This window comes from Pseudophryne corroboree, chromosome 1, assembly GCF_028390025.1.
Source record: "Pseudophryne corroboree isolate aPseCor3 chromosome 1, aPseCor3.hap2, whole genome shotgun sequence".
NCBI lineage: Eukaryota > Metazoa > Chordata > Amphibia > Anura > Myobatrachidae > Pseudophryne > Pseudophryne corroboree.
Window position 1 is genome coordinate 925,632,913 of NC_086444.1, and position 72,089 is coordinate 925,705,001.

General features: G+C 42.4%; 1 long non-coding RNA gene across 1 annotated transcript; it reads left to right on the plus strand.

Moving 5' to 3' along the window:
- Positions 1–33,101: 33,101 nt before the first annotated feature.
- LOC134969304 (uncharacterized) lies at positions 33,102–35,769 on the plus strand. Its single transcript, XR_010189447.1, has 5 exons — positions 33,102–33,170; positions 33,990–34,013; positions 34,123–34,152; positions 35,443–35,529; positions 35,717–35,769. It is a non-coding gene; the product is annotated as an uncharacterized LOC134969304 (long non-coding RNA).
- The last annotated feature ends 36,320 nt before the right edge of the window (positions 35,770–72,089 follow it).

Here is a 72,089-nt window from a genome sequence, read left to right on the forward strand (position 1 = left end):
GCTTACAGTTCAATTTGTGTAAAACTCAAAGAGAATGTTTATAAATTGCTTAATCACTGATATTATATACCCTCCAGATGAAAGGCCATGTTCCTGACATTTTGGATAGGTTCTGGAGGGGGTGTGCTGACGAGGGCACTTTTTTACATATCTGGTGGTCCTGTCCAAAATGCACCAGTATTTGGCGGGAGATTACCACTCTACTCTCACACCTATTCAAAATCATTATTCCTTTTGATCCCCAATATTTTCTGCTCCCCTTGCCTCTTCCTAGCCTCACCCGACACCAAAATAAACTATTCTGACACATAGTTTCTGCTATGACCTGCCAAATAGCTGCTGACTGGTAAAGCCTGATGCCTTCCCCTATGCTGGTGATATTATCTCGAGTATGGTATGTTTTTAAAATGGAATACATGACCACCATTATTTGCAATTCTTCCGAATTTTTTATAAGGCTTGGTCTTCTTGGCTGGCATCTCAACACATTTCCTCGCCATTTGTTACCTGATATATTAAATATAATGCTTGAACCCTCTGAGCCCGGAAATCAACCCCTTCCTTTCTTGACTTCTTTTTCTTTCTCCTTTTTTCTAATTGTTCTTTTCTTCTCCAAATTTTCTTTCTTCTCTTTTACTCTATTATATCCTTTTATGAAGGTCGGCCACACCGTCGCTGCGAAAAGTCCCTTTCATACTTATACCTCTAAAAATTGGATTTTTTTTTTTTTTTTTGCTGTTGTCACTCTTTGTAATTCTATTTGTCATCTTTGATGGCAAAATTTCCTTGCAAGTTTTATGAGATGTTTTATATGTGATCCTCTCAATAAAACTGTGTTTACAAAAAAAAGAAAGATAAGTATAATAAATTCAAGAACAGTCATGCAATGGTGTACCCTACAACAGGTAGCGTAGGTAGTCAGAATAAGGGCTGCTAACCCTAACTTAAAAACTCACCTTGTTCCACATGCACCATATCCATTCTGACCTCAGGAACATGGAATAATCCTCGGCAATAGAAAAGAAACTTGGTTCCAAGTGTGCTGGGGGGCATTACATCTCTTCTGTCCAAAAGGAACCCAAGGTACAGGAATCCCACAAGGGCACAGTTTCAGAATTCCAGGTGCCAAAGTGATGTGGTATAACCAGGGATATGGGCTAAACAATTCAAAATAGTAAAAACGTACAACCTGCATGCTGAGAGGATGTCTCATGTGGCTGTCTTGAAAATGACCCGGTAGGGTCGAAATGTCGACACATATTTGCTGATACTGATGTCTCAATAAAAACGTTAAACTTTACTGGATGGTGAGTGCCCTCTGTCAAGTCTTTGGACTTTACTACCTATATTATTCGGTAAAGCCACCTGCGTTACCTTGTAGAGCATCCCTATTATGACTGATTGGATGTGAGTGTGGACACTTACATGGAAATAAGCCTTGTGGTCTATTGTGAAGTCAGATCCTGATTTACCAATGTTTAAAGATAAGCGCCCGATGGTGGCTTTTAAAAGGGGTAGCAACTTACATGATCAATTAATACTTGCATATATAACAGGCAGAGGTAGGCCAAAAACTCCAAATGTATATACCAAGACACGAGGTTGTTATAGATGCATTAATTGTGCTATCTGCAGCCACCTAATAGCATGTAAATCCTTTAAACATCCGCATAATAATAAAATATTCGACATCAGACATATCCTCACTTGCAGAACCTCGTTTGTGATATAAGCTATAGTTTGTCCTTGTGGTTTATACTACATAGGGCAAACTACTCGCAAATTCAGTGAACGAATGTCAGCACATCGTTTTGCCATTCAACTCATTTTAGAAGGTAGACAGGTAGATCAGCTGGTGGCCAAACACTTTAAAGAAAAAGGTCATTCTGTAGCTTCCCTGAAATATTTTATGTTAGACCATGTACTGGTTTCATTACGTGACAGTGACAGAATTAAACAATTATTAATTAAGGAATCCAAATGGATTATGAGACTGGGGACTATTTATCCCATGGGTCTCAATGAGAAAATTAATTGGAACACTTTAGAATTATGTCACCTCCAATGAACTCAGTGTGATTCAGTGATATGTAATCTGTATCTTATTTCATGCACTCGGTGTTGGTTTTGTATTGTACTACTGATACATCACCTCTGTTTCTCTCATATAGATGTTCCTGTGCTTGAACAGATGCGGTGATCCGCGCACCTAGAAGTCAGGGTCCTGGTTAGGTGGAACGCACACCAGTGGTCTCCATGACTACGGTTCCTGTTTCTGGCAGATGTGTGTCACCGCAAGCAGTCAGCGCTGGGTTTCCTAATGAGGCTACAGGTGCAGGTGAGTAATGGTGAGGGTATTTATTATCTGTGTTTTATTGCTTTTATTGTTTGTGGCCCTGAGGAAGGGGCTGTGTCTCCGAAAACATTCGACCTGTTCATGTTTAATACAGCACGTTTATGAAACCAAGAGACTCTGAGTGCCGTTCTTCATTGGAGGGATCATATATACACTGCTCAAAAAAATAAAGGGAACACGTAAACAACACAATGTGACTCCAAGTCAATCACACTTCTGTGAAATCAAACTGTCCACTTAGGAAGCAACACTGATTGACAATCAATTTCACATGCTGTTGTGCAAATGGAATAGACAACAGGTGGAAATTATAGGCAATTAGCAAGACACCCCCAATAAAGGAGTTGTTCTGCAGGTGGTGACCACAGACCACTTCTCATATCCTATGCTTTCTGACTGATGTTTTGGTCACTTTTGAAAGCTGGCGGTGCTTTCACTCTAGTTGTAGCATGAGATGGAGTCTACAACCCACACAAGTGGCTCAGGTAGTGCAGCTCATCCAGAATGGCACATCAATGCGAGCTGTGGCAAGAAGGTTTGCTGTGTCTGTCAGCGTAGTGTCCAGAGCATGGAGGCGCAACCAGGAGACAGGCCAGTACATCAGGAGACGTGCAGGAGGCCATAGGAGGGCAACAACCCAGCAGCAGGACCGCTACCTTCGCCTTTGTGCAAGGAGGAACAGGAGGAGCACTGCCAGAGCCCTGCAAAATGACCTCCAGCAAGCAACAAATGTGCATGTGTCTACTCAAACGATTAGAAACAGACTCCATGAGGATGGTATGAGGGCCCGACATCCACAGGTGGGGGTTGTGCTTACAGCCCAACACCGTGCAGGACGTTTGGCATTTGCCAGAGAACACCAAGATTGGCAAATTCGCCACTGGCACCCTGTGCTCTTCACAGATGAAAGCAGGTTCTCACTGAGCACATGTGACAGACGTGACAGAGTCTGGAGATGCCAAGGAGAACGTTCTGCTGCCTGCAACATCCCCCAGCATGACCAATTTGGCAGTGGGTCAGTAATGGTGTGGGGTGGCATTTCTTTGGGGGGGCCGCACAGCCCTCCTTGTGCTCACCAGAGGTAGCCTGACTGCCATTAGGTACCGAGATGAGATCCTCAGACCCCTTGTGAGACCATATGCTGGTGCGGTTGGCCCTGGGTTCCTCCTAATGCAAGACAATGCTAGACCTCATGTGGCTGGAGTGTGTCAGCAGTTCCTGCAAGACGAAGGCATTGATGCTATGGACTGACCCGCCCGTTCCCCAGACCTGAATCCAATTGAGCACATCTGGGACATCATGTCTCGCTCCATCCACCAACGCCACGTTGCACCACAGACTGTCCAGGAGTTGGCGGATGCTTTAGTCCAGGTCTGGGAGGAGATCCCTCAGGAGACCATCCGCCACCTCATCAGGAGAATGCCCAGGTATTGTAGGGAGGTCATACAGGCACGTGCAGGCCACACACACTACTGAGCCTCATTTTGACTTGTTTTAAGGACATTAATTTACATCAAAGTTGGATCAGCCTGTAGTGTGTTTTTCCACTTTAATTTTGAGTGTGACTTTAAATCCAGACCTCCATGGGTTAATAAATTTTATTTACATTGATAATTGTTATGTGATTTTGTTGTCAGGACATTCAACTATGTAAAGAACAAAGTCTTTAATAAGAATATTTCATTCATTCAGATCTAGGATGTGTTATTTTAGTGTTCCCTTTATTTATTTGAGCAGTGTATATATATATATATATATATATATATATATATATATATACTGTATATTATATATATATATATAATATTAATTATGGTCCGGCACTCACAAAACCAGTGGGCAACTTGATCCCGTGCCAGCATAGGCAATGCAGCTTTGTATATTCCAAAAGATGCGGCACTCGTGATGCAGATAACCAAACGAGGATAGCAGAAATCTTTCTCAACTTTTCAGTTTATTAACTGTTTTCAAGAGCTAAAACACAAACATTGAAAAGTTACCTAAATACCCTCCACCATCACCATGTGTGTAAGACAGCTGGTGCTGTTCGCCGGTCCGTCCATTAGAGGTGACGTCATGACGCCTCTGGTGCGTCTCCTGATGTCACACGCCATCAGCTACGTGACCGCCACCACATCTGTTGCCAAGCAACCAACATCAACAAAAACCTCATATTGACATTGGCAATAGTACTTGCTAATCTTTCATAATCTCATATGATCTATATGTTTATATATATGAGATTATGTAAGATTTGCCTGGTTCAAGGTATATTTTTCTCTGTCAGGGCACCTGACCCCCTCTCTTCAGTGATGACTGGTATTATATGACTATATACCTTCACCATTATTGGCTGTATTCTTAAGAAGCATTATTCAATATATGTTGCTATTGGACTATTTTTAAATTATTTTTTGCACTTTTTTTTTGCACTTTTCTTATAAGCTGTTTGCACTTTCTATGCTATATGCACTTTACTGCAAGATGTTGCACAGCCTCCATTGAGACATTCCTTTGATTGATAAGTAGTGGAGCATTTTTCAAGTTTATTATGGCTGAATTACCTGATGATGAGACCGATTTGTTATTTGATCCAGTGAATTATCCTGTGGGGGATGCATTCTCTTATTCTGAAACTGAGGCTGATGATATTGTCTATAAGGAGGCACTTGATGATGAAATTGAATCAGGGTCAACTGAGGTGATTTTCCGTGATTTATTATGTCTTAAGAAGAAAGAGATTGATTTTAAGTTACACAGTATCTCCCTCAGTGATTATTACTAGTCCAAAAAAATCCCTCGTGGATTTCGTGTCCGAAAAGTCCAACAATTGGACAACTTGACCCCATATTCTGCAAGAAATGGATTGCAATTCTTAACAAGTGTTCATACGATTTGATCTTGTTAGTAATTGAACAGACTACAATAGAGTTGTCTAATATATCAGAGAAAATAACTAAGTTTGAGAAAATCTCATTGCCGACCTTACAGGCAGACACTGAAATTAATTGGAGTGAAAAGCTGTCTGTACAGTTGAGTTCCTATAAAAAGGACTTAATTAAATTTAAAAAAGAGAAATTATGGAAAGTCGAGTTGGACTACGAGAGACACCAGGTATATAGATGGATTTCGGGGGGTCAGACTGAGTATGGGCGACGTAAGCCTTTGTTCAGACGCAATTATCCCAGAACACAAATGGACACTGACTCTTCATTTGAGAACTCAAGCGATGGTGAACGCAAGAGATATACAGACCAGCGACAACCGTCTGGCCCTTTAGCCATGGTAACCAGGAACAGAGGGCACACGTCACGCAATGGTGCACTAGAAGAGGGAGGCAGAACCAGAGGGGCAAGACGTGGAAGACCCCCCCTCCCACGGAGGAAATAGTGTACAATTTATCATCATATAATCTTTCCTCCAGTGAAATAAGTGTTTTGCGCAAAGGCTTATAATTTGTTCCGTCTAACACACATGACGAATTTAGATGGCAAATTGAAAAATATAAGCTTAATCGCTTAATAAAATTGAAGGAATATTTTCAAAAGAACCAGCCTTCTCCTTCCAATGAAATGACTATATCTATACCACCTCGACTCACTCAGTTTTGTGACAAATCTAATTTTGACCCGGTCTCATCAAACGCCTCGATTAAGTCGTTTATTCGGTCCTTAGACTATCAGGTTAAGGGTAATGTGGTAATGGAGAGAGAATCATGCAGTCACCCGAATTTCTTTTGGAATATACAAAGCTGCAAAGCCTATGCTGGCACTGGATCAAGTTGCCCACCGGTTTTGTGAGTGCCGGACCATAATTATTATTGTGTTCTGGGATTAAGTTTGCCTGGTTCGGGGCATGGCCTGGCTGCTGATGGAGGCAGTCACGTCCTGAAAGAGGTCCTGCAACCCGAGGCTCCTTTCTCTCTATAAACCCCATCTCTGGGCTCCCTTAGTACCCCCAGCAGCCCCCCTGTCCCTCCTGTTCCCCCTGCAGTGCCCCTGTTAGTGCCGTGGAATTGGGGAGTGGTTTTTACCACTCCTGCAGATTGCGGCCTACAGGGCTCCCACAAGCCGGGGCCTCGATTGCTTCCCCGGACCGGCGGCAGGTCCAGCGTCTTCCGGATCGGGCCGCGGACCTCTCCCAGACCTCCGTTCCTCATACTGGTGCCAGCCGCTGCTAAGAGATGCTCCCCGCTGCCCGCTGCCTACCTCCGCTGCCCGGGGACTCCGGGACTCGCTGCGTGAGACGGGGCCGAAAGACGCCCGGCGGCCATCTTTGCTGCACGCCTGCTCCTTGCTGACTCTCTCCCGCTGGGCCCCAGAAGTGAGTATGATCCTCAGATTTGCAGTCTGTGGGGCTCCAGCGGGGGGAGAGGGGGTGATCATAGGGCTGTGCTCTGTGTTAGAGGTGGTGACCTCACTGTCGCCCGTATACTGCTTGCAGCCCTGGTGCGTTCCCCGCTTGTTTCAGCTAGCTCCCTGCTCTTACTGGAGCTATAACAGAATTATTGCCCGCTGCTGCCATTCATAACCAGCTTAAACCCTCTGGCCGGGGAGGGCCACGGAACCTGGGGAGCGGTGTTACAGCCGCATACTTTCTGGTGCTTGGTGTCCCTTATCTACACCCAGACTGGACCGAGCCCTGATGCTATGTCGCTATGATCAGCCGTATAGTTCCCTAGCTATGTGTCTGCCTGCCTGATGTCGCTCTGTCGTGGGGGCTTTTGCACGGTGACGATCCACATGTTTTTATAATGCCAAGGTCATGTGAAAGTGTAACACTGCACTGCCTTATTTGAAGACCGATCTCATGGTGAGAGGCATAAAGAAAAAAAGGCCAAGACCAAGCCAGACGCGATCCTGTCCCCTGCGGCCTGACATTCGTCGGATCTATGTCAGTTCTTAACTACACTGACCTCAAACCCTGCTGCTTCCTCTACTGTCCCGACCTCCCCGATCCTACACGGTTTGGTAGACGACATGTCGTCCCCCGGGAACCCGTAGCCTCCACAGGCCTCCTCTTTGTCTGCAGAGATTAGCGAGATCCTATCTCATGTTTAAATCACTTCCCACGAAACAAGATTTTTCAGCCTTGGAGACTCGCTTGCTTTCCACCATCACTCAGGAAGTGGCAGCGATTCGACAAGACATGTCTCAAATTGCGGCCCGTGTAGATATATTGGAACGACATGAGTCGTCTAGCGTTGATAGCCTAACTAAATTTTGGGAATGTGCTTTCTTATCAGAGGGGTGATATCTCCTCTCTCAAATCACGTATTGAAGATATGGATAATCGCGGCCGGCGAAATAATATCAGGGTCAGGGGTCTGCCCGAGAGCTTCCAACAGGCTTACCTGATGAATGCTTTAACTACAATATTTGGAGAACTTATTGACCTGGACCCAAACAAGGACATCATATTTGATAGAGCACACCGCGCCCTCCGTCCTCGCGACTTGTCGTCTGACAGGCCATGCAATGTGATTTGCAGGCTCCACTATTATGTCCAAAAAGAGGAAATAATAAGGTCGGCCCATCAGCTGGATAGTATTGACTTTCAAGGAGACAAGATTCAGTTATTTCCTGATCTCGCCTGGTTGACCTTGCAGCAGCGTCGAGCCTTGAAGCCCCTCACTGATTCACTTAGGATACTTGAACTGAAATACAGATGGGGCTTCCCTTTTTCCCTTCAGGTTTCTCATAGTGGCATAGTTGCGAGTCTCTCCAGACCTTCGGACTCACAGGCCTTCTTCACCTTGGGAATACCTCTGGTGCCGCTACCTGACTGGGAAGCTTTACCTGCCGGATTTGCCTGTTGTGATTCCTCCAGATGATGCGTGGCAACAAGTGCGCTCCCCATGGACGCGGGGGAATACTCCTGCTAGTTCACATTCCTCTGAGCCTCCATGAAGGGGAGGTTTCGTCCTGTGCTGACGTGAATTCTCCTGTTACTCTTGTCGTACACTTGGTTCTTTTCCTTAAATGTTGTTATGTGTTGCTCACACGTGAGATTGGTTTTTGTAATGTTTTTGTAATGGTTTCATAGATAAGTGGAGGGGTATCGTTGGTATGTTATTTTGATTTTGTTTAAGCTGCGTTTTATATTCCCGTGATGATACTCATTTACATAATTGCTCAGCTTTCATGAAAATTTGCTTAAAGGTTTAAAGATTATATTTTTCTATACGTTTCACACTGTGCCTATGCGCACTCCTTAGTAATATTTCATATTTGATTAGCTTCTATATCGTGGGTGGTCGCTGTCCTTGGTCCCCCGTAGGACCCCCATTATGCTGCATCCCTTGTTTCTTTGGGTAGGGAGTCGGCAGGATTCCGCTCCTGTCCTTTTTGCAGCTGTCCTTTTTCTAATATTGCTATCAACTTTGTTAAATATCGTGGTACTTTGCGGAGTGGCTTTCCACACTGCAACTTCTTTTCCTCCTTTCTCTGATTTCCTTCTCTTTCTATTTCCTACCCTTGCTGTTTTTCCTTTCCCCCCTCAAGTATCTGTTGTAGGGATGACCATTGTGAATCTCTTAGGTCTGCTGTAATAATGGGGTTGGATGATTTACATGTCACTACCCTTAATGTTAAAGGGTTGAATTTTCCTGAGAAAAGGTCTAAACTCTTCAAATGGCTTAGAGACAAGAGAGTTGACGTTGCTTTTATTCAGAAAACGCATTTTAAGATGGGACATGTGCCGTCTCTGAAATGTCACTACTATCCTCATGTTTTCCTGTCTAATAATCCTTCTGGTAAGACATTAGGTGTGGCTGTTTTATTGGCTCGCTACCTGCCTATCCATAATGTTACTTTCCATAGACTAGATGAAGGTAGGGGGTTGCTTGTAAAATGCGATATATACGGCCAACTCTTTTCTTTTTTTAACGTATATGCTCCCAATGCTAAACAGCCTTCCTTTTTATTCTCGGTTTTGGAAATTGCTGAGTCTCTCCTAGAGGGGCTGGTAGTGATGGGAGGCAACTTAAATTGAACTCTTGATCCCCTTCATGACAACTCTAAGAAGATTTCTTGTAGGCCGGAGAAGGAGTATAGGGGGGTGAGACGCACCTTGCTCGACCACCAGCTGATTGACACATGGAGACTGGCACATCCTGCCGAGGTAGATTATTCCTTTTTTTCACACCCACATCAAACATACTCCAGAATTGATTACTTGTTTTTGAGCCACCGACACCTGCATCTTCTTTCTGACACCTCTATAGGACAAATTGTGTGGTCAGACCATGCCCCTGTTAACCTCACACTATGCCTTCCACCCTGTACACGTCGCCAATGGTCCTGGCATTTTAACAACACTTTTTTACAGGACGCGGAGTGTCGGTCTCGAATTGACACCGCCTTAGACTCCTATATCTGTACTAATGACCTAGATGATATTTTTAAGGTTTCAGTCTGGGAAGCACATAAATGTGTCATTAGAGGGGTTTGTGTCCAGATAGGCTCTTTCCGTAAAAGGCAGAGGGAGAAACTCAGAGGTGACTTATTATCTAGGATAAAATCTCTCGAGCTTTTACATAAAAAATCCCAAACCCCACAACATTATGCTGATCTTGAGGCTGCAAGGGCCGATCTGAATAAACTACTCTCTGATAGAGTCAAATTTTCATATCGGAAGTTCTGCAGCAGATATTATCAATGGGGTAACAAACCTGGGAAATTGCTGGCCAAAGCCCTTAGAGAACAACGTGCACTCACTTTTATTCATACAATTAAAAATGGTCAAGGTCAGCCCCAACATGAGACACCTCATATTGCTAGGGCCTTTCAGGCATATTATTCCACCTTATACAACCTTTCTGGTCCGACTGGAAGAGCTGATAAGCTGTCCCACCAAGCTGACTACTTACAGGCCTTAGACTTCCCTACGCTGTCCACAAAAGAGGTAGAAGATCTGGACACCCCTTTCTCTACTGAAGAGGTTATGAAAGTCATTGACTCTTCTCCCAATGGCAAAAGTCCAGGCCCTGATGGGTATACCATTGCATATTATAAAGCTTTCAAGGAGAAATTGGTTGCTCTCCTCACGAGAGCCTTTAACACTATATCAGAAAACTCGCACTTTTCCCCGCAATCTCTCGAAGCCTATATTGCAGTTTTTCCTAAGGAGGGCAAAGATCCCAGTCTTTGCTCTAGCTATCGGCCGATTTCGCTATTGAACATAGACATAAAACTTTTTGCCAAATTGATTGCAAATCACCTTAAACTATTATTGCCCGATTTGATTCATGGAGATCAGGCTGGATTTGTTTTAGGCCGTGAAGCCAGAGATAACACCTCTAAAGTGCTCAATATGATTCACTATGCTGGCCAGATTACGTAGTCCTCAATCATGTTGTCGACCGATGCTGAAAAAGCGTTTGACAGGGTGGACTGGGACTTTTTGTCTGGCAACCTGAAACATCTAGGGCTCGACAATACCTGTCTCCATAGAATCCTATCTCTTTATACTTCCCCGTCCGCCAAAATTAGGATTAATGGCTCCCTTTCTGATTCCTTTTCTATTACCAACGGCACACGACAAGGTTGCCCACTATCCCCGTTGCTTTTTGTCCTTTGCATGGAAGCATTAGCTCGAAGCATCAGGGCCAATCCAAATATTTCTGGTTTGCTGATAAGGGGGTCTGAATACAAATTAGCTTTATATGCCGACGAGTTACTCACTATAATTTCAAAACTAATCACCTCATTACCGAACCTGATGGTAGAATTTGAGAAGTTCTGAGCCCTTTAAGATAAATTATTCCAAATCTATTGCTATGAACTTAACTACTTTTCCTGATGTAGTAGAGGGTTTGAAACGCTCCTTCCCTTTTTTCTTGGCACGACCACAAATTAAAATATTTGGGGGTACTACTATCCAACGACTTATCCAAATTATTCTCCCTGAATTTTAGCCCCCTGTTGGCGAAGCTTCGCCTAGACTTCCAGAAGTGGAGGAAATTGCGATTATCGTGGTTTGGCAGAATCAATGTTGTCAAAATGAATGCCCTCCCTAGGATATTATTCTTTCTCCAAACCCTCCTTATACACATCTCCCTTCTTTGGTTCCGAGATGTCCAGACTCTTATTTGTGCATTTGTTTGGGGATGCAACACACCTAGATTTAAGCACAACATTTTATTTAGTAGAAAACATCAAGATGGGCAACAACTCCCACATATTTCTAGCTACTATCATGAAGAACATTTGAATAGGATTCTGGAATGGTCACGGGCTAAAGATCGCAAACAATGGGTTCTCTTAGAGGAAGGTTGTCTCCCACATTATATCGAAATTGTACCTTGGCTTCCTATCCTTCCGAAGATTACCCACCCCACGGTCTCCCCCACGCTTAAATTATGGGCCACACTGAGGTCTAAGAGCCATATATCTTCCAAATGGTCCCCTTTAACTTCTTTTCTCCATAATCCCGAATTTGTTCCAGGTCTCCATGGGACAGCCTTTGCTCCATGGGCGGAAGCCGGGATTTTCAGGGTCGGTCAGCTGGTGAGCTCGGGTAGGGTGCGCTCATTTACAGATATTCAGTCTCATTGGAATATACATAGTTCTGATTTTTGGAAGTTCCTGCAGGTTCATCATTTCATAACCTCTTCTAAGAACCTTTCTGATATAATTAGGGCTCTCACCGTATTGGAAAAAATGTGCATCTCTCCTAGTTCTCGTACACATACTATCTCCCAAATTTATGCGCTTATCATGGAAGACTTGTTTCCGCAACTTCCTACCTTTATGGCTTCCTGGGAGAGGGATCTGCCAGGGCTACCTACACAGATCAATTGGGATTCCGAATTTAGTAACGCCCAGGCGAGCTCTTTATGTTTATCAACATTAGAGACTCTCTATAAACTCATACATAGGTGATATAGGACTCCTCTTGTTCTTAATAAAATGTTTCCCTCTCTCTCGAATCTTTGCTGGAGATTAAGAAACACCCCAGGGAGCTTTGTGCACATATGGTGGGACTGCCCTCTTAGAACTCCATTTTGGACAGAGGTATTTAAATGTTCCGAACTGATAGTGGGGGATGTAGTCCCAAAAGACCCGGGATTTTGTGTCCTCAAATCACACCTCCGCGGGCGCGCATTCCTACAAATGCTCCCTATTGAGACATCTTAGCAATGCTGCAAAAGCGGTTATCCCAACTCTTTGGAGATCCACCTCACCGCCCTCGATTAAATTATGGTTTAAAAAGATTGATTACTTTTTATATATGGAAGACCTTATCTCCTTCTCATCAGGGAAAACCATTATCTTCACAGCCATCTGGTTTCCCTGGTATGACTTCAAGGAGTCACCTGTGTATCAGTCTTATATAACTACTTAGTTATTCTCCCATTACGTATACTGTGTCTTTCTAGCATGTTTCAGATCTCTAATTGAATAGGTCCTCCCCCTTATCTCCCAAAGGACTCATCCTTTTTATGCAGATACTCTTACCTGCCTCTACATTTCACAACTTTCCCTTTTTCTTTCTTCCTCTTCTTCCCTCTCTTTCTATCCTTTCCTATATTTTCCTGAGCTGTTTTATTAGAATGTTCCCCTTTTACATGTTTTGATGTTGGAAAATAAGCAGACAACTTTTTTCCATGCTTTGGGTGCTGCAAATGTTTTATATTGACATATATGATATGCGATGATCTTGTCCCCCTCTTTTGGAAATGTACTGTTGTGATGATTTGTCTGCTACCTTAATAAAAACAGTTTAAATAAATAAAAAGTTTGCCTGGTTCAAGGTATCTTTTTCTCTGTCAGGGCACCTGACCCCCTCTCTTCAGTGACGAGTAGTATTATATGACTATATACCTTCACCATTATTGGCTGTATTCTTAAGAAGCATTATTCAGTATATGTTGCTATTGGACTATTTTGAAATTATTTTTTGCACTTTTTTTGCACTTTTCTTATAAGCTGTTTGCAATTTCTATGATATATGCACTTTACTGCAAGATGTTGCACAGCCTCCATTGAGACATTCCTTTGATTGATATGTGGTGGTGCATTTTTCAAGTTTATTATGGCTGAATTACCTGATGATGAGACCGATTTGTTATTTGATCCAGTGAATTATCCTGATGATATTGTCTATAAGGAGGCCCTTGATGATGAAATTGAACCAGGGTCAACTGAGGTGATTTTCCTTGATTTATTATGTCTTAAGAAGAAAGAGATTGATTTGAAGTTACACGATATCTCCCTCAGTGATTATTACATGTCCAAAAAAATCCCTTGTGGATTTCGTGTCCGAAACTGTCCAACAATTGGATGAATTGACCCCATATTCTGCAAGAAATCGATTGCAATTCTTAACAAGTGTTCATACGATTTGATCTTGTTAGTAATTGAACATACTAAAAAAGAGTTGTCTAATATATCAGAGAAAATCACTAAGTTTGAGAAAATCTCAAGTGAAAAGCTGTCTGTACAGTTGAGTTCCTATAAAAAGGACTTAATTAAAATTAAAAAAGAGAAATTATGGAAAGTCGAGTTGGACTGCGAGAGACACCAGGTATATAGATGGATCTCGGGGGGGTCAGACTGAGTGTGGGCGACATAAGCCTTTTTTCAGATGCAATTATCTCAGAACACAAATGGACACTGACTCGTCATTTGAGAACTCAAGCGATGGTGAACGCAAGAGATATACAGACTGGCGACAACCGTCTGGCCCTTTAGCCGTGGTAACCAGGAACAGAGGGCACGCGTCACGCGACGGTGCACTAGAAGAGGGAGGCAGAACCAGAGGGGCAAGACGTGGAAAACCCTCCCTCCCACGGAGGAAATAGTGTACAATTTATCATCATATAATCTTTCCTCCAGTGAATTAAGTGTTTTGCGCAAAAGCTTATCATTTGTTCCGTCTAACACCCATGATGAATTTAGATGGCAAATTGAAAAATATAAGCTTAATTGTTTATTAAAATTGAAGGAATATTTTCATAAGAACCAGCCTTCTCCTTCCAATGAAATGACTATATCTATACCACCTCGACTCACTCAGTTTTGTGACAAATCTAATTTTGACCCGGTCTCATCAAACACCTCGATTAAGTCGTTTATTCGGTCCTTAGATCATCAGGTTAAGGGTGATGTGATAATGGAGAGAGAATCATGCAGACACCTGAATGTATCATCCTTAGAGAGACAAGCACTAAGCACCTTAGCTAACAATGCCTCCTTGATTATCCGTCCCGCTGATAAAGTCAGGGCAATTGTGTTGCAGGACTCTGTTGATTATGCAATTGAAATTTATCAACATCTTTCTGATACTAGTGTATATAAAGTATTGAAGGTTGATCCCACCATTTCTTTTAGGAAGGAGTTGATGGAGATCCGGACCCATGCTATGGATGCTTCCTTGATTGATGAAAAATTGATGTCAATATTGGTACCGTCACATCCTGTCACTACCATTCTATATACGATCTCTAAAATACATAAAGGGATTACTCCGCCCCCAGGGAGGCCAATAATTTCAGCACAGGGTTCCCTATTTCAGCCAACATCGGTGTGGCTTGATTCCATCTTACAGCCACTAGTCCAGAGGCATAAACATTTTTTGCTGGATAGTACTATGCTGTTAAATAAACTTATGGCACTGCCTGATTTACCTGAGGATCTATGGCTTATTACAGCCGATACATCAAGTTTATATACGATCATTCCTCATAGTGAGGGCATTTTTGCAGTGGGTGAGCTTCTTAGGAGTAACGGTACCATGAGACAGGATCATATTGAGATCATACTGTTGGCATTAGAAATTATACTGAAAAACAACTATTTTATGTTTGATAACAAATATTATTTACAGCTTACTGGCTGCGCTATGGGGTCCTCTGTGGCCCCAGCATAAGCAAATACGTATATGTTCATGATTGAAGAAATGTTGTTTTTTAGGGACCCTGGAATTTTTTCTCATATATGTTTCTTCACACGCTTCATTGATGACCTACTGATTTTTTGGAGTGGGCCTCAGGAAATGTTTGTGAATTTGATTGAGAGTCATAACTTGTCTGATAGTCCAGTGATACTTACATGGACCATGAGCCAACACATGATTGATTATCTTGATGTTAGGATCTTAAATGGAAAATAATGGTTTAATAACCACCTTATTTACAAAACCAACTGATAGAAATTCATTACTTGAATATCAGAGTTGCCATCCACAGAGTTTGAAAATGGGGTTGCCATACTCACAAATGTTACGAGTCCACAGATTGAATAGTGATTCTGAGAGAACTATTGTTCAATTAGATGATATGGTTGAGAAATTTGTGGTGAGAGGGTACCATAGACAGTTTTTGCTAGATACTAAAAATCAGGTTCTAGCTATAGACAGGACTGATCTATTGAAGGGTACAACGAGTGAGAAGACAAAAAAGAACAAAATACCATGGGTATCCCAATTTACCACCTTATCCCCAAATATAGATAGGTGATCTAAAAAGCTATGGCCCTTAATTAGCACAGATCCTGAAATTGGGTTTACCAATTCCACATTGATGCCATGCTATTCAAGAGGGAGTAATCTGCGTGATATTTTAGTGAAAAACAATTTCACCTCCTCCCCTAGCATGATTAATAGTCAGTTCCTGACAACAAAGAAACCAGGGTGTTTTCGTTGTGGTTGTAACTTGTAGGTTTATGATGTCTGGGGACACATTTAACCACCCACAGACTGGCAAACTGATAAAAATTAAACATCATCTTACATGTAATAGTTGCTTCGTGATTTACCAGCTGATTTGCCCCTGCGGATTATTTTATGTCGGAAAGACACAGACCAAGTTTAAAGAAAGAATGGCAAATCATCGCCATGCTATTAGATCAGCATTGGCCAAGGGGTCGAGTGAACAGCCTGTAGCAAGACATTTTGCTGAAATGAAGCACCCTTTAATGACTCTAAGATATAGAATGATTGATTTGGTCCTTCCCAACAGTTGTGGTGGGGACCGTAATAAAAGATTGCTACAAAGGGAAACATATTGGATTTCCAAACTTGATGTGATAACCCCTAAAGGGTTAAATGAATCAATTTCATTTACCTGCTATCTCTAATAGTAGCTATTAACAGATAGCTAATAGCTCTAAGTCCCCTTACTGCATAGTTAAGGTCATGTTACTGCATATTGGTACATTGTATATAAGTATGGTCAACTGACGTAAATATGTTTATATGGTGTACATAATTGGTACTAGTGTTTATTGATAACGCAACTTACTTTTATTGATAATAATATTTGATTTATGATCTATAAGTTTATATATAATCATATGAGATTATGTAAGATTAGCAAGTACTAGTGCCGATGTCAATATGAGGTTTTTGTTGATGTTGGTTGCTTGACAAAAGATGTGGTGGCGGTCACGTGGCTGATGGCGTGTGACACCAGGAGACGCGCCGGAGGCGTCATGACGTCACCTCTAATGGATGGACCGGCGAACAGCACCAGCTGTTTTACACACATGGTGATGGTGGAGGGTATTTAGGTAAGTTTTCAATGTTTGTGTTATAGCTCTTGAAAACAGTTAATAAACTGAAATGTTGAGAAAGATTTCTGCTATCCTTGTTTGGTTATCTGCATCACGAGTGCCGCATCTTTTGGAATAAATATATATATATACGAGAATTCCACGTGGTGGATGGTGCACTCTCACTGTATACAAAGTCCAAACACTTCTTCAAGACAGTATTTTATTGTAGCCTCATAAGTTTCGACGTTTCGATCCATGGCGAGGATATTTTTCAAGAAAGGCCATACATAAATCATCAAATCCAGTCTTAATATAGCAATTCAAAATAGTTAAAAAGTATATCTAGAAAAAATAGAACAAAACATGACTGAGCCTCCCAGGTCCCAATAAATAACAATAAAGGTGACAATACTTATTTCAAAAATAATAATACTACTTGTACACAAGATTAGACAAAGGTAACCCATATATCAGAGCAGGTGGCTAGAGTGGGTGCTCGGGAAGATGTACAATAACACCCTGTGTATACCACTATTTCTTTGTATACATGCAAAGCCCACACATCCTCACCTCAATCAGCACATTCCAATAGTGCTGTGTGCTTAAACAGTTAAGCACCATGTGCGGGATAATATCTGCATAGTCTCAATTACAGAAAAAGACAGCTGCTGTAATCAAAAAACATATCTGTTTTAACAATGTATATTTTAACATTGGTGTATACATCATAACGCATAGTCAGTATCAAAATAAATACCTATGGATCCAAAGAGATGCACATGGAGCAGCACCTGGGCTAAGCGTTCTCCCACACATGTTCCATCACTACAAAAATAAATCCAAATCAATGAACTACTCAATCATCAGTATTCAACAGTGTAACAAACCCAGGATAGTAACTCACAAATTCAGATGGAGCACCGCATGTGCCAGGGCTGCATACATAAGCCCAATCTATACAGGAGGTTTATATACCCCATGACCCGGAAGTACCTCGGGTAAATGGGGTCAGCACCAACATCGCCGAAAATATCCTCAAAGTCTTTACTAACCACGCAACCCTGATCACCTCTAACTTGGGGGACTAGGTGAGACACCTTCAATGAGCGTGTCTACGCTCATAGTTACCACACAGCCTGCAGCAGGGACAAACAGCGCTCCACGCGCCGAGGACCGGAAACCGTAAGTCCCATGTGTTCCAATGGCCGAGGCCAGTGGAACGCATGCTGCAGGCACTGCTCATCGACTTTGTAGAGATAGATTACATGAGAGAAGAAGGTATTAGGTATGAAAAAATCTCATTCCACACTCGATACGTGTATCTATACTCATAGTCACCTCACCGCCAGCAGCGGGGGCAGACCGCGCTCCACGCGCCACAGGCCGGAAACCGGAAGTCCCACCGGCTCCGGCCGCTGGAACGCATGCTGCTAGCGTGGCTCAGGGATGGGAAAGGATTATTTATATATAATGAAAGGTGTTTTTTTTATATATAATCAGAGAATCAAATCATCCCTCTAAGGATAACATAAATAAACCATCCATTAACTCAAAGTGATAATATGTGGTTACTCAAAAATATAAACCATTAATAAAAATATAACGGTCAAAAATTGTTATAAGGGACCCAGGAGGTAGCAGCAGCAATAACAATACAAAAACTAAGACATACAATAAAGAAAATAACACTTAAAAAACAAACCATATAGTTAACAAACCATATAACAAACAATACACATCTACCCAATATATACAGGCATCAATCTTCATGTGATACATCTAAGGAATGAACTCCATTGATGCTGTGGGCAAATTGATCATGAATAATGGCTAGGATTATGGGAGACTCATAGGCAAACACCTAGAGGATTATATTCATTGAGCCCCTTCGGGGATACGGTGTCCAATTCATTGATCCAATAACATTCCCTCTGTTTAAGCTGCCTCACTCGATCCCCTCCTGTAGACAACGGTGGAACCCAGTCAATGAGCTTGCACTTTAAACTTGCCACTTGGTGCTTGGCTGCTAAGAAGTGGCATGCGACTGGTTTATCTGATGTTCCACTACTTAATGCAGTATGTATAGAGGACCGGTGGTTGGCCATCCGGTCTCTAAAATTCCGCATGGTCAACCCCACATAGAGAAGCCCACATGGACATTTCAATATGTAGCATGTAGCATGCGTTCCACCGGCCTTGGCCATTGGAACACATGGAACTTCCGGTTTCCGGTCCTCGGCGTGTGGAGCGCTGTTTGTCCCTGCTGCAGGCTGTGTGGTAACTATGAGCGTAGACATGCTCATTGAAGGTGTCTCACCTAGTCCCCCTAGTTAGTGGTGATCGGGGTTGCATGGTTAGTAAAGACTTTGAGGATATTTTTGGCGATGTTGGTGCTGACCCCATTTACCTGAGGTACTTCCGTGTCATGGGGTACATAAACCTCCTGTATAGATTGGGCTTATGTATGCAGCCCTGGCACATGCGGTGCTCCATCTGAATTTGTGAGTTACTATCCTGGGTTTGTTACACTGTTGAATACTGATGATTGAGTAGTTCATTGATTTGGATTTATTTTTGTAGTGATGGAACATGTGTGGGAGAACGCTTAGCCCAGGTGCTGCTCCATGTGCATCACTTTGGATCCATAGGTATTTATTTTGATACTGACTATGAGTTATGATGTATACACCAATGTTAAAATATACATTGTTAAAACAGAGATGTTTTTTGATTACAGCAGCTGTCTTTTTCTGTAATTGAGACTATGCAGATATTATCCCGCACATGGTGCTTAACTGTTTAAGCACACAGCACTATTGGAATGTGCTGATTGAGGTGAGGATGTGTGGGCTTTGCATGTATACAAAGAAATAGTGGTATACACAGGGTGTTATTGTGCATCTTCCCGAGCACCCACTCTCTAGCCACCTGCTCTGATATATGGGTTACCTTTGTCTAATCTTGTGTACAAGTAGTATTACAGGTTGAGTCTCCCTTATCCAAAATGCTTGGGACCAGAGGTACTTTGGATATGGGATTTTTCCGTATTTTGGAATAATTGCATACCATAGTGAGATATCATGGTGATGGGACCTAAATCTAAGCACAGGATGCATTTATGTTTCATATACACCTTATACACACAGCCTGAAGGTCATTTTAGCCAATATTTTTTATAACTTTGTGCATTAAACAAAGTGTGTGTACATTCACACAATTCATTTATGTTTCATATACACCTTATACACACAGCCTGAAGGTCACTTAATACAATATTTTTAATAACTTTGTGTATTAAACAAAGTTTGTGTACATTGAGACATCAAAAAACAAAGGTTTCACTATTTCACTCTCACTCAAAAAAGTCCGTATTTCGGAATATTCCGTATTTCGGAATATATGGATATGGGATACTCAACCTGTATTATTTTCGAAATAAGTATTGTCACCTTTATTGTTATTTATTGGGACCTGGGAGGCTCAGTCATGTTTTGTTCTATTTTTTCTAGATATACTTTTTAACTATTCTGAATTGCTATATTAAGACTGGATTTGATGATTTATGTATGGCCTTTCTTGAATAAGATCCTCGCCATGGATTGAAACGTTGAAACTTATGAGGCTACAATAAAATAGTGTATTGAAGAAGTGTTTGAACTTTGTATACAGTGAGAGTGCACACTCCACCACGTGGAATTCTCGTCTACATTTGCGGTCATTTCGTCTGTTGGGAGCACCCACCATTGGGAACATTGATGAGAGTGCAGAACTTTCTTGTTTGTATAGGTCTAAGACCCCTGCTACTGTGGTCTTTTTCTTTTCTGACACCCATCCATATATCTAGTTTAAAGTAGTACTTTGAATGTGACTTTTTTGCATGCAGCATCAGTGTTTTATGTTTTTTATTGTCTTGTACCTTTTTGTATGTTACATTTTTCTCAAAATGTCACGGGAAGGGGCTTACCTTCTCGACGATGGTCTATTATCACAAGCAGAACAAGGTACCTTATCCTTCACTGATGAGGAGGTGGAGAAGTTGTTATTCGATAAAATAGATTTTGATGCATTACCAGCGGATACCCCATTAGATGTGTTTCACCGGTTATTGAGACAAAGGCAACGAGAGATTGACCTGAAACTCCATGGGCAATTCCTCTCGGAATATCACCAACGTCGGCAGATTCCGAGAGGTTTTCGCATTATCAATACACCCACCATAGGGAGAAGTAATCCTAAATTCTGCAGTCATTGGTGTGGAATTTTAAATAAATGTTCTTTTGATTTGATGGCACTGGTTATAGAGGAGGTGGGTCTTGATCTTAAGAGTTTCAGGGTTGACATTGAGGCAGTCTGGTGGGACTTCCGGTTTCCGGCCTGTGGCACGTGGAGCGCGGTCTGCCCCCACTGCTGGCGGTGAGGTGACTATGAGTATAGATACACGTATCGAGTGTGGAATGAGATTTTTCATACCTAATACCTTCTTCTCTCATGTAATCTATCTCTACAAAATCGATGAGCAGTGCCTGCAGCATGCGATCCACCGGCATCGGCCATTGGAATGCATGGGACTTCCGGTTTCCGGTCCTCGGCGCGTGGAGCACTTTTTGTCCCTGCTGCAGGCTGTGTGGTAACTATGAGCGTAGACACGCTCATTTAAGGTGTCTCACCTAGTCCCCCAAGTTAGTGGTGATCAGGGCTGCATGGTTAGTAAAGACTTTGAGGATATTTTTGGCGATGTTGGTGCTGACCCCATTTACCCGAGGTACTTCCGGGTCATAGGGTATATAAACCTCCTGTATAGATTGGGCTTATGTATGCAGCCCTGGCACATGCGGTGCTCCATCTGAATTTGTGAGTTACTATCCTGGGTTTGTTACACTGTTGAATACTGATGATTGAGTAGTTCATTGATTTGGATTTATTTTTGTAGTGATGGAACATGTGTGGGAGAACGCTTAGCCCAGGTGCTGCTCCATGTGCATCTCTTTGGATCCATAGGTATTTATTTTGATACTGACTATGAGTTATGATGTACAGATGTAGCCACCTTTATCTTGACTGTTTCTCCGCCGAGACGGGCGTTTAGTCACGCTAAGGCGATAGCTGAGTTTAATCACAGGTAGGCGCGTTGAGGCGATCTAGATACTCATCATGCATTACACATCTCCACCACTGTGTGGCTAATGCTCCACCAATCCAGTACTTTCGATCGTACAGTATAGTGGCGGATTGATCTACAGCTCTGGCAATACTGTAGGCGTAACGGGAGGCGGTGGAAAAAGTATGGAGTACTGTACAGTATGTGTATGGAGACGCAACTACAGTAATTGTGTAAAAGGAAGAATGTACAGGACAATGTATAAACACAGTGCTTTTAAAATACATGAGCGTCTGGGAATGGAGGGCTACAGTAGCTAGCAGGAGGCGGTGGAAAATACCGTGCTTTACAAATGCGAGCGTCCGAGTCCTCTAAGGCATAAACCAACACCAATGGGGTGGGGGCCGGGCGCTGTTTGCAGTACTTTCACACATGAAATTGGGAGTCTCTCATGAGGCGTCGTGGGCTAGTGGTAAAGGCTCCCACCTCCTACGCTGGGGGTCCAGGGTTCGAGACGTGATATGCCTTCTTTTTTTTTTTATTGTAATAATACACTGTATTATTTTATCTACATTGTAAGACAGTCAATGGAAAGGTGCACACAAGTTACATATAAATCAGAGTACATCTGCAGGAGCGATTCTTTACGCTAAATGCAACTAAACAGCGGGAATGAAATGAGGGTATTCTGACACTACTAACTGAGCAAAACAGTACTGTACAGTAGATCTTCAGCGTTTGTGTATTGCACATGACCTGAATGAATTCCCTCCCTGTGCAGGCTCCCAGGGGGGAAGGGCGATGGGGGTAGGGGGAGATGATGGGAAATACTGTACTGTGCCTTTGAAATGCAATTACATGAGCGTCCGAGTCCACTACGGCATACTGTAAACCAACACCAATGGGAAGGAAATGCCAACCATTTTTTTTATGTGTTCCCGTGACATTCATTTAAAAAAAATTTTTTTCTCTCTAATACATCCAATGGAAGGATGCACACAGATTTCACATAAATCAAAGTACATCTGCAGGAGCGATTCTTTACGCTAAATGCAACTGCACAACGGCAATGAGTAGAAATGAGTGTATTCTGACGCTACTAAGTGAACAAAACAGTACTGTACAGTAGATATTCGGCGTTTGTGTATTGCACATGACCTGAATTCCCTCCCTGTCTACTGCATGATCTGTGCAGGCTCCCAGGGGGGAAGGGCAATAGGCTAGCAGGAGGCGGTGGAAAATACCGTGCTTCACAAATGCGAGCGTCCGAGTCCTCTAAGGCATAAACCAACACCAATGGGGTGGGGGCCGGGCGCTGTTTGCAGTACTTTCACACATGAAATTGGGAGTCTCTCATGAGGCGTCGTGGGCTAGGGGTGAAGGCTCCCACCTCCCACGCTGGGGGTCCAGGGTTCGAGACGTGATGTGCCTTTTTTTTTTTTTGTTATTGTAATAATACACTGTATTATTTTATCTACATTGTAAGACAGTCAATGGAAAGGTGCACACAAGTTACATATAAATCAGAGTACATCTGCAGGAGCGATTCTTTACGCTAAATGCAACTAAACAGCGGGAATGAAATGAGGGTATTCTGACACTACTAACTGAGCAAAACAGTACTGTACAGTAGATCTTCAGCGTTTGTGTATTGCACATGACCTGAATGAATTCCCTCCCTGTGCAGGCTCCCAGGGGGGAAGGGCGATGGGGGAAGGGGGAGACGATGGGAAATACCGTACTGTACTGTGCCTTTGAAATGCAATTACATGAGCGTCCGAGTCCACTACGGCATACTGTAAACCAACACCAATGGGAAGGAAATGCCAACCATTTTTTTTATGTGTTCCCGTGACATTCATTTAAAAAAAAATTTTTTCTCTCTAATACATCCAATGGAAGGATGCACACAGGTTTCACATAAATCAAAGTACATCTGCAGGAGCGATTCTTTACGCTAAATGCAACTGCACAACGGCAATGAGTAGAAATGAGTGTATTCTGACGCTACTAAGTGAGCAAAACAGTACTACAGTATACAGTAGATATTCGGCGTTTGTGTATTGCACATGACCTGAATTCCCTCCCTGTCTACTGCATGATCTGTGCAGGCTCCCAGGGGGGAAGGGCAATAGGCTAGCAGGAGGCTGTGGAAAATACCGTGCTTTACAAATGCGAGCGTCCGAGTCCTCTAAGGCATAAACCAACACCAATGGGGTGGGGGCCGGGCGCTGTTTGCAGTACTTTCACACATGAAATTGGGAGTCTCTCATGAGGCGTCGTGGGCTAGGGGTGAAGGCTCCCACCTCCCACGCTGGGGGTCCAGGGTTCGAGACGTGATGTGCCTTCTTTTTTTTTTTTTATTGTAATAATACACTGTATTATTTTATCTACATTGTAAGACAGTCAATGGAAAGGTGCACACAAGTTACATATAAATCAGAGTACATCTGCAGGAGCGATTCTTTACGCTAAATGCAACTAAACAGCGGGAATGAAATGAGGGTATTCTGACACTACTAACTGAGTAAAACAGTACTGTACAGTAGATCTTCAGCGTTTGTGTATTGCACACGACCTGAATGAATTCCCTCCCTGTGCAGGCTCCCAGGGGGGAAGGGCGATGGGGGTAGGGGGAGACGATGGGAAATACCGTACTGTACTGTGCCTTTGAAATGCAATTACATGAGCGTCCGAGTCCACTACGGCATACTGTAAACCAACACCAATGGGAAGGAAATGCCAACCATTTTTTTTATGTGTTCCCGTGACATTCATTTAAAAAAAAAAAATTTTTCTCTCTAATACATCCAATGGAAGGATGCACACAGGTTTCACATAAATCAAAGTACATCTGCAGGAGCGATTCTTTACGCTAAATGCAACTGCACAACGGCAATGAGTAGAAATGAGTGTATTCTGACGCTACTAAGTGAGCAAAACAGTACTACAGTATACAGTAGATATTCGGCGTTTGTGTATTGCACATGACCTGAATTCCCTCCCTGTCTACTGCATGATCTGTGCAGGCTCCCAGGGGGGAAGGGCAATAGGCTAGCAGGAGGCGGTGGAAAATACCGTGCTTTACAAATGCGAGCGTCCGAGTCCTCTAAGGCATAAACCAACACCAATAGGGTGGGGGCCGGGCGCTGTTTGCAGTACTTTCACACATGAAATTGGGAGTCTCTCATGAGGCGTCGTGGGCTAGGGGTGAAGGCTCCCACCTCCCACGCTGGGGGTCCAGGGTTCGAGACCTGATGTGCCTTCTTTTTTTTTTGTTATTGTAATAATACACTGTATTATTTTATCTACATTGTAAGACAGTCAATGGAAAGGTGCACACAAGTTACATATAAATCAGAGTACATCTGCAGGAGCGATTCTTTACGCTAAATGCAACTAAACAGCGGGAATGAAATGAGGGTATTCTGACACTACTAACTGAGCAAAACAGTACTGTACAGTAGATCTTCAGCGTTTGTGTATTGCACATGACCTGAATGAATTCCCTCCCTGTGCAGGCTCCCAGGGGGGAAGGGCGATGGGGGTAGGGGGAGACGATGGGAAATACTGTACTGTGCCTTTGAAATGCAATTACATGAGCGTCCGAGTCCACTACTACGGCATACTCAAAACTAAGGGAAGCACAAAGTACAGTACATGAACTACGTTGAATGCCTGGAACGCACGACGTCTGAGACGCACGACGTCTGAGACGCACGACGTCTGAGACGCTCATTGAGCATAAGGACGGTGTCATGGCTGCTGGAAGGGACCGTCCTTATGCTCTGGGTGAGCTGCGTCTCCTCGTTTGCTGGCGGGACAGAACTCTCGCCAGCAACGAGGAGAAAATTAGGGCGTACCGGAGGGCCAGCAGGGACATCCTCCGGAGATATAACCGGAGGAGAACGGTGAGGTCACTCCAGAGGAGATGGAGTGACCTCGTTAGGAGGACCCCAAGACGCCTGCAGGCCATAAGGGATTGTAAGTACAGTACTGTACATTACTGTAGATTACTGTACTTTAAGTTACTGTAGTTACAGGTACAGTACATTATAGCAGGGGCTGCTGTAGCAGCAGGTATCCGGTCTATACAGCACTGTATTTGTGGTAAACAAATGGTTAAACAAGGACCAAACATTAACCCGGGTCAAAAGGTCAATTTGTTTTTTGGTGTCGACCTAGATGGTGCGGCTTTTGAAATTGGTTGACACCAGTTACTGTAGGTTGACATGGTCGTTAAGTTGACATGGAAGTAGATCGACATGAGTTTTACATAAACAATTATTACTTTTTTAAACTTGTATATACAGTATACAGTAGTTCTTTACAATCCACGTGGTCTACGATTGTGCAGTGTGTACAGTATCATGCAGTGTACAGTATATGCAGTGTATCACAGTGTATCGTGCTGCGTAATTGCAGCGTGTCATGCAGTGTACATTGTGCAGTGAGTGTAATGCATAGTGAATCACATCGTGCAGTGTACTGTGTACACATGTGGTACTGTAATTGCAGTTTTTTGTGCAGTGTACATTGTATCATATTTTGCAGGGAAATGTTGTCGTATCACGCAGTGCATACAGTATGCAGTGTCGTGCAGTGCATTGTGTGGTTTAATTGCAGTGTGTCATGCAGTGTACCTGCAGCGTATTGTGCAGTGTATCGTACATTATCATTCAGTGTAACGTGCAGCTGTAATTGCAGTCTCCTGCCTCCCACGCTGAGAGTACCGATTTTTATACCCAAAGTTCAAGTACAGTAACTATTTTTTTAGAAGATTTGTGTTTCAGATAGTACAGTGTTCTAAGGGACGTTACTGTGGTAGAAATTATTCTAAGGGGTGTTACAGTGGCCTAATGTGTTCTGACGTGCATTACTCTTGCATAATGTGTTATAAGGTTCATGACTGTGGCAGATCTCTACTTTGTGACGTAATGTGGATATACTACTGCACTACTGTGACGTACAGTACAGTAACGTGAATAAGGTGCTCTACTGTGTGACACAACGTGAATCAAGGACAGTACTGTGACGTGAATACGGTGCTCTACTGTGTGACACAACGTGAATCAAGGACAGTACTGTGACGTGAATACGGTGCTCTACTGTGTGACACAACGTGAATCAAGGACAGTACTGTGACGTGAATAAACTGCACTACTGTGACATGACGTGAATAAGATGAATTCAGGTGAGTGCTGCATCATCTGTCATGGAATCAATTTATACTGTAATGAACAGTACTGAGATGGTTAAGGGTGGGAGGGCTGCATGCTGATGTGTGTCATAATGTTTATAAGGGCAATGCTAATGTGTGTAACAGTCGCACCAGACTATAAAGGTAGTGTTCTGTCTAATACCCTGGACCTACTGTACTGTAGCGATACTGTAAGTGTACTGTATGTCACATTTAGAAATGTCCCCCTTAAGTTTTGAAGACAGTACAGTACACTATGCCCTCCTGAGTGATTAGGTGCAGGGTACTAGAATGAACAATTCCATTGATTGTGATGTCATAAAGATGCTGTCAATGTTGAATTTCATTGACTGTACAGTATGCTGCCATTATACTGTATATATATTTTTACAGGGCTGGTAGCAAGATGGCACAGGAGGCGGAACAGGCACCGCCAAGCTGGTAAGTATTGTCAAATACAGTAGTGTACAGTACATAGTGATTTCTATAGTCCCACCCCCCTGTCCTGACTATCACAGATAACTCGCTGCAATCCGGATGGGAGAGAGGGTGGGACACTTCCTGTGAGATCTGGTTGCCCGTGATGTTAAGAATGTGTGTTTACAAAACTAACTGTAAATATTAAACACACAGTATAAATAACATTGTAGATAGCTGAATACCCGTGCTGCGCTACGGGATGAGGATGGTAAATTACAGTGATAGTTGTTTGTTAATTTACGTTTGACAGCTTCACTTACAGCACTGTTATTTTTTTTCTCGCAGTACCACCACCACCACCACCACCACCACCACCACCACCTGCGCTGCCAGGTATTGTGTAACGAGAATTCTGGTGCGACTGTCATCGTTACACTACTGTACATGTGTCCTGGATACTGTATAGTACATGTTACAAATTGACAGCTTCACTTACAGCACTGTTATTTTTTTTCTCACAGTACCACCACCACCACCACCACCTGCGCTGCCAGGCACCAATGCAGCCGGTAAGCACACTACAGTACTCTCTGATTAGTGCTTTGCTTCCCAATGGTATTGTGTACCGAGAATTTTGGTGCGACTGTCATCATTACACTACTGTACATGTGTCCTGGATACTGAACAGTACATGTTACAAATTGACAGCTTCACTTACAGCACTGTTATTTTTTTTCTCACAGTACCACCACCACCACCACCACCACCACCACCTGCGCTGCCAGGCACCAATGCAGCCGGTAAGCACACTACAGTACTCTCTGATTAGTGCTTTGCTTCCCAATGGTATTGTGTACCGAGAATTTTGGTGCGACTGTCATCATTACACTACTGTACATGTGTCCTGGATACTGAACAGTACATGTTACAAATTGACAGCTTCACTTACAGCACTGTTATTTTTTTTCTCACAGTACCACCACCACCACCACCACCACCACCACCTGCGCTGCCAGGCACCAATGCAGCCGGTAAGCACACTACAGTACTCTCTGATTAGTGCTTTGCTTCCCAATGGTATTGTGTACCGAGAATTTTGGTGCGACTGTCATCATTACACTACTGTACATGTGTCCTGGATACTGAACAGTACATGTTACAAATTGACAGCTTCACTTACAGCACTGTTATTTTTTTTCTCACAGTACCACCACCACCACCACCACCACCACCTGCGCTGCCAGGCACCAATGCAGCCGGTAAGCACACTACAGTACTCTCTGATTAGTGCTTTGCTTCCCAATGGTATTGTGTACCGAGAATTTTGGTGCGACTGTCATCATTACACTACTGTACATGTGTCCTGGATACTGAACAGTACATGTTACAAATTGACAGCTTCACTTACAGCACTGTTATTTTTTTTCTCACAGTACCACCACCACCACCACCACCACCACCACCACCTGCGCTGCCAGGCACCAATGCAGCCGGTAAGCACACAACAGTACTCTCTGATTAGTGCTTTGCTTCCCAATGGTATTGTGTACCGAGAATTTTGGTGCGACTGTCATCATTACACTACTGTACATGTGTCCTGGATACTGAACAGTACATGTTACAAATTGACAGCTTCACTTACAGCACTGTTATTTTTTTTCTCACAGTACCACCACCACCACCACCTGCGCTGCCAGGCACCAATGCAGCCGGTAAGCACACTACAGTACTCTCTGATTAGTGCTTTGCTTCCCAATGGTATTGTGTACCGAGAATTTTGGTGCGACTGTCATCATTACACTACTGTACATGTGTCCTGGATACTGAACAGTACATGTTACAAATTGACAGCTTCACTTACAGCACTGTTATTTTTTTTCTCACAGTACCACCAGTTACAGTATTCCACTGACATCATTTTATGTACAGTACCACACACAGAATTTCCCTTTATAAATTATGCACCAGTGGAGGGCTGATGGTACTGTGTACCACCACCAAATTTCTTAATGGTACTCCATACCACCCTACTGTTCTTTCACAACTGGGTACAGTACTATACAGTACTTAATGAACCATTGTTTGGATTTTCGCATTAGGAATTTTTGCATTTGGGGTGCCATCATCTGGATACTGAGCGATACTGAGGGAGCGAGTAGGGTTAGGGTTGTGCTGCGGCCATGGGTGGTTAGGTTTAGGCAACACCAGGGGGGACTTAGGGTTAAGCACCAAGTGGGAGGTTTAGGCTGCTTGAGGGTAGGTTTTTGGTTAGGGACTGGGGATATACTTAACAACCCCCTGTGGGGATTTTCCAATTCGGTATTTTTGCATTCGGGATGCCATCGTCTGTAATACTGAGTGCCGGCATACCGTATCTTATGATATTTTATGATTTATTTTTATGCATTATTTACTGTACTGTATTTCATTGTACTGTACAGCAGCTTATGTTAGTGTGATTTTTCCACAGCAGCACATGCCCCACCCACCCAGGAGCCCCCATCTGACCAGCAGAGCTCCGGAAGTGGTAATCATTATTTTTGTTACAGACACACTAGTTTCCTACAGAATTAATGTAATTTTTTTATTTTACAATACTTGTTATCTTTTACACACAGACCGCCTCGTTATTGATACGGAGGAGGAGGAGGAAATGGGGGAGCCTTCAGGCCAGCCTGGTAAGAATTGTAATCTACTGTACAGTACTCTACTGTACTGTATTGTACATTTATTATTTATTGATTTATTAACAGTACCAATGGCTTGGGTTCGCGTGACCAGTGGTCAGGATTCCAGCAGTCAAGTGACCGACAGTGGTATCCTGATTGCAGAAATCCCATCAGGTTGAGGTATGGTATTGAAACCCTACTCCACTAACCCCTAACCCTCCATTTATACTCTGGTATTTTAGATGCAGGTACAGTACGTCCCCTACAAATGGACGGTCATTCCACACTCCGGCTAAGAATGTCTCTCTGCCTCTCTACTTTCTGTAGCACTGTACTACTGTAAAGTATTGGATAATACTTTAGTACAGTAGTATTGGAAATAACAATGGCAAATTTGACTTTTCTTTTTGTTTTTTTATATTCAACACAGATGTCACTTACGTGGACTCGGGGGAGGAGGAGCCACAGTATAGTAAGTACAGTAGGATTTTCTCAAGCCCATTCTTAAAAGTATTGACCAAGTCCACTTTTATTACTTTTCAGGCAGGGAATTCCAAACGTACAGTATTTCCCTCACTGTGAAGACCCCTTTTCGCCTCTGTATGCGAAATTTCCTCTCCTCCAACACGAGTGACTGTGCACGTGTCCTCTGTGTCGATCTTATCAAAAACAGTTCCTGTGTATTGTCCCCTTACTGTATATATTTGTAAAGGTTAATCATGTCCCCTCTTAATCTCCTCTTTTCCAATGTAAAAATGCCTAGCCTAGCAAGCCTTTCCTCGTATTCCAGCTTCTCAATCCACTTGATCACTTTGGTCGCCCTCCTCTAAACCTTTTCTAGTTCCACGATATCCATTTTGTAGTATGGTGCCCAAAATTGTGCATCCTACCCACCCTCCACTAGCCTAAACCTCCAATCATACTCTGATTCCGGACTCAGCATTTTGAATGTCGGGATCCAGACAGCAGGTGTTTTAAATACAGGTACAGTACAGTACTGTATGTCCCCTACCACTGGATAATCATTCTGCTACCACTGTATTATGAATATCTCTCTGCCTCCTGTAGCACTGTACTACTGTAGACTACTGTGCAATTTTGTAGTAACTGTACTCTACTGTATTTTGTTTATAATCTTTTTTTTATTTTCCACTCAGTAATTATTGACAGTCAGGAGGAGGAAGAGGAAGAGGAAGAGGAGAAGCCCTCTCCCCAACTTGGTAAGTAAACTGCAGTATTGTACTGTACTGTACATTGTGTTAAACCAATGCATTGGGTTTACGTGACCAGCAGTCAGGATTCCAGCGTTCAGGTGACAGACAGTGGCATCCTGATTGCAGCAATCCCAACAGGGTGAGGTACGGTATCCTAAACCTCCTCCACTACCCCCTGATTCTGGCCTCGACATTCTCGTCTCTCTGTGCAAAATCTACTCTCCTCCAACCTGACTGAATTTTTCTTATACTGTATTCAACACAGAATACAAAAGTACAAAAGTATACTGTATTTCATGGAATTTTTGTTTTCACAGGCCCTACACTGTCACAGGCCGTGGCGGAAGAGGAGGAGGAGTACTCCCTGTCCCCCACCACACTGCACCCATCAAGTAAGTCCAGTCTGGTACATCTTGACTTTGTAGAGCCAGTTTGAGCAAGGAGAGATTGATTGGTTTGGGCCACCACGAAAAAAAGAAGCAATCAGTCATTTCAGCCACAGTCGTGTGGCAGACCCTGTGGCTGAAATGATGGGTTTGTTAAAGTGTGCATGTCCTGTTTATACAACACAACGGTGGGAGGGCCCAATGACAATTCCATCTTGCGCCTCTTTTTTTATTTATTTATCTTTGCATCATGTGCTGTTTGTGGCAAATTTTTATAAGTGCCATCCTGTCTGACACTGCAGTGCCACTCTTAGATGGGCCAGGTGTTTGTGCCGCCCTCTTGGGTCACTTAGCTTAGTCATCCAGCGACCTCGTTGCACATTTTAGGACTAAAAATAATATTGTGAGGTGTTCAGAATAGACTGGAAATGAGTGGAAATTATGGTTATTGCGGTTTATAATACTATAGGCTCAAAATTTCACACAAATTCTATGATTTAAGCTGTTTTTGAGGGTTTTTTTTTTTTTAAAACACCCAAATCCAAAACGCATCTGAATCCGACAAAAATTCGAAAGGGTGGTTTTGCCAAAACACGTCCAAATCCAAAACCACACCAAACCACAAAACCCGAAAAAATTTCCGGTGCACATCTCTAGTTTTAATAAAGTCCAGGAGGGAAACATTCTCCTAATGAAGACACTGCAAGCAATAGGACACGAGGATGTGCACTGAGACTGGAGGGGGGGGGGGTTCAGGGGGAATTTTAAGAAAAATTACTTCACAGAAAGTGCAGTGGACAAGTGGAATAGCCGCCCATCAGAGGTGGTAGAGCCTAAAACAGTAGAGCTACAGTATTTAAACATGCATGGAAGAGACATACATAAGGATATCCTTACAAAGAAATAAGGATCAAATAAGGTTTGATGTAAAAAAAAAGGGTAAAAAAAAAGAGGCAGATTAGATGGGCAAAGTGGTTCTTACAGTATTCGTCGTCAAATTCTATGTTTCTGAATGCAGACCCTCCAACATGACCCGCCGCACTGCTCTGTTTCTGGACTTCCCTCTTAATTTATGATTTCCATCACCTGTGTTGAACTAGTTAAATGATAAGAAAGCTGTTTCTTCACAGGTGATGGCAATAATAAATTAAGAGGGAAGTCCAGAACCAGAGCATTTTGTACCTAGTGGGGCGGGTCATGTTGGAGGGTATGTGTATTTCCTGGAATGAACCTTTTTTTTCTCATTAATGTTTTTTTTCACAGGCCCTACACTGGAACAGGCCACTGAGGAGGAGGAAGAGGATGATGATGATGAGGCGGCATTTAGTGGTAAGAATTATTACTGACATTGATCTGATGCCATCAGAGTAGCACTTTTCATCAGATTTTTCTGGCAAATGCGTAGAAATCGGATGAAAATTGCACAAATCAGAATAGTGGATGGAGGACTTCAGATGAGTGTTTTTGTGTGAACTGGTGATGTTGCCCATACAGTAGCAACCGATCACATTCCACATTAACATTTATCTAGCTACACTTACAGACGGTAATGCAGTACAGTAGGTAATACTGTATTTGGTTGCTACTGTATGGACAACATCACCTGTTCTAAAAAAAACTCCCATCTTACTATATTTACCTGTCTCTTTCTCTCTCTCTCTCTCCCCTTGTCACTGTCTCTCCATTCATCTCTCTCTCTAGCTACTGTCAGTGATGAATTTCCCATTAGGCACGTACTGTACCTAGGGGCGGCATCTGTTTGGGGTCCGCAGTTGGATGCTTACAGTATGCTGATACTGTCATCCCAAAAAGTACCAGTACAGTAACTGCTAAATATTTTCAGTGTACTGTACAATATGCCATCATTGCATGGAGTGTAAATAGGTAGCACATACAGTACAGTACTGTACAGTATACATAATTAAAAAAAAAAAAAAAGTTGCTACCTTAGTCTAGTCATAATCACCGGCATACGGGCCACTCACAAATTTTCTGATGGTGTCGATGGGGCCCCTTGGAATCACCATGCCTGTCACAAGCATCACTTTTTTTACCCACCTGTCACCGGGCCTTGACACTAGTGTACTATTACTATACTTTTTACTGTACAGTATACTGTATCTTATAATATTCTTCTTTTACCCACAGACGACGAGCCAGAATACATTTTTGGTAAATATACTGTACAGTAGCAATAGTTGGTACTGTAATTACAGTATTTTTTCTACAACGTTCTTTTAAGTCAAACTGATATGACTAACTGTATTTTATCTTTTTACAGTCCGTCGCCAACCAGTGGAGGAGACACCAGGTAATAGGAGAGAAATACATAATGCACTGTACTGTACTCTAACTTACTGTAACATGTATAACACTGAGCTGATCATCTCTGACATAACCTTACAGTACATACTGTACATTCTCTACTTTTTCACTCTCTTCACTCCACAAATGCATGCTGCGTATCCTGACTACTGATTTCTTCCTTAAACTTGTTTGTAAGACAGGCTCTCAATGTCCACTTCTTCATCACACCCAGCCATCTTTCATCCTACCCCTCTTTTCCATACTGACAGTCTATCCATTTCTGTCTTTCTGCTCATTGCAGATAAATGCCGGCTGTCGGGTTAACAGTGACAATGCCGATAGGCGTAATCCCTACGCTACATATGTTCCCACTTGTGGGTGTCCACGAGTGAGTGAGAATAGAGTAGAGTATTCTCACAATAGAGTGAGAATAGATCCTGTGTGGAGTTATGCGAGTCACAAGTCTGCTGCGTGGCGAGAGCAACAAGGCTGCAAGGAGACTTGGAGCACTCATCCCTCTGCCGGCGTACTGGCAGGAGGGATGCAGCTGTTGGTACAGTATATACTGTAAACAGCCAGTATCCCATCCGGTGGAATTGCGTATGTAATCCAAAAGCACAGTGGGGGTAATTCAGACCTGATGGCTGCTGGGCATACCGCAATGCTCACACACGTCGCCATACAACAATAGGCATTGGGGACAGTCTGGTTCCAAAACTACAACTGCACGGGCGTTCGCAAGGCGATTGACAGGAAGAGGCCGTTTGTGGGTGAAAACTGACCATTTACTGGGAGTGTCTGGAAAAACGCATTTGGACACGAGTTATTAGGGAGGGTGTTTGATGTCAGCTCGGTCCCCACTCAGCCTGATCTCATCGCACAGTAGGAGAAAGCCCTGGGCTGCACACAGACTGCACATACTGGATTTTCACAGCTCTGCATACACATGCATTTGCATGCTTGCAAGGGTGAATATGTGAATGCAGCAGTACAATCAGGTCTGAATTACCCCCAATGTACTGTACTGTACAGTACTATAAGATATTTTGAGCTGGGACCTCCTATCTGTTGTGCTTTTCCATCTGTTAAATGTCTACAGTATTTATCATGATCTGTTCTTGTACTGTGGTGTTTTATTCCTTTGATAATTTGTTTATGACCTGTTGAAGCTAAACTCTTGTACAGTTCTTTATATTTTGAAGACCAGCAATACAGTATAATACTGTACCTACAGTATACCATAGTAATTGTATAGTATTGGAATGTGACTAATGTTTTCTTTTCTTCAATATAGTGCCAATGATTTATGGGGGCCCTAGACAGGGCCATGAACGGTGGGCTGGCCCAGAAGCGGGCAGGCAGCAGCCCACTTATACAAGAGGTAAACTATGGCAATGCTTAAATTACCTCAACAGCATACAGTAGTGTTCTATTTACTGTACTGACAATACAGTACTGTACATTGTAAATAACAAGATTATCTAATATAGAGTACAGTACTGTATTGCCATTACTACACTGTAAAGTATTCAGTATTTGTGTTGTAATACTGTGCTTGTTTCCCACAGAACAGTTGCAGCGGGCTCTCCAGCTACTGCGGGTGGTGGTCCACCTTTTAGTGGACCTTTTTTTTAATTTTTTATTAAGATTAATTTAATTTTTGTTTATTAAATAATTTTTGTTGTATTGTACTCCATTGTATAGTATCTTTTTCTACTGTATAAGCTAGGCATACTGTACACCATACAATAATCTGGCTGTCTGGAATGAAATTCTGTTTATGGATGAGAGCCTGGATGAAGCCATCAGAAGCCATAGACTCATGCCCAGTAACAGGGGGATAAAATGGGGGACACTTCTACCATGCCCTGAAATGCCCAAGGATTCTGCCCCTCAGCAAGCCCCTTCTCTTGAATTCCCATCATACAGTAGTACTAATTTTTACAGTACAGTATATGAGAAAGTTGGGAATACAAAAATTGGAAACCACGTCATGTTTATTTTAAGAAACACTTTATTTACGGACAAAATCAGTAGGAACATATAACATCACACATATTGTAATAAGAAAGCCAACATCACACATACTGTACGGTACTTTAATCAAAAGGTAACATCACAAATACAGTAACAATATCAACGGAAACTTTTTTTTTCTTTTTTGGTGGTGTGGGGTAATGGTTTTTTTTTTTAGGTTTGCTTTTTTTGTATTATTTTTAGTTTTTGTCTTTTGATTTTTAACACGGTCGCATACGGACACCAGAACGGAGAACGGAAACAGACAACAGCAGCCCCTGGATGGGCACAGCCCAATGGACTCAGACGCCTGGGGATTGAAACACTTTATTTACAGCCTGGACATTTGACAAAGGCAGTAGGAACATGTAACATCACACATATTGTAATAAGAAAGCCAACATCACACATACTGTACGGTACTTTAATCAATAGGTAACATCACAAATACAGTAACAATATCAACGGAATTTTTTTTTTTCTTTTTTGGTGGTGTGGGGTAATGGTTTTTTTTTTTAGGTTTGCTTTTTTTGTATTATTTTTAGTTTTTGTCTTTTGATTTTTAACACGGTCGCATACGGACACCAGAACGGAGAACGGAAACAGACAACAGCAGCCCCTGGATGGACACAGCCCAATGGACTCAGACGCTTGGGGATTGAAACACTTTATTTTCAGCATGGACGTGGGACAAAATCAGTAGGAACATGTAACATCACACATATTGTAATAAGAAAGCCAACATCACACATACTGTATGGTACTTTAATCAAAAGGTAACAGCACAAATACAGTAACAATATCAACTTTAACATTTTTATAATTTATAATATCCGAGCGCTGCCACGTGCTGGGGGTTCACGGTCGCCCGCTGCACCTTTGGATCCCCTACCCCACCCACGCAGCAGGCCCTTCCCAATCCGCATCGCCTACACCATTCGCAACAGCACCGCACCCGCCACTCCCCCACCCACGTTACCCCCGCATCCACCGCACCCCCTGGACACCTCCCCCATCCACTGCACACCCGCACCCACCCCTTCTCCATCTGCAGCGCCTTCGGAACCCCTCCTCCATCCGCAACAGCCCTGCAGCTGCCATCCCCCACCTGCGACACCCCTGCTCCTACCCCACTCACAGCGCCTTCATACCCCCTCCCCCATCCGCAGTCCCCACTCCCCAAACCCCTTCCTGTTGCAAGGGACTACGCCCCCTTCACCATCGGACGCCCTATCATTGTGCAATATTCAAACACTAACAAAACTAGGAATGCAGGTAATACTCCATATATTGAACCCCAGAAAGGCGTGCAGGGGTTAAGGGGGCGTAGTATATTACAATAGAAAAAAGTTATAGTGTCAGTGAAAAAAGCACCTCATGACAGATACTGTACACAAGCTCATGTCTAAATACTGTATACTGTAAGCAGTGACATTAAGGGGTACAGTATATGCAATTGCGGTCGAATTCCGGCAGGAATACGGAAAAAATGGACACGGGATCCCCCATCTTTTTAGAACCAGCACCGGGCTCTGCTCCTGGTCCTGGTGCAAAAAATAAGGGGGACAAAAAAGCGTAGGGGTTCCCCATATTTTTTGAACCAGCACTGGGCTCCACTAGCTGGACAGATAATGCACAGCCGCGGGACACTTTTATACCGGTCCCTGCGGCCATGGAATTAAATACCCAACTAGTCACACCTGGCCGGGGTACCATGGAGGAGTGCGGGCCCCTTAAATCAAGGGGACCCCCCCTCCAGCCACTCGATTATCTCTATCGCCCCTGTGTATTGTAGCTAGGGGATTGTGACGCTCCTTCAGCATTGCCCCGTAGCCTGCAAAATCTGTGCTGTTATTTGCTCCATAGCTGAGTGCCTCCTAGGAGCTAGGAGTCACAGGCGGTAGCCATTTCAATTGAGTCTGCCCTGCTATAGAATTGTATGTGTACAGTACCATACGGTGCATAGAACCTTTACAGTAGAAACTCTCCTGCAGCTGGGTGGCATGTACTGTATCACTGGGAAACTGATTAGGATCAACTGGTAATGTACAGTACCAATGGTAACCTACTGTACTGTATATACAAAGTTGTATGTACTACAAAGTGTTAGTACAGTAACAGTATGACCCTGCCTGGATGAAGCCATCAGAAGCCATAGACTCATGCCCAGTAACAGATGGATAAAATGGGGGACACTTCTACCATGCCCCTGAAATGCCCAAGTATTCTGCCCCTCAGCAAGCTTGTGCATACAGTACAACCCCTTCTCTTGAGTCACAGTGCTCCCCAGGCAGCCACAGACACCAGTGAAACAAGATGCCTAACCAAGTTGTTTTACATACAGTATACCACTCTTAATTGAATTCCCATCATACAGTAGTACTAATTTATACAGTACAGGAAGTTGGGAATACAAACATTGGAAACCACGTCATGTTTATTTTAAGAAACACTTTATTTACGGACAAAATCATTAGGAACATGTAACATCACACATACTGTATTGTAATAAGAAAGCCAACATCACACATACTGTAGGGTACTTTAATCAAAAGGTAACAGCACAAATACAGTAACAATATCAACTTTAACATATTTATAATTTGTTTTTTTGTGGTGGGGGGTGCGGGGTAATGGTTTTTGTACTTTATTTTTAGGTTTTGCTTTTTTGAATTATTTTTCGTTTTTGTCTTTTGCTTTAACACTGTCGCATACGGACACCAGAATAGAGGACTGACAACAGCAGCACCTGGATAGAAACGCAGCCCAAGGCCCCAGATGGACACAGCACAATGGACTCGGCTGCTACTGGATAGATACAGCAGCGCCCAAAAAATCAACTGGTGACAGTGAAATAAAAGGGGCAACTTGTACCAGGCATGTGGTGAGCCAAGTTCATGCACTCCCCTTTGAGTAACCGTGCTGCTCCAAGTGGATTCAGCACAGTGCATGCAGCCCCAGAAAATGTACAGGTCATACAGGTACAGTGACACAATTTTTTAGCTTCAGCTGTGTGAAGCTGATGTGCTGAAGCTAGGAGGTAGGTAATGATCTGGTTTCATCATAGTGGAGCTTCCAAGTCATTTTCCTCTTCATTCTCAGCGCAGCGTTTATGGTATCCCTTATCTTCCTCTTTTCTGGATCACCAATCCTCACGCGGCGTTCACACCTAGCCATGATGTCATGTACCAGATTTTTGGGCAGCGGAAGTTTGCCCTTGGAACCATCAAAGTTCACACGATTGGCCCACGTCAAGTATTTGTCGTATTGTACATGGTACTGGAACAGAGAATATGCATATTTCTGAATATGTCCATTTGAAGCTCTGTACAGATGGTCGTCCAGGGAAGTTGAGATGACAGCCAGGGCAATATTGTTCAGAGAGCCTCCGAATGTATTGAGAAGTGGCCTGTGAGCAGGTGTGCTGGTCATCATTGGTGTTCCTGGCAACAGCACACTTGAATCCAGGCCTCTGCGGTCCTCCAGGCCTCCTCTGCTGTGGTCCAGGCCTCCTCTGTGGTCCTCCAGGCCTCCTCTGGTCCTCCAGGCCTCCTCTGCGGTCCTCCAGGCCTCCTCTGCGGTCCTCCAGGCCTCCTCTGCGGTCCTCCAGTCCGCTACTGCGGTCGTCCAGGCCTCCTCTGCGGTCGTCCAGGCCTCCTCTGCGGTCCTCCAGGCCTCCTCTGCGGTCCTCCAGGCCTCCTCTGCGGTCCTCCAGGCCGCTGACTTCCTCCAGTCCGCTGCTGTGGTCCAGGCCTCTGCGGTTCTCCAGGCCTCCTCTGCTGTGGTCCAGGCCTCCTCTGCGGTCCTCCAGGCCTCCTCTGCGGTCCTCCAGGCCTCCTCTGCGGTCCTCCAGGCCTCCTCTGCGGTCCTCCAGTCCGCTGCTGCGGTCGTCCAGGCCTCCTCTGCGGTCCTCCAGGCCTCCTCTGCGGTCCTCCAGGCCTCCTCTGCGGTCCTCCAGGCCTCCTCTGCGGTCCTCCAGGCCGCTGACTTCCTCCAGTCCGCTGCTGTGGTCCAGGCCTCTGCGGTCCTCCAGGCCTCCTCTGCTGTGGTCCAGGCCTCCTCTGCGGTCCTCCAGGCCTCCTCTGCGGTCCTCCAGGCCTCCTCTGCGGTCCTCCAGTCCGCTGCTGCGGTCGTCCAGGCCTCCTCTGCGGTCCTCCAGGCCTCCTCTGCGGTCCTCCAGGCCTCCTCTGCGGTCCTCCAGTCCGCTGCTGCGGTCGTCCAGGCCTCCTCTGCGGTCGTCCAGGCCTCCTCTGCTGTCGTCCAGGCCTCCTCTGCTGTCGTCCAGGCCTCCTCTGCTGTCGTCCAGGCCGCTGACTTTGTCCAGTCCGCTGCGGTCGTCCAGGCTGCTGCGGTCGTCCAGGCCTCATCTGCAGTCGTCCAAGCCTCCTCTGCGGTCGTCCAAGCCTCCTCTGCGGTCGTCCAAGCCGCTGACTTCGTCCAGTCCTCCTCTGCGGTCGTCCAGTCCTCCTCTGCGGTCGTCCAGTCCTCCTCTGCGGTCGTCCAGGCCACTGACTTCGTCCAGTCCGCTGCTGTGGTCCAGGCCTCTGCGGTCCTCCAGGCCTCTGCGGTCCTCCAGGCCGCTGACTTGAACCGCTTGGTGGTGTGTTGCAATTATGGTGCGGCAAACTCCAACTTGCCATTCTTCCCTTGTTTGTTCAATGACTTTCTTCATGGCTTCTACCATCTGTTCCTTTATGCCTTCTTTAAGGCCAGCCACATCGGTCTGCAGCTGATTGACCTGTCCACCAAGTTCTGCCTCCATATTGGTCACCTTACTGAGTAGCTCCTTTAGTAAAACAGGACAGGTACACTGGCAGTCCTGCACTTTGGTGTTCACATCTGTGAAATGCAACCTTCTTCGTGGTGAATGTGTAGTGTCTTCTTGTCCAGGGGTGGCTACATGGTCCAAAAAAGAAGCTTCCTGATGCAGCGTGTTTGTCACGTCCTCTAGCACCGGTATTTCCAGATTCATTGGCTGAACACTGTGATCTGCAAGAGATGGAACAATGACATCATTTGCCACACCACATATCAGCCCCAACTTATTATTCTTTGCCTTGGCATTTTTTCGTGGTTTCACCACATTTTCTTTCTGAGCCGCCTTGGCAGTTTTCTTCTTCTTTTGTGGGACTAATGCAGCAAGTTTCTGTGCCACTGATGGGTGGGTTTTGGCACTCCCGTAAAATCTGGTAGTCTGCATTCTTTGTCTTTTGTCTAAAAATATAAAAACCACAATAAGAAAACATGTAAAGCATTGCCCCCTGGACTGTAAAATGTATGCCATACTGTATCTCACTACATATCCGAGCGCTGCCACGTGCTGGGGGTTCACGGTCGGCGGCCATTTTGTCAGGTTGCTAAGCGATCCAGCTCGGTATACCGTAATGTGCATAGACCTCGCTTATCCCGGTGTAATTGAGCAAGGGGATTGTGACGCTCCTTCAGCATTGCCCCCTGGACTGTAAAATGTATGCCATACTGTATCTCACTACATATCCGAGCGCTGCCACGTGCTGGGGGTTCACGGTCGGCGGCCATTTTGTCAGGTTGCTAAGCGATCCAGCTCGGTATACCGTAATGTGCATAGACCTCGCTTATCCCGGTGTAATTGAGCTAGGGGATTGTGACGCTCCTTCAGCATTGCCCCCTGGACTGTAAAATGTATGCCATACTGTATCTCACTACATATCCGAGCGCTGCCACGTGCTGGGGGTTCACGGTCGGCGGCCATTTTGTCAGGTTGCTCAGCGATCTTGCTCGGTATAACGTAATGTGCATAGACCTCGCTTATCCCGGTGTAATTAAGCTAGGGGATTGTGACGCTCCTTCAGCATTGCCCCCTGGCCTGTAAAATGTATACCATACTGTATCTCACTCCATATCCGAGCGCTGCCATGTGCTGGGTGTTCACGGTCGGTGGCCATTTTTAGTGTGCATAGAACTCGCTTATCCACATAGGCCCCTGTGTTTTTAACTACTATATTGAGATGCACATTTCTAGGCCTACAGTATTTAATATACAGTAAGCAGCATTGTTGTTAGGCAATAATTGAAGAATTTACATACAGTACTGACATGTACTGTATGTAATGCTTGTACATCATGTCAGTCGACCCTTATGCTGTACACTACTGTAAGTCTCACAGGGCCCATGCACTTCCAAGGAGGGTTATTTACTGTACTCTATCTGTTTCATACAGGAAACTAATTGCAGTCCATAACACTGAAGTGGTATTTTCAGTACTGTACAGTATACAATACTTAAATTTGAACATCAGGTACTGGATAGTAAACATGTACAGTATTAACTTCTATCATAAAACTCTTATGCATTTTCAGATGTGTAAATTTTAGACTACAGTATTCACAAATGTTTTTTCTCCATACAGGAATTATAGTTGGACAACATGCCAGTAACTATCAACAAAACGATGAGCAAGATAATCGCCAACATGAAAAAAGAAAATAAAACCATCAAAGAGATCCATGCATGGCTCAAGGAAAGTGGCATTATAGTCACTTTAGAAACGGTGCGCTATCATGCATTCGAGAGAACAACGCCCAGATTTGTATTTCCTACAAAATGCACATGGTACGTATTGTACACTACTGTAATGTTTAAATGACTTGCTTTATACCATAGACAATTTTTTGGAAATAAAATAAAAACTTCATCTATTGTAACTGTGATTGTGCTGTTCATGAATTCATATTTTTCATACTGTATTGTACTGTAGGAGAGTGCAACAAATTGTGGAGGAACTAACTCGTGAGGATGATGAGCGTACTGCTTTGCAAATAAAACGAATTCTCCATTCCAAGTATGACCTGGACATATCGGCCACCAGCATCAGAAGGATGCGACGGAAAATGGGATGGACCTTTGGCGCAACAAGGTAAAATACTGAAAGCAGTATAAACCATACAGTAAATGCACTGTTAATAATCCCTTGATACGTGATATAACAATGCCATAAATCATTATACAGAGTGTGTACTTTATACTACAGTATATACAGTATGTGTGTGTGTGTATATACTGTATATATTCTATCCCAAAAGAGATACCTACTGTATAGCCACTCAGAGACAGCAATGAAGCATTGCCGGCTTATTGTGATGATTACATACTGTATAGTGTGTGTGTGTGTGTGTGTGTGTGTGTGTGTACAGTATGTATATATATATTACTCTGTATGTACCTTAATGTATGTACAGTTTAATGTATACAGTAGGTATATAATACAGTATACTGCACATACAGTCTACTGTATATACAGTAATCTGTAAATCTGTAATTTCATAACTGTATCTGATTTCATTATTTTTGGCTCTTCACAGGATATCTCCAATGATAAGAGATGTGAATAAAGAAAAGAGAGTGGAACAGGCACGGCGATGGATTGAGAGTGGTGAAACATTTGATGATGTCATTTTCACAGATGAATCGTCTGTTGCCCTTGAGCGGTTCTCCAGAATGTCATTCAGGAAACGTAACCATATCTCATTAAAACCACGCCCAAAGCATCCATTGAAAGTCCATGTATGGGGAGGCATATCACGATTAGGAGCTGGTCCCCTATTATTTTTCGAAGGTACAGTACTATACTTTATTCTGTGCCTGTGTTCTGTAAAAATACATGCTGTACTGTAGAGTACATGTAACTGCACAATAAAAGGAGTTGCTTATTAATGAACAACATTTTTTTATTTCTGTAGGGATCATGGATAAGAAATTTTTCCAAGAAACAATAGTAGAGGAATGTATGGTGCCATTTGTGAATAAATATTACCCAAATCACCATAGGATATTCCAAGACAATGATCCTAAACACTCCGCCTCAGCCAAATTTATGGAAGAGAAAGGTATGAATTGGGAACGCACACCACCAGAGTGAGTATTCTTTCAACAGTGTACAAGTAAAATTTTGGATAGCACTCTAGTACTGTAAATTTATTTTTTTTGTTTAATAAACAGTACAATATTGTATGTTTAATTTTCTCTATTTACTGTAATGTCATTAATTTTTTCTATACGCTTTATTTTTATTTTTATATAGATCACCAGACATGAACCCAATCGAATTAGTGTGGGCTCAATTGAAGAGGTACATTAGGAGTGTTGCAAAGCCAACAACAAAACAGCAACTGTTGGATGGGATAAAGACATTTTGGCTAGAAGTACTCACACCTGAACATTGTAATAATTATATAAATCACCTGTATAAAGTATTACCTGTTGTAGTCGAAAGAAATGGTCAAGCCACAAATATGTAGTTCTGTACTGTATTTTCTGTTTAAAATTTTAAATTGGTGCATTATTAAAAAAAAAATTATAAAATTGCCTTTGTCTGATTATTGCATAAACTAATGTAGAATATTATACAGAAGTAATGTTATTGATGTGTATGAACAGTTATTTTCAGTTTTATTAGTCTTGAATAAGAGTACTGTACATTTTGATCAGTGCAGTACATGGAATCGGATGTTGTAATAAATACTTTTTTTTACATTAATATTGATGCTTTTCCAATAAATATTCAATTTTACAGTATGGTACGGTACAGTACATGAGGGTACCTGTACAGTATGATACGTCATTATGGGGGAGAAATACTGTATCCACTAAATGTACAGTAAAATGTTTTTTTCTTATTACAAACACACAAATGCATCTCAGATGGAAATATGCTATACACAGCAGACAGCTTATGGTGACAGAACTTCCCTACTGTATCCCCACCCATAGTCGTGGTATATTTTAGATTGCCTAATGAGACACTCCTGCAGCATTGCCAATGATTCATGTAAAACCTGTGTGCAAACAGTATCTGTATTGAATGCAAAGTACAGTAAGAGTACAGTATACAGTATTATCAGAGCCAAACCTGACCAACATGATGCCCTAGGCTAGATTTTGGCTGATGCCCTCTTGCACAGATGCTACGTAGTTCCGCCTCTAACCCTGCACCCCTTTCCCAGCACCATCACCCATTTTGGCGCTCCTACCCCCTATAATCTAAATAAAAACAATGTGCACATTTAGTGCCAGCCCAAAACAGTGTACAGTATGTTCTTGCTGGGAAGGGGCATGGTAACACAATAATACCCGAAGATGAAATGACACAACACAGTACTGCAACTTTATTCACATTATATCATGCAGTAATGCCCCTTATTCACATTACACCCCACCACATTCATCTTTATTTACATTAGACCACAGGTTCTCAAACTCAGTCCTCAGGACCCCACACAGGGAGGGGAACAGCGCTGATATGGAGGGTAATTGCAGGCAGCGAGTCGCCGCCCGCAGCTCCTCTCCCACCTACACACCATACCTGCCGCCTGACACCCACATCCCAGGGAGAGGGCGCTAGCTCAGGCACCGCTAGATCAGCATCTGCAGCATACAGACAAGGGCTGCCATGCTCAGCGGCAAGCGGTGCGGAGCATGTGCAGCGGGACAGCGCCAGGACGGGACACGCACTAATCAACATTGCTGCTGGCCCGGAGCTCCCTCCGTCTGCAGCCTAAGGACGCGCGCCGCACCTCTCCAGGGAAACACATGCCTGCCCGCCCACAGGGCTCCGGACGCTTACCTATGCTCCGCGATCACAGCAGCTGACGCTGCCATGCAGGATGGAGGAATGACGCCCGTCAGACGGGGCGGACAGTGTGCGGCGGAACGGGGCCAGGAAGGAATGCTGACCACGACCCATTGCTGCTGGGTCTGAGCTCCATCCCTCTGCAGTCACCATCTCACAGCAGCAGCCTGGAGGTTAGTGGCCACCACGACCCGCACATCCTTACCTCACACATACCTCACATATACCTCACATACCTCACACATGAGTGCAAAGGTACACACACTGTGACATCACACCTGTAGCCCACCCCTATATCTGCTAAGTACTCCCCGTCACTATGCCCTGTCACCCTCATTCTGCTCTCTAACTGCCTGTCTGTGTACTGGCCTTCACCCCTCTCACACCATCACCAACCCTCACTAACTACCACAGAGACTACTGTATGTGCACTGATATCTGCCCCTCCACCACCTGCAGCGCCCCTGGACCCCTCCCCATCCCCCGCAAACCCCCGCACCTGCCCCTCCACCACCCATGGCACCCCCACCCACTGCGCCTTCGGACCCCCTACCCCACCCGCAGTGTCTTCCAAACCCCTCCCCCATCTGCAGCAGCCACTCCCCTATCCGCCACACCCCGCATCTGGCTCTCCCCCGCCCGCTGCACCTTTGGATCCCCTACCCCACCCACGCAGCAGGCCCTTCCCAATCCGCATCGCCTACACCATTCGCAACAGCACCGCACCCGCCACTCCCCCACCCACGTTACCCCCGCATCCACCCCCCCCCCCCACCGCGCCCCCTGGACACCTCCCCCATCCACTGCACACCCGAACCACCCCTTCTCCATCTGCAGCGCCTTCGGAACCCCTCCTCCATCCGCAACAGCCCTGCAGCTGCCATCCCCCACCTGCGACACCCCTGCTCCTACCCCACTCACAGCGCCTTCATACCCCCTCCCCCATCCGCGGTCCCCACTCCCCAAACCCCTTCCTGTTGCAAGGGACTACGCCCCCTTCACCATCGGACGCCCTATCATTGTGCAATATTCAAACACTAACAAAACTAGGAATGCAGGTAATACTCCATATATTGAACCCCAGAAAGACGTGCAGGGGTTAAGGGGGCGTAGTATATTACAATAGAAAAAAGTTATAGTGTCAGTGAAAAAAGCACCTCATGACAGATACTGTACACAAGCTCATGTCTAAATACTGTATACTGTAAGCAGTGACATTAAGGGGTACAGTATATGCAATTGCGGTCGAATTCCGGCAGGAATACGGAAAAAATGGACACGGGATCCCCCATCTTTTTAGAACCAGCACCGGGCTCTGCGCCTGGTCCTGGTGCAAAAAATAAGGGGGACAAAAAAGCGTAGGGGTTTCCCATATTTTTTGAACCAGCACTGGGCTCCACTAACTGGACAGATAATGCACAGCCGCGGGACACTTTTATACCGGTCCCTGCTGCCATGGAATTAAATACCCAACTAGTCACACCTGGCCGGGGTACCCTGGAGGAGTGGGGGCCCCTTAAATCAAGGGGACCCCCCCTCCAGCCACTCGATTATCTCTATCGCCCCTGTGTATTGTAGCTAGGGGATTGTGACGCTCCTTCAGCATTGCCCCGTAGCCTGCAAAATCTGTGCTGTTATTTGCTCCATAGCTGAGTGCCTCCTAGGAGCTAGGAGTCACAGGCGGTAGCCATTTCAATTGAGTCTGCCCTGCTATAGAATTGTATGTGTACAGTACCATACGGTGCATAGAACCTTTACAGTAGAAACTCTCCTGCAGCTTTGGCCTGCTTTATGTAAAACTTGTGTTTTGTCAGTTTGCTATGCGATCGAGCCCGGTGTAACGTACTGTAATGTGCATAGACCTCGCTTATCTCTGTGTACAGTATTTTGGCTAGGGGATTGTGACGCTCCTTCAGCATCGCCCCGTAGCCTGCACAGCTTATGCCATTTCTCATTCCATACCCGACTGCTGCCTGCCACGAGGTGGGGGTTCAGGAGGTGGGGGTTCAGGGGTAGTGGTCATTTTGCCAGTGTGCTATGCGATTGAGTCCGGTGTACCGTAATACTGTATGCAATCCTACAGTAGCTTATCCTCATCGCCCCTGTGTATTTTGGGGATTGTGACGCTCCTTCAGCATTGCCCCATAACCTGCACAAGGGTTCAGGGGCGGCGGCCATTTTGCCAGTGTGCTATGCGATCGAGTCCGGTGTACCATAATGTGCATACTGTGTATTTTAGCTAGGGGATTGTGACGCTCCTTCAGCATTGCCCCATAGTCTGTACAATCTGGACTATAGTATTACTTGCTCCGTAGCCTAGGGCCTCTGTGGGGCAAGGAGTCATAGGTGGTAGCCATTTCTATTCAGTCTGCCCAGCTACAGAATTGTATGTGTACTGTACGGAGCATAGAACCTTAACCTGCATAGAACCTGCACATTATGGTACACCGGACTCGATCGCATAGAACCGCTCATGCAGCTTTGCCCTGGTTTATGTGAATAAAAAAAATAATAAAGTGTCTGAAAAAAACTAACATGCATTCGTACTTAAGGAATCGAACCCGGGACTCTGAGTATGGGAAGCGAAACACTTCACCACTTCGCCGCAGACAAATGTATAAATCCATTGGTTTTGATTATGCTGTAATGGCTACGGGATTAGGACGATAACATACAGTACTGTACAAAATTCCTAATCTTGAGAGGCAATAGTGAATTTCTAACACACATCCATTTGCGACAGTGTACACTACTGGTTTTACAGTATGTTTTGTCTGCGGTACTTGGACGCTCACATACAATATTCATAAAGTATTGTAGATGGATCATATACTGTATGCTGTACTATTTGCGTCTGTGTCGTACTGTATATACAGTACTGTATTAAATAATGCAGCGTAATGAGTATTTACTGTATGCAGCGTAATGAGACGCCTTAGTAAAGTAGTCCTTATTATGTATTTCAGTATTGTATTTTACGGGAGACCACACGCATGCGCAGTGGTGATTGTAAAAAGCGACATCTGGTGGCTGATCGCAGGTATTACACGTAAAGGTAACGCCAAACGCCATGTCTGCCTCCGTGCGATTAGGTACGCCTCTCTGTGACTAGGCGCGCCTCCCTACGCTGCATATGCTCGATCGGGACAAACGCCTCAGCCACTCAAGATAAAGGTGGCTACATCTGTATACACCAATGTTCAGATATACATTTTTAAAACAGAGATGTTTTTTGATTACAGCAGCTGTCTTTTTCTGTAATTGAGACTATGCAGCTATTATCCCGCACATGGTGCTTAACTGTTTAAGCACACAGCACTATTGGAATGTGCTGATTGAGGTGAGGATGTGTGGGCTTTGCATGTATACAAAGAAATAGTGGTATACACAGGGTGTTATTGTACATCTTCCCGAGCACCCACTCTCTAGCCACCTGCTCTGATATATGGGTTACCTTTGTCTAATCTTGTGTACAAGTAGTATTATTATTTTCCAAATAAGTATTGTCACCTTTATTGTTATTTATTGGGACCTGGGAGGCTCAGTCATGTTTTGTTCTATTTATTCTAGATATACTTTTTAACTATTCTGAATTGCAATATTAAGACTGGATTTGATGATTTATGTATGGCCTTTCTTGAAAAAGATCCTCGCCATGGATCGAAACGTCGAAACTTATGAGGCTACAATAAAATACTGTCTTGAAGAAGTGTTTGGACTTTGTATACAGTGAGAGTGCACCCTCCACCACGTGGAATTCTCATCTACATTTGCGGACATTTCGTCTGTTGGGAGCACCCACCTTTGGGAACATTGATGAGAGTGCAGAACTTTCTTGTTTATATATATATATATATATATATATATATGAGAAAAGAAAGGAAATTGGCGCCCAGAGGTTATTGGAGTCTATAAAATACAAAGAACCCTATAGGTTTCACAATTATCATTGATCTTAAAACATAAACATGAACTGTTCTTTCGTAAAATATTTTTATTAAAATATACAGAAACAAAGTAGCATGTCCATCATATTACACAGACATAATGATGTAATTTCTCTTCGAATAGTCCATCATTGAAGTTGGTAGAGGAATATAGGCAACTTAGTGCAGTATCTTTATTCTTCCTCTTAAGGTATTAAGAGATAACATCAAATACAACAACCCAACGCGTTTCGTCTAGTAACTAGACTTCATCAGGGGTATGTCTAAAAATTACAAGACAACTAATCAACATTTAAACAATGATACATACAACAAAGCAAGGGATAATAATTGAACCAACGACAAAATTATGAGGGTTAAATTAGAAAGTAACAATAGAAATCCATATTTATCATCATTGGGTATTTTACATACCTTTAAGTATTAACACCAGTCTAAATGTAATCAATCAAGGTGGACAATCTGGATTTTTCAAAGAGTGATTTCAGAGCATCACAAAAAATGCTGCCAAGGCATCAAGCCAGTCTAGTTAAGAAATAATTAATTCTTATTACTATCAAATGATTTACCAACTATTGTGTGATTCATAAAATTAAAGTGTCACATACCTCATATGTTCGACTACTCAGAATTCATATACTTACTATGTTTCTAGCTTTCAAAAGGAAGGTAAAATCAGCAAGATCCTGCCATAAGTGGACCTAACAAATCAATTAGTTTTAATTAGTCATATCTGAGCCAAATAAGGCAGAGAAAAAGAAGAAAAAGAGAAGGGATGGGAGGCTTAATTGTCAACTCCCCTCACTAATGTCCTCTATTGGGGAAACACACATGTGTCCAATATATGGATCGCAATATATCTGCCTAATTAATCAGTATATACTGACACATTATATGCAGAGTCCCCTGTCAAAAATACATATATTACTAATGGGCATATTATAGATAATCTTAATGGTAGCAAAATACTATATAGACCAAGGTCTACAATTATATAAATGTTTTTAAAGTTATTACAGGCAAGACTCTTAAAATGTCGTGACATACCTCATGGGTCAAATAAAAGCATGCAATATTTATACTGGTAGGATGTGCATACAGCTTTTCACAGGAAAAAACCTAAGGGTCAATTAGATAATATCCATAAATGACTCTAAGTATGATGGCAATACTGGACTAATAAGCCAAACTACTAGCTAAATCACATGACCTCTGTGTATGTTTAAAATTGAGAAGTTTGCGTTGCTCACATGCTGACAGACTTATAATGGATTAACCATCAAAATAATGCTAATTAGACTTCATAAGTGAGACATAATGCATATTCAAGATATCAAACTTGGATATCACTCCTTTTACACATATCAATTGGCACCATATAAATCAAATTGGAAATTAAAAAATTTAAAAATTAAGTGCCATTCAGTCTAACCAAGAAAATATACATATCATAAATTAAATAGAGCCCTCTTCTAAATAATATGGGAGATCTTACTTTCCAAAAAGACAGCCAGTAGTGCTCCAGTATCCTTGCAATGGGATATGAGAGCTCAATTCAAACCTTTTATAGGGGAAGTCCTATGACATAATTTCCCCAATTAGACTAATAAACATTAGACCTATGTCAATCTCATATAGATACTAGAGATGAGCGGATTCGGTTTTACTCGGTTTTACTCGGTTCTCAAAACCGAATCTTATTGGCTATCCAAAACACGTGACATCCGTGAGCCAATTAGATGCCGTTTTGAGAACCGAGTAAAATCGAGTAAAACCGAACCCGCTCATCTCTAATATACCAATTCTTTAATCAATTATGTATATGGGACTTTAATTGGAGTGAGTCATTTTACTGAAATGTGCAATATAAACCATAATTAGTCTGTGTGCCCATAATATACTCATTATAATATAGTGTACACCTGGACACCACCGAGTGACAGTGTGCCCAACCAATGGGAATAGTGAGGGGAGGGCCATGGACCCTGCAAATTAACTGCATTCAGCCATGAGCTAGATAACAAAACTAGTATTCACTCTATTTACGTTGTGAACAAGTGCTTCTCTGCTTCTCCTCAGTGCCTCAGCCCAAGCTCCATGGGTTACCAGGGGAACCTTCCCCGTCCGTCCGCATCACGTGAACTGCTCACGTGATGCGGAAATAAGGCGGCTTGTGTTCCAGCGCCATAACAACCAGCGCTACGCGAAGCCGCCTAGGTACTTCCTTATTGACTGCGATCAGCTGTTGTTAGTGGGCCAATGGGAAGACGGAAGACTTAGTGAAGTGGGGAACCAAAACTGTACGTGTTAATTGTCCGTATACGGTGCATAAGAACCTATTAGCAAAACGAGCCTTAAGTGTGACTAAGCTACTACTTATAATGTGAAAAACTATCTTAATTACATTTAAAACAATGATTTTGGATATATGATATATTACCACACTGGTAATATTATAAACAATTATGTCCTTTTCAACAATACTACCTTAGAGGAACATCTCCCATCAGTGGATTAGGACTGGCAAAAATGTCTCACTTAATATATTACTCATACTATAAAGAAAGAGGCTCCATTTGTACAAAAATGTAAATAATTGTATAATTAGTACCACAAATACAATAAATTCCACAGTAAATAGACATTCTGTGATGTATACATTAAATCCCCCAGCCTAATACTGGTCCCTCCAGTACAGTTGTAAAGCACAACTCATAAACAAATAGCAGATTTCTGGGAAATATACAGTCCCAAATTCTATTGTGAGTTTACCCAAAATAGGGAGAGGGGGAAAAGAGAAAAGTGGAAGAATGAAAGGAATAGAAAAATTAAACAGAACTGGGAGGACCTGACCTAAATATAACGAATCGTATTCAAGTTCTCTATACAGTATAGAGGCTTAATCTAGAGAATACAAGCCATGTCAATGTTCTCATTGAGTCCATTGGGGATAAGGGTGTTCAGGGTATAGATCCAATAGTATTCTCTCTGGGTCAAATAAAGATCTCTATCACCTCCTCTTTTATTCTCCGTGATATGATCCAGAACTGTGAACATCAAACCCTGGATTTCAGAATTATGGCATTCTAAAAAGTGTCAAGGGAGACTATGATTCAGAACTTGGTTCTTGATATTACGTAAATGTTCCTGGATTCTTATTTTCAAACACCTCTTGGTTTTACCAATGTATGAAAGCTTACATGGGCAATCAATTTTATAGATAACATAATTTGTATTGCATGTTACCACAGTTTTCAGCTTATATATTCTATTTCTTTCATCTTTCCAGCTAAAACTTTTCTTGTCAACATGTCGACAACAAATACATTTATTGCAAGGAAATAAACCTGTTCTTGACATCATAGGATGCTTATTGGAGCTATCCCTTTGAGATTGACGAGGTTGTAATTGGCTTGGGGCCAAAATACTTTTAAGACTTCTGGACTTCCTGAATACTATGTTTGGTCTATCTGGTAAATGCGGACCCAATATGGGATCTCTAAGCAAGAGATGCCAGTGCTGATTCAAAATGCGTCTGATTTTCACATTCTCTTGATTAAATTGAGTAATGATGGGTCTTTCAGTTCTCTGATTATCCTTATGTTTCCCTTCTGTTGAGAAAAACCTCTTTCTATCTATCTTTGATGCTCGTATTTGATCGTTAAGTAGTGCTGATTCTTCATATCCTCTATCAACAAATTGTCTAACCAAGTCTGACGATTGTTCCCAATAACTGGACAAATTACTACAGTTCTTTCTCATCCTCATAAATTGTGAATAAGGTACTGATGTCTTCCATCTAGCGAGCTGGCAGATTTTGTGTGGTATGAAGCTATTAGTGTCAGTCTCCTTAAAGATGGTTTTAGTATTCAGAATACCTTCATCATCTACACTGAGAAGGATATCTAAATAATCAATGGTAGAGGAATGATTTTTGTAAGTGAACCTCAGGTTGTAAGAAATCTTCTGAATAGAGGAGATGAAGCTAGCCAATGTCTATTGATCTCCATCCCAAATCAGGATCAGGTCATCTATATACCTTTTATAGAATATGATGTTAGGGTATCTGAATCCCTCATTGGTGTATAAGTTTTCCTGCTCCCACTGGTCCATGTATATATTGGCATACAATGGGACGAATTTAGTCCCCATCGCTGTGCCTTGTCGCTGCAGATAGTAATGTCCCTCAAACTCAAAATAATTACGGTTCAATATGAATCATATACTTCCCAGCATGAAATCTCTCTCATCTTTGGTGACCATACTATCCGCTGACAGAATTCTCTCCACTGTTTCTAATCCCTTGCAATGAGGAATGGAGGTGTAGAGGGCTTGAACATCGATGGTAACCCATCTATAGGAGGAAAGCCACCGTATTTCATTAAGACTTTTTAAAAGACTGGTTGAGTCTTTAAGTATGACGACTGATTCTTCACATATGGCTGTAATTTAATATCAAGAAAACGTGACAGGTTGGCTGTTAGTGAATCCACACCTGCCACGATAGGTCTGCCAGGGGGAGGAATGGTACCCTTATGTACCTTAGGCAGGTGATAGAAGATAGGTATCTTCGGTTTTTTATAAAGGATGTACTCGAATTCCTCTTTGCAAATCACCTCTTTATTCTTAGCCTCATATAGTAAATTGTGAAGTTCTTCTACAAATTTTTCAGTTGGATCACCTTTAAGCAATTTATAGGTAAAAGTATCATTGATTTGTTTCAGAGCTTCACTAACGTACATAGATCTATCTTGAATGACAACAGCACCCCCTATATCTGCCATTTTGATCACTATCTCGTCATCATTTTTAAGTTGTTTAATAGCTAATCTCTCCTGGGATGTGAGATTGGCGCAAAATTTGTCATTTTGAAGCTTCAATTTCCTGAAGTCCCCTTTAACGGAGTCAAAGAAGAAGTCTATGTGATTACCCCTAGATTCCACCAGATAATACCTCGAGGGGGGGGGGGGGGGCAACCACAGGCTTAGTTCGTGGTTCATGGTTCAATTTTTGTATAGGATTCTGTAAGAAGTGCCTTTTGAGTGTTAGACTACGTACATATCTGTTGAGATCAACAAATAGCTCAAATTTATTTACATGTTGGTTCGGAGCAAATTTTAGACCTTTGTTCAATATTGATGTTTGTGGGTGGGATAATTCGTTTTTAGTAAAATTGATGATGCCTGGATTAGAGGTTCTTGCAGGAAATTGATTGCCCTTCTTTTTTTGTTGGGCGATTTTTCTTCCACCCCTTGTACCTCTTCTCCTGGGTTCAAATGTCGTTTTACTCCTTGGGGGGAATTCAGACGGGTGTACAGTTGTTCTCTCTCTTGTCGATACGGAAAGCCTGTATTCTTACACCTCTCTAAAAAAGCCCCTCTCCTGGGGGAAACTGACCTAAGAGGTTCATAACGGTTGTAATGCATGTACTGTTCTCTTAGATCAACCGGGGACTGTTGATGTCGATAGGACGGTTTTCTCCCAAATCTTCATTCAGGGGACTGGTTGGAACTCCTCCTCCTCATCCTGTAGGTATTTTCTCGTTTGGGACGCTGTCTAGAAATGTAGTTTCGTCTTTGATGGAATACATCATCATCATAATTGTCCGGTTCTCTCTTCCTCCCCCCTTGGGCATAGTGTTCCCTAAAACCCTGTTTGGAGGGACCATTACCACCCCAATCATGTACTTTTCCATTAGTGTAGTCAGATTTATCCCTAGAAAATTTATTTTGCTTAAGCAAAATTATATCTTTCTCTAAGGAGTCCAATTTGTACTGGAGATCTGCCACATCCCTCTTGAACTCCTCATCATCATTAAATTTGATGAGATCTGACTCAAGTTTACTTAATTCAGCTTCTAATCCTTCCAGTTCTTTCATCCTCTCTGTCACAATTAAGTCCACTAATTTGGCAGCACTCTCATCAAGTATCCTATTCCACTTGATATTAAAATCCTCACTCAATGATCCCAACACAGGAGTCTTATTCAGCCTTAGACCTCTTGGGATCCGGCCTACTTCTAAATATTTCTCAAGGGTAATGAGGTCGTACCAACTTTTTAGTTCTCTGGTGGCTAACTTTTCCATTTTATTAAGTAAATGATAATATTCATCATTATCCTCCTCTGTCTGTCCCATGTCTGGCACATCATCTAAAAAAATTATTTTGCATTTTTGATTCCTACTTTTACGATCATTAAATAAAGGCATTATACTGAGCTGCAATAGAGAGTAACTAACAAAAACTATTACACCAACCAAATACTCTCCTTCTGCGCTGTTCTAAAGATGATTAGATAAAATGAGATATAGTATTCCTTAAGAAGGGCTGCCTATTTCACTAAGTTCCTTGTTAGGAGGAACTGAATAAGGAAAATATGAGAAAAGAAAGGAAATTGGCGCCCAGAGGTTATTGGAGTCTATAAAATACAAAGAACCCTATAGGCTTCACAATTATCATTGATCTTAAAACATAAACATGAACTGTTCTTTCATAAAATAATTTTATTAAAATATACAGAAACAAAGTAGCACGTCCATCATATTACACAGACATAATGATGTCATTTCTCTTCGAATAGTCCATCATTGAAGTTGGTAGAGGAATATAGGCAACTTAGTGCAGGATCTTTATTCTTCCTCTTAAGGTATTCAGAGATAACATCAAATACAACAACCCAACGCGTTTCGTCTAGTAACTAGACTTCATCAGGGGTATGTCTAAAAATTACAAGACAACTAATTAATATTTAAACAATGATACATACAATAAGACAATGTAATAGTATTGTACAAAGAGCAATATTTTTTTTCTATTTGTGTCTTGCACTCCTTCCTTGTAATCCAACAACATGCCCAGGTGCCTCTGGGAACAGTTAAACAGTATAGAAGACCGTGGCAGTCACAGGACTTGAAAATATATGCTTTAGCATGTGCACTTTTTTCAGCTCCTCAACTGCTGATATTAGCAAGTAAAGCTGTCATCCAGGATTGCACAGAAATGCCTGCTGGATCCACTGCAAACTCATTTGAAATTGCATACACATACTTAAAAATGAAAAACATCGGGTATAAGGGTTCGCCTATGGCTACGCAGATTGGACCCAGCAGTAAAGACACAGGATCTATGTTTTTATCCACAGATCAGTCATCAGATGGACAAGGGCAAGGTACAGGAACAGCCAGTTGAAAGACATTTTAGAACTTTCAAACATTCGTCCGTTACCATTCATTAAAAGATCCTAGACCATATGCCGAAGGACATCAGCGGTGGCAATAGTACCAACCGCCTTCTCCATCTTGAGGGATCTATAGTTTCAATACAGTTGCTTCATATGGTTTTAACCAATTACATGGGCTGCTGTTTATAGTAAATCATAAATTTATATCTGAATATATTTTTCATTTCTGTATCAGGCACCATGATCTGTGCTCTTTATTAGTATTTTTGGACCCACTTATTATTACCCTGGTGGTGATTTTTGGTTATGTACTATAATATACAATATTTTTGTGCTATACAACATAATTTTTTATGTTCTTTTTCTATATCTGTGCAGCTATAATCTTATACCTGTGATATATTTTACCCTGATATATTTAAGAGTATAATGGTTAATTACAGTTTTCCTTTTTTCTGATATTTACATATATAGCATTGTGATATGCTTTAGATTTTGGGAGTGATGAAGAGAACCAGTTTAAGTACTACAGTTTGCTGTCACCACGTATCCATTATAAACATTGCTTTTCTGTATCCTGGATTCACTGATTCTATAACAGGCCACTGGAGGGAACCATGGTAAGCACCGGGAAACATACGTATCATTGGTGATGACGTCATGTGGACCTAACAGATGGTGCACAGTGGAAGCAATTTTTCCTTCCATCGGCTGTCTTTTTGCTACAAAGGTGGGTTCAAGTCCTGTGAGAGCCATTCTACTATCATAGCAAGGCATGAATTCTGTTTTGTTTGTGTATTATTGAATAATGTTTCTCATATTGTAAGTATAATCAGCTATTATTTTAACATCAGCAGTTTATTGCAGATAGGATCAATATCCATTAAAGATTTTATTTGCCATGTCACACATACGGCTCTACTTTTGTCCAGTCTGGGGCTCTCTCAAGTTTCTGCTGGTTGAATTGACAGTTTTTAATTTTATGTTTTGTTTTTCGGCTTTTTTATTGCTTTACTTTTTGTTGTGCAGTAAATACCATGCTACAAACAAAATTATAAAGCCAATTAGTTACCTGGTACCATGATATTTATGACAAAGCCTACATGAGCACAGCTGACTGAATAAAGATTGTAATTGACAAAGTGGATTGCAAGCTTAAGAGCAGGCTAATCATACTGTACCTCAGTGTCTGTTTAACACCCACTCTTGTTTTATTACTTTGTTTATTCCCAAAAGTAAAGTACTAAGAAGTATGCTGGCTTTATAAATAAATGTTGCAAAATACTGAAAATGGAGAGATATCAACTAGCTAGTAGGGATAAAGAAATTAGAAACATTATAGATAGCCAATAAAAACTTGTTTAAAAAATGCAATTTAGATTAAAATCAATTAAACAATATTACACATTTTAACTTAGCCAGTTATTTTGTCACATTTTTTAATGGACAGGTATTTTAATTTCTAATAATAATTACTGTCTCTTCTATTACCTGTGACAAACTCTTATTGATTAGTAAATACAGTAGATTACATTTTAGTTTTGTCTGCTAGACTTATGCAAGAGCAAGATGGAACTACTCTATTTTATAAAATTGTTGATTACAAAGGGGAACTGTATTATAATTTGTAAGACGTGTTTAGATATTATAATTCAGGACAAATTTGAAATGGTGCCTATGATGTAATATATACAGTATACATACAGTAATATATATATATATATATATATATATATAACACACACAGAACGCCGGCACTCGGTCCGCCCCCTGGGCTAACTTGCTGCTGGTGCCTTCCACTAGGGTGTTACCCCCATATTCATCCATCAAAAACGAGGCGGCACTCAGAGACTTCAAGCGGCAAACGTATTTAGTGCAAAATCTGCAGTGAAACAATCAACGTTTCGGGGTATTTAACCCCTTCATCAGGATAACAATACAGTGCAAAAACATCACCTTATATAGGTGCACTCACCCCCTGACGTCTTCCCCATGCCTGGCTGCCGCTGGCTGCGCCGGTCCGGTCCCGTCATCCGCCCACCCGGAGTGACCACTTCCGCCGGAAGTGATGTCACGTAGTGACGTTGCGGGTCCCGGCCGCGTTGCCCTGGTAACGCTGTGCAACAAAGACATCGTAATTACATACAGGCCCCCAGACGCACAGCAGAAAGGGAACATATGCAGTATAGTCTTCTAAAAGTAGCAATCAAGTGCTTCCCGATATATAATAACCCTTAAATTGACATGACATGTCATGTGTTGCAAAAAACGTGCCAATTAAAAAACGTGCCATTTAAAAAAAATCTCTGCAATCCAGTATAGCATATGTATAAAAAATGTGAGAAAAATATGTGCATATCCATGATCCATGGGCTAGTACCTCCCATTCCTAATATATAAAAGTAACAAATATATAGATAAATGCATATGTGTCTCTGCCCACCATACTTCCCCCCGTTGCTGTGCGTTCCGTGACCCGCATACCCAAATGAACTATACATACACAAAATTATCAGCATGACTAGTATTACCTAATTTTAAAATCATCCATGGATACACATATTCTAGTCCACAGACTACAAGATCTCTCACTATACACCATGTGACATAAAACATCTTAAAACAATGACTACATAAAAAGCACATATAAACTCTACACAGAAGACAATAACCTGACAAAATAACCTGTAAAAATATATCAGTGTACACAGGTCCATCTATTGCATACTCCCAGCTTAGTCTTTTATTAAGTCACAGGGGATCCCTATCGTCATAAGAAATTGCTCAGGCCCAATAATTCATTGAGCCCCTTTGGCCGTATTGTATCCAGCCTAAAGATCCACCGAGACTCCAACTGTAGTAACTTAAGTGACCTGTTCCCCCCTCTGATAGATTCCGGAACATGGTCGATTACCCGGTATCTCAGAGTCGCCAAACCATGTTTAAAATTCAAGAAATTACGTGCCACGGGTTGGTCACTAGCCCCCGTGTTAATGGCAGCTCTAATGGCCTGTCTATGTTGCGCCTTCCTTGTTTTAAACTGGCATTCTGTCTTTCCTATGTAATAAAGTCCACAAGGACATATAATTACATAGATGACGAATTTTGAGTGACATGATAGAGGCCAGTTAATGGTGTATTTTTTGGCCAAATGGGGTGTGCAATCACGTCACTGGTGGACATATAGCTGCAAGTCGTGCATCCAATGCACTTATAGCAGCCATTAGATCTACTTAAAAAATGCGATGGAATCTTTTTCTTAAATTTACTCAAATCCGTTTTTACCACCAGGTCTTTAATATTTTTGCCTCTCTTGTAACATGGCATAATCCTGGTGTTTTTTAGTGATTTGAGGTCAGGATCTGACGTGATCACTGATATATTTTTACAGGTTATTTCGTCAGGTTATTGTCTTCTGTGTAGAGTTTATATGTGCTTTTTATGTAGTCATTGTTTTAAGATGTTTTATGTCACATGGTGTATAGTGAGAGATCTTGTAGTCTGTGGACTAGAATATGTGTATCCATGGATGATTTTAAAATTAGATAATACTAGCCATGCTGATAATTTTGTGTATGTATAGTTCATTTGGGTATGCGGGTCACGGAACGCACAGCAACGGGGGGAAGTATGGCGGGCAGAGACACATATGCATTTATCTATATATTTGTTACTTTTATATATTAGGAATGGGAGGTACTAGCCCATGGATCATGGGTATGCACATATTTTTCTCACATTTTTTATACATATGCTATACTGGATTGCAGAGATTTTTTTAAATGGAACGTTTTTTAATTGGCACGTTTTTTGCAACACATGACATGTCATGTCAATTTAAGGGTTATTATATATGGGGAAGCGTTTGATTGCTAATTTTAGAAGACTATACTGCATATGTTCCCTTTCTGCTGTGCGTCTGGGGGCCTGTGTGTAATTACGATGTCTTGTTTGCACAGCGTTACCAGGGCAACGCGGCCGGGACCCGCAACGTCACAACGCAACGTCACTTCCGGCGGAAGTGGTCACTCCGGGTGGGCGGATGACGGGACCGGACCGGCGCAGCCAGCGGCAGCCAGGCATGGGGAAGACGTCAGGGGGTGAGTGCACCTATATAAGGTGATGTTTTTGCACTGTATTGTTATCCTGATGAAGGGGTTAAATACCCCGAAACGTTGATTGTTTCACTGCAGTTTTTGCACTAAATACGTTTGCCGCTTGAAGTCTCTGAGTGCCGCCTCGTTTTTGATGGATATATATATATATACAATTTCTGTTTCTTAGCATAATTTTATATATATATATATATATATATATATATATATATATATATATATCCAAAGCAGCAGGACATGGCACTCATGGGACTTTAACAACAAACAGCAAGCTGGCTCAAGAAGAAAGCTGTCAAAGCAGGATACTTGTCAACGTTTCATTTATTAACATCAATTTTCGTCAGGACAGATTAACATGAATAGAGAATGTGCTTACCTTAAATAGAGCCCACACAGACAATCACCAAACGCTTGCAAGGTGTGGGAAAACTTATTGGGCGCTAGAAGGGAATCAGGCAGCTTGGAATACACCTACAGGGTTTTCCTTCTTTCCCCCAAAAATACAAATGTCAAGGGATGGTGGTGTACCTTGGGCGCCTATCCTTTCTGTGGACTCATGACAGGGCCAAAACAATGGTCTCCTTATAATACTGGTAACTGTGTGGGTGTGATTTAGAAAACTGATAACGTACAGTGTAATAATAAAATGAACACAAAATTTAATACACAATTAATAAAACAACTAAAAGTGTACCAATATGATAAGCTAGGAGCCGCAGGTGTTAAATAGGGCAGGGTGGTCCAAGCTTCACCCCTCTCTGGCTCCTAAGCTTAATAGTGGGTCGATATCCCTGGATGGATGACAATAACTTGTATAATTTTGTTCAAACAAAGCTGAAACGTACCGGGGAGGTAGCTGAGGAGCCACAGGTGTTTATGAAAAGCAGGGTGGTCCAGACTTCACCCTGCTCTGGCTCCCAAGTTTACCACGGGTCGATGTCAGATGGATGAGTAATCAGAGTTCCTTCTTTGGTCCAGTAGCCGAAGATCAGGTATCCAACGCGTTTCGAGATATGTAATCTCTTCCTCAGGGCTTGATGGTTCCTTTCCTCTTCAGATTTGTCTTTTAAAGATGGTGGAGAATTGGTTCCAGGTCATGGGTCACTGGGACCGGAAGTACTTGGTTAAATTCTCAAAATAGTTTATAAACACTAGAGATTGCCTAATGTTAATGTGATGGCAATACTTGTGGGGATGTTCATCATAAACAGTAGGTAGGGATTATGTATTTAAACAGATAATGTCCGGTTAGGCAACCGGAAGTGAGTAGCGCCGGAAGTCATAACCGGAAGTGACGCGCCGGGACGAGCGGCCGCAGACAGAATGATAAACTAAATACACGAGGGTGCTGATGCCTTACTAGGCGTGTTTAACAACCAGAGTGAAGTGTTAAAGTGAAGAAACTGGGGAATGCAGGGACTGACAAAATTGCGAGTGCCATGACCGGAAGTGACGCTATGTTATGCGTGTCACTGGCCGGAAATGACGTGGCGGAGATTATCAGATGCTGGTAATCAAAAAATGGGACAGAGAGGATTATAAGAAATCCTATGGAGAAGGTGTTTAGAGAGTATGCAGCTGGATAATTCAATATCTAGCTCCAGAGGCTATAGTAAAAAGTTCCGGTTTTTAAACCGGAAGTGACGCGATCGCATGCGGGTCAAAGGCCGTAAGTGGCGGACTAGTGGTAATAAAATGGAGGACAGTGAGCCGCAAATAACAGCAGAATAACAGAATGTGACTGACTGTATAAAATAGAACATAAGTAGGAAGTATTGTGTGAGAGTTTAAGGAATGTGAGCCGCAGGTGAAGAGATGAACAATCGATTAAACGGGATGGGAGCATTAATAACAGTAAGGTGACTGAAATAATAAGTTCAGCCCTTAATCGAATGGGGGAGAAGTGACTGAGCACTCTCATTAATAGTTCATGGTAATTTCAGATCAATGGGATATAACTTAAGGATATTTTGGGTCCGATGTTTAAAGAATCAGTCAAAAAAAGTCCATTGGCTCCATAAAATGTGCTTGATAGATGTTTGTATTCGGTTGATTGGATAGTCATAGGACCCCGATAAAAAGGAGAAAATAAAAGTGTATGTGTTATGACAGATTCCGTAGATCGTTAACTTAACATTGTGTCAGAGAAGATATTAAAACTACCCATTATTGTAAGAACCATTTTAGTTCGAAGTCTTTATTTAGGCCTTTGGGGCATAGTGACTGGAGTCTGTAGATCATTTTCATTTCTGCTTTAGCAAGATTTTTCTCCGTATTCCTATCTCGCCAGGTAGATTTTATATGCAGTAGTCCTACAAATTTTCTTACGTGTGTGTATGAACAATTATGTTCCAGTTTGAAGTGTTCGGACAGATTGTGTGTGAGGAGTCCATTTTTGATGTTACGTAAATGTTCCCCAAGTCTTGTTTTTAACGCTCTTGACGTGCGTCCAATGTATGCCTTACCACATGCACACTCTACTAAGTAAACAACGTTGCTAGTGTGGCAGGTGATGAAGTCCTTAATTTTGAAGGTAATGCCATTGATGGTTACTTCCGTATATTTGGAAGTCTCAGTTTTGATTTGTCGGCATGGTAAACAAAATCCACACCTGTGGAAACCACTGGTTCTGATGGGGTTGATGCTTTTCTGCGGTAAGGCGCTTCGGACCAGTTTGTTTTTGAGATTCGCTGCCTTCCGATAAATGAAAGTCGGTCTATTCGGAATGATGTTCTTCAGTGTCTCATCCATGCAAAGTAGATTCCAATGTTTCTTGATGATCTGTTCTATTCTCTAGTATTGGTCGTCGTATCCTGTGATGAATGACCATTGAGAGTGATTGGAGGGCTTTGGATCCTTTCCCTTCTGGTTATGGATGAGTGTGGTCCTATCTCTATTCATAGTTTCCGTCTGGATTTTTTCCAAGTTGTCGGGGTGATAGCCTTTTTCAATGAAGGCATTTTTGAGTTCATTGATCTGAGACGTGCAGACGGTATCTTCGCTGCAATTTCTTCTTATTCTTAAAAATTGCCCTTTAGGTATGCCATTCAGCCAATTGACGTGATGTTCACTTTCTTTGCATATGTAATTATTAGAGTCTGTGGGTTTGTTATATGTTTTGGATTGAATGATGTTTTCCTTGATGTATATGGATAGGTCCAGGAAATTAATCTCGGTTTTGCTATTTGTAAAGGTGAGGACAATATTCCTGTCGTTGTCATTCAAATGGTCACAGAATTTTGTCAAACTGTCCATATCCCCTTTCCCAAAAAATATAACATCATCGATATAGCGATTCCAAGTTAATAGCTTGTCAGACCACGGGTTTTGAGTATAGATTTTTCCTTGCTCCCAGTAGGCCATGAAGAGGTTAGCAACAGATCATCAAGAAACATTGGAATCTACTTTGCATGGATGAGACACTGAAGAACATCATTCCGAATAGACCGACTTTCATTTATCGGAAGGCAGCGAATCTCAAAAACAAACTGGTCCGAAGCGCCTTACCGCAGAAAAGCATCAACCCCATCAGAACCAGTGGTTTCCACAGGTGTGGATTTTGTTTACCATGCCGACAAATCAAAACTGAGACTTCCAAATATACGGGAGTAACCATCAATGGCATTACCTTCAAAATTAAGGACTTCATCACCTGCCACACTAGCAATGTTGTTTACTTAGTAGAGTGTGCATGTGGTAAGGCATACATTGGACGCACGTCAAGAGCGTTAAAAACAAGACTTGGGGAACATTTACGTAACATCAAAAATGGACTCCTCACACACAATCTGTCCGAACACTTCAAACTGGAACATAATTGTTCATACACACACGTAAGAAAATTTGTAGGACTACTGCATATAAAATCTACCTGGCGAGATAGGAATACGGAGAAAAATCTTGCTAAAGCAGAAATGAAAATGATCTACAGACTCCAGTCACTATGCCCCAAAGGCCTAAATAAAGACTTCGAACTAAAATGGTTCTTACAATAATGGGTAGTTTTAATATCTTCTCTGCCACAATGTTAAGTTAACGATCTACGGAATCTGTCATAACATATACACTTTTGTTTTCTCCTTTTTTTCGGGGTCCTATGACTATCCAATCAACCGAATACGAACATCTATCAAGCACATTTTATGAAGCCAATGGACTTTTTTTGACTGATTCTTTAAACATCGGACCCAAAATATCCTTAAGTTATATCCCATTGATCTGAAATTACCATGAACTATTAATGAGAGTGCTCAGTCACTTCTCCCCCATTCGATTAAGGGCTGAACTTATTATTTCAGTCACCTTACTGTTATTAATGCTCCCATCCCGTTTAATCGATTGTTCATCTCTTCACCTGCGGCTCACATTCCTTAAACTCTCACACAATACTTCCTACTTATGTTCTATTTTATACAGTCAGTCACATTCTGTTATTCTGCTGTTATTTGCGGCTCACTGCCCTCCATTTTATTACCACTCGTCCGCCACTTCCGGCCTTTGACCCGCATGCGATCGCGTCACTACCAGTTTAAAAACCGGAACTTTTTACTATAGCCTCCGGAGCTAGATATTGAATTATCCAGCTGCATACTCTCTAAACACCTTCTCCATAGGATTTCTTATAATCCTCTCTGTCCCATTTTTTGATTACCAGCGTCTGATAATCTCCGCCACGTCACTTCCGGCCAGTGACATGCAAAACATAGCGTCACTTCCGGTCACGGCACTCGCAATTTTGTCAGTCCCTGCATTCCCCAGTTTCTTCACTTTAACACTTCACTCTGGTTGTTAAACACGCCTAGTAAGGCATCAGCACCCTCGTGTATTTAGTTTATTATTCTGTCTGCGGCCGCTCGTCCCGGCGCGTCACTTCCGGTTATGACTTCCGGCGCTACTCACTTCCGGTTGCCTAACCGGACATTATCTGTTTAAATACATAATCCCTACCTACTGTGTATGATGAACATCCCCACAAGTATTGCCATCACATTAACATTAGGCAATCTCTAGTGTTTATAAACTATTTTGAGACTTTAACCAAGTACTTCCGGTCCCAGTGACCCATGACCTGGAACCAATTCTCCACCATCTTTAAAAGCCAAATCTGAAGAGGAAAGGAACCATCAAGCCCTGAGGAAGAGATTATATATCTAGAAACGCGTTGGATACCTGATCTTCGGCTACTGGACCAAGGAAGGAACTCTGATTACTCATCCATCTGACGTCGACCCGTGGTAAACTTGGGAGCCAGAGCAGGGTGAAGTCTGGACCACCCTGCTTTTCATAAACACCTGCGGCTCCTCAGCTACCTCACCGGTACGTTTCAGCTTTGTTTGAACAAAATTATACAAGTTATTGTCATCCATCCGGGGATATCGACCCACTATTAAGCTTAGGAGCCAGAACGGGGTGAAGCTTGGACCACCCTGCCCTATTTAACACCTACGGCTCCTACCTTACCATATTGGTATGCTTTTAGTTGTTTTATTAATTGTGTATTATATTTTGTGTTAATTTTATTATTACACTGTACGTTATCAGTTTTCTAAATTATACCCACACAGTTACCCGTATTATAAGGTGACCATTGTTTTGGCCCTGTCATAAGTCCACAGAAAGGATAGGCGCCCAAGGTACACCACCATCCCTTGACATTTGTATTTTTGGGGGAAAGAAGGAAAACCCCGTAGGTGTATCCCAGCCTGCCTGATTCCCTTCTAGCGCCCAATAAGTTTTCCCACACCTTGCAAGTTCTCTGAATCATTTCCTTCAGGGGAACTTATAGGCTGCACCATGTGGCACCACATGTCCAAAAGGGACGAATAATTAAAAGATGCTTTTACGATTGATTTTAATAAAGAAGAAATTGAGATGACAGATGACAACCTAGAAACAGCAATGAATCGATTAGGAGAATGGTTAATTAAAGAAAACAAACTTTGGTGGGAAATTGCAACACTGGAAAAGTACTCTGCGGAGCAAGTCATCCCCAAAGGTCTGAGATTCGACAAGAAACCATCCTTTGACGATGCCACTGAAGGATTTGCAAAAGATTGGACAACAATTTTGGAAGACTGCTCAATGAAACTAATGACACTCATTATTAATTAAAGGAAAAATAAACTCAAGGATGTTAAAGAAAGAATTGATGTGTTAAAAACTCTTATTACACCTTACGACAGACTTCCTTCCTACGATGCGCTTGAAAAAGGGATTGCAGAAAAGTTGGAACACAATACAAAGGAACTTATAAAGAAAAAACAGAAAAAATTACAAAGCGATTTTGATTTCTACAAATTCGGGATTACAAAAACAAGGAAACCACTAGCACCAAAGGAAAATCAGTATAGAGACAACAATCAAAAAAGGAATAATCATCCTTTTTCACAGTATTCATCTTACCAGACACGCCGGGCACATTATAATTTCAGTCCAAGAAGACATGAAAGATACGGACAGAATAACTATAGGAGGACAGCACAAGAATACAGGCAAGATACTTATAGACATGACTGTGAACATCAAGCAACATATAGGCACGACCATGAACGTCAGACGACACGAAGAAATATGGATGAGCGAAGGGGCAGACAACTTACTCAATATAACCGGAGAAGAACAAACACCCCCGAGGAAAACATCAGGACAGATAGACAAAGAGCGATACAGACTGAACCCAGAAGAGACAGGACACCAAGGAACTCACCTTTTTTAGGAGAAAGGAGGGGTCACAGACACCAATAACCATCAAGGAGAAGAAGAAAGGCCGAAACAAGAGAAAAAGGGGAAAGAGAGCGGGCAAACCATTACCCAAAAAAAATAAAACTGTCAACACTCCCAATCAAGTGACCACTGAGGAAGCAACTGTTAAAAGAAAAATAATATATAACCTAAGCACAAGAAATCTCACGGCAACTGAAGAGAAGGTACTTACTAAGGGATTAAAATTTGCCCCCACCACTAACGATTTTGATAGGTTTGTGGATGTACACAAATTTATTAGGAAAATCTCCTTGAAGAAGTTCTTTGAAATGAAACGCAGAGAAGAAACACCCTCGCTGTCAAACACCACTACCCCTGTAGTTCAAACTATACATAAAAAACCATCCACATTTTATCCAGCTCACATAAAAGGAAATTACATTGAAACATTCCAGAAGTTAGTCATTGAAGATTTGAACACAATAGAAGCTAAAAATAAGAAAAAGAAGGTCTTTCACAACTTGACCAGGAAAGAACAAGAAGCATTAAAATATCTCCAGGAAGATCAGAACATCGTGATTAAGCCCTGCGATAAAGGGGGTGGCATAGCCATCTTGAATAAAACGGATTACGTGAAGGAAATTCAACGTCAATTATCAGACATCGACACGTACCAGAAATTGAAGAATGACCCGTCAACAAAAATAAAAACCAACTTCCAGAAATGATTGAAGACTCACCTCGAAAAAGGTGGAATCACAGACAAAGAACATGCTTTTTTGAATATTGAGGACCCCATCACTCCAACTATATATGTATTACCAAAAATACATAAGAACAGCACGTCCCCTCCGGGGCGCCCCATTGTTGCTGGAACAGGGTGCCTAACATCTAACCTGTCAGCCTTAATTGACCATGAACTCCAGCCTCTAGTGACGAAGAATCCTTCACACTTAAAAGACACGAATGATACCATCAGAAAACTAGAAGAAATACCATGGGATAATGAGACCATTATGGTCACAGCAGATGTCACTTCCTTATACACTATCATCGATCATCAGAAGGGCACAGAAGCAACATCTTGGTTTCTAGACCAAACCAATTTCACGGAAGCCAGAAAATCATTCATCATTGATTCCATTGATTTCATTTTGAAAAACAACTTCTTTTTCTTTGAGGGTGATTACTACCTCCAAAAGAGAGGCACTGCAATGGGGACACGGTTTGCCCCTAGCTTTGCTAACCTCTTCATGGCCTACTGGGAGCAAGGAAACATCTACACTCAAAACCCGTGGTATGACAAGCTATTAACTTGGAATCGCTATATCGATGATGTTATATTTTTTTAGAAAGGGGATATGGACAGTTTGACAAAATTCTGTGACCATTTGAATGACAATGACAGGAATATTGTCCTCACCTTTACAAATAGCAAAACCGAGATTAATTTCCTGGACCTATCCATATACATCAAGGAAAACATCATTCAAACCAAAACATATAACAAACCCACAGACTCTAATAATTACATATGCAAAGAAAGTGAACATCATGTCAATTGGCTGAATGGCATACCTAAAGGGCAATTTTTAAGAATAAGAAGAAATTGCAGCGAAGATACAGTCTGCACGTCTCAGATCAATGAACTCAAAAATGCCTTCATTGAAAAAGGCTATCACCCCGACAACTTGGAAAAAATCCAGACGGAAACTATGAATAGAGATAGGACCACACTCATCCATAACCAGAAGGGAAAGGATAAAAAGCCCTCCAATCACTCTCAATGGTCATTCATCACAGGAAACGACCACCAATACAAGAGAATAGAACAGATCATCAAGAAACATTGGAATCTACTTTGCATGGATGAGACACTGAAGAACATCATTCCGAATAGACCGACTTTCATTTATCGGAAGGCAGCGAATCTCAAAATCAAACTGGTCCGAAGCGCCTTACCGCAGAAAAGCATCAAGCCCATCAGAACCAGTGGTTTCCACAGGTGTGGACTTTGTTTACCATGCCGACAAATCAAAACTGAGACTTCCAAATATACGGAAGTAACCATCAATGGCATTACCTTCAAAATTAAGGACTTCATCACCTGCCACACTAGCAACGTTGTTTACTTAGTAGAGTGTGCATGTGGTAAGGCATACATTGGACGCACGTCAAGAGCGTTAAAAACAAGACTTGGGGAACATTTACGTAACATCAAAAATGGACTCCTCACACACAATCTGTCCGAACACTTCAAACTGGAACATAATTGTTCATACACACACGTAAGAAAATTTGTAGGACTACTGCATATAAAATCTACCTGGCGAGATAGGAATACGGAGAAAAATCTTGCTAAAGCAGAAATGAAAATGATCTACAGACTCCAGTCACTATGCCCCAAAGGCCTAAATAAAGACTTTGAACTAAAATGGTTCTTACAATAATGGGTAGTTTTAATATCTTCTCTGCCACAATGTTAAGTTAACGATCTACTGAATCTGTCATAACACATACACTTTTATTTTCTTCTTTTTATTGGGGTCCTATGACTATCCAATCAACCGAATACGAACATCTATCAAGCATATTTTATGGAGCCAATGGACTTTTTTTGACTGATTCTTTGAACATCGGACCCAAAATATCCTTAAGTTATATCCCATTGATCTGAAATTACCATGAACTATTAATGAGAGTGCTCAGTCACTTCTCCCCCATTCGATTAAGGGCTGAACTTATTATTTCAGTCACCTTACTGTTATTAATGCTCCCATCCCGTTTAATCAATTGTTCATCTCTTCACCTGCGGCTCACATTCCTTAAACTCTCACACAATATTTCCTACTTATGTTCTATTTTATACAGTCAGTCACATTCTGTTATTCTGCTGTTATTTGCGGCTCACTGCCCTCCATTTTATTACCACTCGTCCGCCACTTCCGGCCTTTGACCCGCATGCGATCGCGTCACAACCGGTTTAAAAACCGGAACTTTTTACTATAGCCTCCGGAGCTAGATATTGAATTATCCAGCTGCATACTCTATAAACACCTTCTCCATAGGATTTCTTATAATCCTCTCTGTCCCATTTTTTGATTACCAGCGTTTGATAATCTCCAGCACGTCACTTCCGGCCAGTGACACGCATAACATAGCGTCACTTCCGGTCACGGCACTCGCAATTTTGTCAGTCCCTGCATTCCCCAGTTTCTTCACTTTAGCACTTCACTCTGGTTGTTAAACACGCCTAGTAAGGCATCAGCACCCTCGTGTATTTAGTTTATCATTCTGTCTGCGGCCGCTCGTCCCGGCGCGTCATTTCCGGTTATGATTTCCGGCGCTACTCAATTCCGGTTGCCTAACCGGACATTATCTGTTTAAATACATAATCCCTACCTACTGTTTATGATGAACATCCCCACAAGTATTGCCATCACATTAACATTAGGAAATCTCTAGTGTTTATAAACTTTTTTAAGACTTTAACCAAGTACTTCCGGTCCCAGTGACCCATGACCTGGAACCAATTTTCCACCATCTTTAAAAGCCAAATCTGAAGAGGAAAGGAACCATCAAGCCCTGAGGAAGAGATTATATATCTCGAAACGCGTTGGTTACCTGATCTTCGGCTACTGGACCAAAGAAGGAACTCTGATTACTCATCCATCTGACATCGACCCGTGGTAAACTTGGGAGCCAGAGCAGGGTGAAGTCTGGACCACCCTGCTTTTCATAAACACCTGCGGCTCCTCAGCTACCTCACCGGTATGTTTCAGCTTTGTTTGAACAAAATTATACAAGTTATTGTCATCCATCCGGGGATATCGACCCACTATTAAGCTTAGAAGCCAGAGCGGGGTGAAGCTTGTATCACCCTGCCCTATTTAACACCTGCGGCTACTAGCTTACCATATTGGTACGCTTTTAGTTGTTTTATTACATTTTGTGTTAATTTTATTATTACACTGTACGTTATCAGTTTTCTAAATCACACCCACACAGTTACCAGTATTATAAGGTGACCATTGTTTTGGCCCTGTCATAAGTCCACAGAAAGGATAGGCACCCAAGGTACACCACCATCCCTTGACAATCACCAAACGCTGCGTGTGCTTCCTGGACGGGGACTGATGACGTCAGCAAGGGGTGACGTGCGCTCTCCAGCGCCATTGCCATAGATACCCGCCAGAGTCCACACATCGCTGAAAGACATACAAATGATATACATAATGCAAAGGCACCAGTGACAGCAATTTGCTGAAAACAAGAAAATATCACAGAGGGCACATAGGGTGGATCAAAATAGCGGAACTCAATCAGCTAATTAATGACTGAAAGGCTGATGTAGGCAATAATGAACATATGGT